Source organism: Vigna angularis, chromosome 2 (assembly GCF_016808095.1).
Source record: "Vigna angularis cultivar LongXiaoDou No.4 chromosome 2, ASM1680809v1, whole genome shotgun sequence".
NCBI classification, from domain to species: domain Eukaryota; kingdom Viridiplantae; phylum Streptophyta; class Magnoliopsida; order Fabales; family Fabaceae; genus Vigna; species Vigna angularis.
The window spans coordinates 27248517-27320605 of NC_068971.1; the positions used below are offsets into that span (position 1 = coordinate 27248517).

At 33.3% G+C, this 72089-nt stretch overlaps 5 protein-coding genes and 1 pseudogene across 8 annotated transcripts; 3 read left to right on the top strand and 3 right to left on the bottom strand.

Annotated features, from left to right (window-relative positions):
* The first annotated feature begins 1990 nt into the window (after nt 1–1990).
* LOC128195325 (uncharacterized) lies at nt 1991–3286 on the top strand. Its single transcript, XM_052872585.1, has one exon. The coding sequence runs from the start codon at nt 1991–1993 to the stop codon at nt 3284–3286; it is 1296 nt and encodes a 431-aa protein (XP_052728545.1).
* An 8634-nt stretch (nt 3287–11920) lies between these two features.
* On the top strand, nt 11921–16657 carry LOC108329702 (phosphatidylinositol:ceramide inositolphosphotransferase 1). 2 transcript variants are annotated; one of them, XM_017564046.2, is made up of 13 exons: nt 12001–12446; nt 12549–12688; nt 12825–12914; nt 13761–13847; nt 13937–14005; nt 14173–14253; nt 14876–14947; nt 15075–15135; nt 15218–15320; nt 15795–15890; nt 15971–16017; nt 16101–16234; nt 16336–16657. In XM_017564046.2, the coding sequence occupies exons 2-13, from the start codon at nt 12656–12658 to the stop codon at nt 16414–16416; spliced, it is 954 nt and encodes a 317-aa protein (XP_017419535.1). In that variant the 5' UTR covers nt 12001–12446; nt 12549–12655; the 3' UTR covers nt 16417–16657. The 2 variants fall into 2 exon arrangements, with proteins under 2 accessions (XP_052729161.1, XP_017419535.1); XM_052873201.1 differs by having other exon boundaries at nt 11921–12688.
* Nucleotides 16658–28949: 12292 nt separating this feature from the next.
* LOC128195326 (probable sucrose-phosphatase 3a) lies at nt 28950–29630 on the bottom strand (annotated as a pseudogene).
* A 12966-nt stretch (nt 29631–42596) lies between these two features.
* LOC108327861 (G-type lectin S-receptor-like serine/threonine-protein kinase At1g11300) lies at nt 42597–46216 on the bottom strand. Of its 3 annotated transcripts, none has more exons than XM_017561584.2 (7): nt 44767–46216; nt 44577–44678; nt 44258–44397; nt 43967–44177; nt 43500–43737; nt 43279–43429; nt 42597–43205 (listed from the first exon to the last, which is right to left on the bottom strand). In XM_017561584.2, the coding sequence occupies exons 1-7, from the start codon at nt 46067–46069 to the stop codon at nt 42897–42899; spliced, it is 2454 nt and encodes an 817-aa protein (XP_017417073.1). In that variant the 5' UTR covers nt 46070–46216; the 3' UTR covers nt 42597–42896. The 3 variants fall into 3 exon arrangements, with proteins under 3 accessions (XP_017417073.1, XP_017417072.1, XP_052729467.1); XM_017561583.2 differs by having other exon boundaries at nt 44258–44460; XM_052873507.1 differs by lacking the exon at nt 44577–44678.
* Nucleotides 46217–55754: 9538 nt separating this feature from the next.
* On the bottom strand, nt 55755–60384 carry LOC108328009 (SNF2 domain-containing protein CLASSY 4). Its single transcript, XM_017561774.2, has 3 exons — nt 58623–60384; nt 58124–58273; nt 55755–57783 (listed from the first exon to the last, which is right to left on the bottom strand). The coding sequence occupies exons 1-3, from the start codon at nt 60162–60164 to the stop codon at nt 55846–55848; spliced, it is 3630 nt and encodes a 1209-aa protein (XP_017417263.1). The 5' UTR covers nt 60165–60384; the 3' UTR covers nt 55755–55845.
* Nucleotides 60385–63627: 3243 nt separating this feature from the next.
* LOC108327455 (uncharacterized) lies at nt 63628–64233 on the top strand. The gene has a single exon (XM_017561153.1). It carries the CDS (start codon nt 63628–63630, stop codon nt 64231–64233), a length of 606 nt encoding a protein of 201 aa, XP_017416642.1.
* The last annotated feature ends 7856 nt before the right edge of the window (nt 64234–72089 follow it).

Here is a 72089-nt window from a genome sequence, read left to right on the forward strand (position 1 = left end):
AGTCACTCATAACTAAAATAAACAAAGTTTGTATTAAAGTGTAATCACAAAGATGATTGAGAGTTTGCTTATTATAGTGTTAGTATCTTATAACATATATAAATACATGTACTTTAGTTTGTTATGTGAACACAATATTGTTCTTCTATAAAACTTTTAAGATTATAAATGATTTTGACATTGTTTTGATATTCAATAATTGAATCTGTCAATTGTCTTTTTTTTCAAATGATACCTTTTTATAGAACTTGGAAGAAAAAGTCATCCCAAATCCTTTCTGACCATTAAGAGCTTTTGAATTCAAATAACTTCATCTTCTTTGTTTTTTGAGTGTGGATGTAGAGGTACATCACATGTGCTCACTACAAGAAAATTATATGTTATCGACAAGCAAAATCCATCGATAATAGCTAAAATTCATTGGTAAATCATCTTTATCGAAGAACTATCGACATATAAATATTTATCAGTAAGTGATCATTGGTAAACTTTATCACTACATGCATAAATCTGTCAATATCGATAACCAAAAATCCATCGATAATTATTTCTTGGTAAATATTTGTTAGTAATTACTGACAAATTATAGTTGTCGGTAATATTAGTCGGCAAAATACACGATTAGATTTTCTTCTTCTTCTTCTTCCTCCTGCTCTTTTTCCTCTAGTTTTTCATCTTCTTCCTGTCCACCTCGTTGCCATTGGTAAGTGGAGCCACCATCACTACCTCTAGGTTATACTCTTCCTCCACCTTTTTCTCTAACTTTGACAATTACCATCATTGATCTCTTCTATCTTTGTGTCACTATCACTTCACCAGCAATCCTTAGAGTCACCAACACTCGTTAGCGACATGCCTCGGGTCAACAGAGAACCACTATCACCTCACCATCGAGCCACCATTTAGTCACCGCTGCATTATCTCCTCCTCCTCCTTCATTTATTTTCTTCTTCCTTTTCTAATTCATCTCCCCTTATTAATACAAAAATACTTCATGAGATTGGACAATAATTTTGCTCCCTAAATTAATGATGAATTTACTAATAAAATGGAACTATCAGTAATTATAATGATAAGGTACCAACAAAAATATTGTTGGTAATAAAAATTATAATTTATCGATAAACGTTACCAATAAATTTTGTCGATTATAATTGTGATGATAAATTATGAACAAAAATATCTTGTCAGTAATACTAATTGTAACTTACCGACCGATCTTTCAAACAAATTTTATATAAAAATTTCAAATTGAAAAAAATATCTTTAAATAGTGAAATCCATAAAAACATATCCATAATATATTTAAGTTTATTAGTAATTAAGAAAATTCTTATGACTTTAGATAACATTAAAAATAACTTTCCTACAACGTTTCAATAGTTAGCTTTGCGCTCAATAAATTTTAATGTTGACTTATCCGTTACGCGAATCATAGACAAAAATATAAAAACATTCCTTATAATATGATAATAAACTTAAAAATTGTTTTTACTAAGTGCAATGTGTATAGTATAAAATATTAACCGAGTGGTTACAAACAACCAACCGGATATTCAGGTAATCTGTTTATATCTTATTCTGTTTTATTGGGCTTATATCAGCTTAAGATCCATGAGGTAAATTATAAATACAAAGCCAAGGCCAAAGGCCAGGTACGTTCCACTTACGCATTATTTACTCTACATTACTCTCCAATACTCAATAGTGAAAATCATTCACAAAACATTCAACTAAGAGCCGAGGCTCCTCAAAATCACACGCCTAACTTGAGCGTCGGAGTACCTTTTGCAGGTACATCCACCCCCGTCCAAAAGGAGACCGATCGGCTTGCGTCAACACCGATCGGCCAACAACTGGAGTTTGGAGGCGAGCGAGCGGCCCAGACACATCAACAGGTTAGTCTCTCGGTCCCCAAAACCTTCCACCGAAACATTTTGGCGCCCACCGTGGGGCCGAGCGGCAAACCCAAATGGTGACCACGAGGAGCATGGAGGAAGAACAACACACCAGAGATTTGATAGCGCAGATGCAGGCGCAAATACAGGCACAGGCCAGAACCATACAAGCACAAACGCACGCACAACAGGAGATGCAGCGAAGACACGCAGAAGAAATTACAATGTTGAGAGCAGAACGAGGTCGTGCCGAGCGGTCAACTCAACACTCGGAGTCCACAGCCGATCGGGGTCACAACCAACACAATGATAACGCTGGAAGTCGTAATCAACAGCCATCTCGGCATACTGACCCGAACGATCGGGGAAGAAGGGAACCGTCCCCCTTACGAACCGATCGGCCCTCCAGTCTGCTCCCTTTCACTGCGATCGTCATGCAAGCTCCAATGCCAGAGAAGAACCCTCCTGTATTGGATAAGTACGATGGCTCGACAGACCCCGACAATCATCTCAGGATTTTCACCAATGCAATGGTGTTCTACACGGACAGTGATCCGGTTATGTGCAGAGCCTTCTCCTTATCACTCAAGGACGAAGCATTAGAGTGGTATAACACTCTTCCCCCGAACACAGTGGATTGCTTCGCCACTGTGGAAAATCTTTTTAAAAGGCAATACGCCTCCAATCGTAATCAGGAAGTAACGCCAGCAGAATTGGTAAATACTAAGCAGGAAAAGGGAGAAACTTTGAAGGCCTTTATGAAAAGGTATATGGAAACTGCACGACGAGTCAAAGAGGTAAGTCAATCTTTTATCATCACCACTTTGCCTTCCTGTCTAAAACCAGGGTACTTTGCCGAGAAGTTGTATGCGCGACCCCCAAAAACAATGGAGGAGCTCCAAGAACGGATAGCCGAATTCATCCGCATGGAGGACTTGCGAATTTCACAAAGAAAGCAACAACAAGAAACTGAGGCAAGTGGAGGTAGAAAGGACGGTAAACGACCGTTCGACAATAATGGTAAAAGCGGGGAGTTTTCCCGAACATTTAAATTTAATCATTATACACCCCTCAACACACCTAGGGCAAAAGTTCTTGAAGAAGCTCTAAACGCTGAACTTCTCACACTCCAAACGAAACCATCTCCAAGATACGCGGATGAAAGGAAGAGCTGTCATTTCCATCAGAATCGTGGACATACTACAGAAGAATGCATTACGCTAAAAAACGAAATAGAACGTCTCGTTCGGGCAGGACACCTCCGTAAGTACATACAGGAAGCAAGAAGAAGTCCCGAACGAGCGTATCGGAAGAACGAACGAAGGCGAGACTATAGTCGCAGTCCTGCTCGACATCGTGAACGATCGGCTCGTGGAGTAATAAACTGAAGATAGGAATCCCTATCTCTATTTAGTGTCATGTTTAAATTCTTGATTTAGACTTTTGTTATTTTACTGAACTTTCGTCATGCAATGAATAAAATCAAGCAATTCACGCTCGACCATCGGTTACCAATTTCAAACCAGAATTTCAAAGCCGAACGGTAAAGCCCGTTCCCTAGGAAGCACTCCTAGGTCGAAGACCGAGCGGTAAATCCCCCTCGGGCGAGAGGTAAAGCCCTCTCGACGTCGAACGGTAAATCCCGTTCACTAGGAAACACTCCTAGCTCAAAGCAGAGGTAAAACCCTCTCAAAGCCGAACGGTAAAGCCCGTTCCCTAGGAAGCACTCCTAGGTCGAAGACCGAGCGGTAAATCCCCCTCGGGCGAGAGGTAAAGCCCTCTCGACGTCGAATGGTAAATCCCGTTCACTAGGAAACACTCCTAGCTCAAAGCAGAGGTAAAACCCTCTTAAAGTCGAACGGTAAAGCCCGTTCCCTAGGAAGCACTCCTAGGTCGAAGACCGAGCGGTAAATCCCCCTCGGGCGAGAGGTAAAGCCCTCTCGACGACGAACGGTAAATCCCGTTCACTAGGAAACACTCCTAGCTCAAAGCAGAGGTAAAACCCTCTCAAAGTCGAACGGTAAAGCCCGTTCCCTAGGAACCACTCCTAGGTCGAAGACCGAGCGGTAAATCCCCCTCGGGCGAGAGGTAAAGCCCTCTCGACGTCGAACGGTAAATCCCGTTCACTAGGAAACACTCCTAGCTCAAAGCAGAGGTAAAACCCTCTCAAAGTCGAACGGTAAAGCCTGTTCCCTAGGAACCACTCCTAGGTCGAAGACCGAGCGGTAAATCCCCCTCGGGCGATAGGTAAAGCCCTCTCGACGTCGAACGGTAAATCCCGTTCACTAGGAAACACTCCTAGCTCAAAGCAGAGGTAAAACCCTCTCAAAGTCGAATGGTAAAGCCCGTTCGGTTAAAAGTTGAAGGTCGAGCGGTAAATCCCGCTCGGTTAAAAGTTGAAGGTCGAGAGGTAAAACCCTCTCGACAAGTGTCGAAGGCCGAGAGGTAAATTCCTCTCGGTTCCTATTGAAGGTCGAGCAGTAAATCCCGCTCGGTTAAAAGTTGAAGGTCGAGAGGTAAAACCCTCTCGACATATGTCGAAGGCCGAGAGGTAAATTCCTCTCGGTTCCTATTGAAGGTCGAGCGGTAAATCCCGCTCGGTTAAAAGTTGAAGGTCGACAGGTAAAAACCTCTCGACAAAAGTCGAAGACCGAGAGGTAAATTCCTCTCGGTGCCTGTTGAAGGACGAGCGGTAAATCCCACTCGGTTAAATGTCGAAGGTCGAGAGGTAAAACCCTCTCGACAAATGTCGAAGACCGAGAGGTAAATTCCTCCCGGTTCCTGTTGAAGGACGAGCGGTAAATCCCGCTCGGTTAAATGTCGAAGGTCGAGAGGTAAAACCCTCTCGACAAATGTCGAGGACCGCGAGGTAAAATCTTCTCGTTTCCTGTTGAAGGACGAGCGGTAAATCCCGCTCGGTTACTGTCGAAGGTCGAGAGGTAAAACCCTCTCGACAAATGTCGAAGACCGAGCGGTAAATTTTGCTCGGTTACTATTGAAGGTCGAGCGGTAAAACGCTTTTAGTTCCGCCAACGCAGCCTCCCTCAAACTCATCAGTCCTATAGTTAACCACGGCTAAAGCCGACCGCTTAACTCGGACTTGGGGGGCATGTATAGTATAAAATATTAACCGAGTGGTTACAAACAACCAACCGGATATTCAGGTAATCTGTTTATATCTTATTCTGTTTTATTGGGCTTATATCAGCTTAAGATCCATGAGGTAAATTATAAATACAAAGCCAAGGCCAAAGGCCAGGTACGTTCCACTTACGCATTATTTACTCTACATTACTCTCCAATACTCAATAGTGAAAATCATTCACAAAACATTCAACTAAGAGCCGAGGCTCCTCAAAATCACACGCCTAACTTGAGCGTCGGAGTACCTTTTGCAGGTACATCCACCCCCGTCCAAAAGGAGACCGATCGGCTTGCGTCAACACCGATCGGCCAACAACTGGAGTTTGGAGGCGAGCGAGCGGCCCAGACACATCAACAGGTTAGTCTCTCGGTCCCCAAAACCTTCCACCGAAACACAATGTAAGTTTCAAATTTGTGTCACTTATCATTAAATGAAAATTACAATATGTTGTACATTTTGAACAACTTATATCTTTCATAATATACTCTTTTTCAACAAAATATAACAAATTCTAGATTAAACTTCTTCGTATATTTACTACTTTATTTTATTGCAATAAAATACATAATCAAAATTATCTTGAACTTTTACTTAATAAATATTAAAACGTTTTTCGAAGCACCTTGTTTCGGGAATAATAAGATAAAAACTACAAGATAAATATTGAAATACAAAATTAAAACAAAAAATAAGAATAAAAAATATAACGAAAAGAAAAGGTGAAAATATGTAACAAAGTAAAAATAAAAATAATACCAAATATAAAGAGACAAATATACCTCTATATAAATGTGATTCTTATTTTGGGTGTTCATATTGATTTTTTAATTTTACTTTTTAAATAAATTTTTTTAAATTAAAATAATTATTTTATCAATTTTATTTTCTAAGTAATTATTTATTTAAATTTAGCTATTTTTTTCGAATTGATATCTTTTTAAAGTTATTATATTTTTATTATAAAACTACTTATAAAGTAAATAAAAATTATTTACAATAAAATTACAAAAAATATTTTAATTATATGATAATAATAATAATAATTTTATGATTTTTAATTATCATGAAAAACTATAAATATATATGCTTAATGAGTGTGTTTTCATTTATTACTGAGCAAGAAGTTCTACCACAAAAATATGAGTTGCAAATAATTTTAATTATAATTTTGTTGAGTTCTGCTTTTCCTATTTTGTATTTCCAGTAACAATTATTTGTAGTAAACAAATATGTGTGTATATTCTGCATTCGAAGAGCCACCGAATAAAATAAATTTTGTACAACCGACACGTTTCTAGAAATAATACAACTTTGTTTATAAAAGACAAATTGTTCTATTTGATGACTATTTTCTTATGAGTATTAGTGAATCTACATACCCAAATTCAACATATTGAAAGATACTAACAATCATCTTCATGCTAAATTAATACATATAGAATAAATAGTACTTTCCTTCTCCCTAAATACAGCTCCATTGGATTTGTTTGAATTAAAGAACAAAAATGAGGTAATAAATAACTAAATAAATAAATAATGCGATAGTAAAAGAGAACAAAAAAAGTAATTTGGAGAAAATGTGTGTATAAGTTAATTGATATAATAGCTTTTAAAAAATAGTTAAACAATACATTTATAAAAGGATCAAATTATCTTTATTATTATAAATTATATAAATTATAAATAATTTATTTTTAATTAAATATTAAAATAATTATAAATTTTAATATTTTATTATTTTCCATTTAATTCAATTTTATTATATTATATAATATAATTACAACCAATATATATTGTAACAAATTACATCTATGCAGATAACATAAATCTAATTGCTTATAATATGGTCTATCATAGTTATGTTCGATCATATTATATAATAAATGGATTATGATTATTTTATATTTGTGAATAATCAATCATATTCATGGATATTATATCAACTATCATGTTATCGTAATTGATTATAACCTTATTATTTAAGGAGATTGTCCAAATATTTTGAGTTATATAATTATTAACATATATATTTTGATCACGCTTAAATTAAGGAAAAATTTATACAACTTGTGAGTTCATCTACTTGACTAATGTAGATTTGGTTGCATAATATGCTTTTGAAGAAAACCAAGCATGTGGAGGTAATAATTTTGAATTTTGGTGGCATTTAAATCGCAGTTATATATTTTTTCGGCTTCGGTTATTAAAGAATTGAAATAAAAAAGTATATAAAAATTTCAATTTTTTTAAAGAAACATATGGTTTCAGTTTTATGATAAACCAATGTCATATATTTTTATAAACCAATGCCGTATGATTTCCATTTTTGTAAACCGAAGACCAAAAAGTTATAGAGAATTTTAAAATTGTTACTATTTTATATATATATATATATATGACTTCGGATCTTACATACCCTAATCCAAAATGTTGAAGAAAATTATAAAATAGTAATTATTTTTATTTTTATTAGAGGGGACATGGCTTCGCTTTTTTTATACCTAAAGTTAAAAACTTGCAAAGAATTTTAAAATTGTCACTATTTTTTTTATTTGAGAGGGGAGATATGGTTCAGTTTAGTAACAAATCAAGGTCATAGTCAATTTTTTCATAATCGGTTTTGAATAGAACCGAAGTCATAAATACGTTATTACTTCAGTTTTCTAATAATTGAAGTCAAATGTCTGTTTAGGATAAATTTAGACATAATTTTCACAAACTCATTATTGTTCTTTGTTTCTATAACACTATTTTTGCAAACTTCATCTACTTCGTTCACCATTGCACTATTTCATTCACCACTATTTGCTAGTGTTGTACTACAATTGTCTACTCCTTCCCTTTTTTTGTTTCACTCTCTCATTTTTCCTTTTTCTTTCACCATTGTTCTCAACGTTTTGCATTCCACCACCACTTCTTCAGGACCCTTAAAATTCTTTATGAGTGGAAGCCAAGTGTTAGTGAAAATCAAAAAGTGGAAGACAGGTGTGAGCAGCAGAGTGGCTGATCGGTTTTTGACGGTGGTATATAAATCAAATTTTCAGATTTTCGTGCCACTTTTCCTGCATGCACCTTCTCCTCTAAAACTTCCGAGTTCTTCATTTTCTCCTTCTTCTCTCTACAAATCTCATTCTTCTCTCTACAAATCTCATTCTTCTCTCTATGAATTCTTATCTTTTTATTCTTCTGATCAACAATCAGACCACGCCTAAGTTCTCCTAGTGTTAAGAGTTTTTTATTGCACCGATCAAGTGTTAGTTTAAACTGGTAAGTTCATTCTCTTTAGAACGGCTGTTTTCTGCCACATCCAAGCCAAGGTTTTGGTTGCATGAGTTTATCATCTTCTTCTATGAAATTCTGATAGTAATTCTGGTCTTTTGTTTGGTCTAGTTAGTAGTCGGTGAACTCTAAGTGTATAAGATTGGTAGTGGTGAGCCATATCCTGCAACCGTGAGCGTTCGGCTAAGTTTAGAGGTAAGGGAAGCTTGTATAATTTAATTATGATTCTCTGTTTTGAATGGTTGTATGTTTGAATGATACTTTGTTTGATTTTTGATGGATATGAAATATTGGTGTTATTGCATGTTCGGCTGTATGTGTTGATGATTTACAAATGGTATGAACTGGGTAGGAATAAGGTTTGATCTTAAGTCTGTAGCATTCTGCGTGATTCTGTAATTGTCGCCTAGAGTCATTCGTGACCGTTCGGTTTTCAATTGGGCATTCGGTCTAGACTAGATTCTCCTTCTGTAGAGAATTTCAGTTAATGACCGATCGATTTTCTATTATTATACTTGTAAATAAGCGTTCGGTCTACATATAGTTCCCTATTTATACTTCGTAATCAGTCTAGTTAAGGTATTCAATAATACTTAAAGTCTTAGATATTATATTTATTCTCTGTTGAAAATAAGTGTTAGGTAATTGTATTTAGAATATATTTATTCATTTTGTATAAGCTCAGTAGTGCTCGGTCTTGAACCAAGCGCTCGGTCTCAGTAGTGCTTGGTCTCAGTAGTGCTTGGTCTTGAACCAAGCGCTCAGTCTCGTCACAATACTCAATTATGTACTTATATTTGAAACTAGGAGTGTTAGGGCCAACTTAGTAGTGTTCGGTTTAAGTTCTTAGGTTTAGGTTAAAAGCTTTCATGATTTTTGGTTAAGTCTAATTATATGTATTCCGTACATTCTTGGAGTTCTGTCTAGTAAAGACTGTTCGGTCATAACTGTTGAGTATCGAGTAAACGTTCTGTATAACCATAAGTGTTCGGCTTCTGCTGAGTCTTACCTAGTATGGACCATTCGGTCCTATTCTGTGGATAAGTGAAAGACCGCTCAGTCTTACACTAAGCGTTCGGTTATGTTAGTCTAAAAAGTATTCTCTTGTTCGGTCTTGCTTCTAAGATGGAGGTTATTTCTTTCAGTTTTGTTCTAAGATGGGATCTTGTTTTCTGGGTTCGGTTTGAATGTATTGATAATGAAGTATGATGGTATTTAAAATATGATATGAATGGAATAGTATGGATATGAAGGAGTATTCCAGGGAGGAATATTTCAGGATTGGTTATTGAATGGTAAAGTATGAATGTGGTTATGCTTAGCTGGCGTTTATCCTGATCTTCTGTGGTTACTCATTCTCAAGTAGAGAGGAGTAAATCATGTGTGAGAATGACAGGAGGTCCTAGTCCATAAGGTGAACTTGGGCGAGGTATAACGGACTAACCTCGGGTGGCAGCTGTTGAGGGCATCCCAGCTACTACATCACCCGGGTGCAAAAACGTCGTAGCTACACAGAATTCACAGTCCGGACAGTCAGAGTAAAGTGGTCGGTCATTGCATGTATTGCTGTATGGTTATGGTTGGAAATGTATGATTGGTTGTTGCATGATTGACCTATTGATTTATGTCAAATTTATGTGAATTATATGTTTTACTGAATTAATTAAATTACATAAGCTTACCCTACTTTTCTATCTTGCATGTTGTCCGTCCGGTTATTCTTCCTATTGCAATGATCATCCTATGAATGTGAGCAGAAGGGGACGAGTGTTTGTTGGAAGAGGCTTTGGAAGAAGTGGAAGTTAAAGCTGAACCTTATGACCGTTCGATCGTTAGAACTAGTTTTATTTTGTATAACCGTTCAGTGTAAACATAGTTTTGGAACCGTTCGGTATAGTCCTTCGTTTTGTAAAGTTTAAATTTTGGAGTATTGTTGTAAGGCCATTCGGCCATAAACATACCCTCTTTCTCTCATAACGGAACTGTACTATTGCTAAGTGTGAGTATTCTATGATATGGTTTTAAGCTATATTTTTGGGATGTTACAACTTCTCACTATTTCCACCACCCTTTTTAATAGGAAATGAGTTGCTTGGTGGAACTTCTTGGTGTGGTTTCAAGTATCATTAGTTTGAATGTAGGGAGCTCAGTCTTGGGGGTTATCTTGACACTATAATGGTCATTCAATCTCAATAGAGAGGATTGACACATGTGATGAAAGTAGCATGAGGTCTTTGTCTTGGGTGCTTCCAGTATGATCCAAGGCGTGAAACAGACAAACCTTGTGAGTGTGGTAGGGTGAAACCCATTGACAATGACTTTGTAAAGCAATAGAAGCCACAAGTGCACAACCCGTCATAGCTTGACATTCATTCTAAGTCTGGACAGTCCAGTCAAAGTATTCTCAAGCATAAAATATTTGCTTGTTTTGGTGTGATATGTTTGTATTGTATATAATGTTTAAATGTTCGTGGTTTATATATATATATATATATATATATATATATATATATATATATATATAAAATTAATTATTTTGTATTCTAGCTTATCCATGTTTTTTGTGTTGTCTGTATATGTATTGTTTTCACTTTGCGATAATCACTTTAACTGCTATGAGCTTAGAAAGACCGTCTTATCAGTTATTTTCGCTAGAGGTGAGAGTGAAACAAATAAATATCCTTTTAAATTTCTGTAATTTTATATTATTAAAAGATGTTAAAACAATAATAATAATTTTATTATTTTTTATTATTATAAAAGAAGTAAATATACATGTACAAAACTTATAAAACTTATATTCTCTAGTATTAATAATATAAATGATTTTTATATGATTATAAAATGACACTTATCATAATTTTTAATTAATCAATAATAATATTTTTCCTACTAACAGTGATAACTCATGTGAAATTTTATGGAAGCCTATATTTGAAAAATACTGCGCAATTTAAAAAAAGAAACACTGCAGAAGGAACATGAATTTTGCAGGCCGAAGCCGGAGGAGCAGAGAGAATGCGCAACCACCCTTTCCTTTTGCCTCTAAATAATTTTTTCTCTTAGCCACCACCAATCTAATCATTATTTCTATTTTTCAAACAAAACAAAACAACAATAATAACAAACCTATTCAAATTTCATTTTTCAAAACCACCTTCCTTCTTGGGTTTGCCACCTTTTCCCCCTTAATTTTTTAAATTGTCTACTTTTCTGTCTAACTAAAATTTTGTATCTATACTAATTATACTAATATATCTTACATATAAAAATATACATTTTTAACTGTTTTTTATAATTTAAATTCCTATTCTGATTTCATTTTAATAATTTTCAATTACTTATCAATCAATTCAAGAAGAAAAGAAAATAAAATTTTGGAAAGTAATAATTTTTTATTTTTGGTACAAAAAATTGAGCTAGAAGAAATTTCCGATGGTGGAAGATTCTACCAAGGTTTGATTTGTCTGTCTCTCTTTCCTAGTAACAGTACCAACAGGAGATAGAAAGAGAAACATGTGTGTTGGTGGCGTCAAACCATGTATCCAATCTATCCATATTCCAACATTGTGTATTATCTGTCTATTTCTCGCTCTTCATCATCTTCCCTTCTTTTTCGTTTTCCTATTCAAAATCAAAATTTTAATAGAAAAATCAACCCCTTTTTTAAATAGCGAACAATTTTCAAAAAATTGTGAATATAGAAAAAAGCAACTTGCTTTATTTATATATATAAATATTGGTTGTTCTCCCTCTCTTCTCAACCGTCTCCTCCGCGTTCAACTCGCGTGCATTGCAGTCAGACCAAGCGAGAAAAGGAAGAGAATCGGAGAGAGAAAGTTGAGAGAGAAGAGGAGAGAGAGAGAGTCTACAGGGAGAAAGCAAAGCCCAAATACCCCTTTTCGCCATTGTAATTCCTGTTCCCTTTCAGAGAACCCATTTGATTTTTTTGAATTTTCTGGGAACTGGGCGTTTTGTGATCATCATCTGGGTTCTCTCGATCTCCATCTTTTTTCTGGGTTTCGGTCTTTTCTCCTCAGATCCTCTCCTTGTTTTTGTTTTCTCCCTTCTTGAATCGGATTTTTGAAGACCCGTTGTGTTTGTCTCGCAATTCGGCCTCGTGGGTGTGTATTTACGAAAGGAAGATTAAGCTTTTATAGTGATAGAGTGGGAAAATAATTGATTCATATCTGGGTTTTGATGCGATTGTTGGTTCATTTTTTGAGGGCAATGATGTTGACCTTAAATGTGTCGTTATGAAGTAATATGGAAGTGATCCTTCTACGGTTACAACACCATAAACAACAACAGCAACAAAAACAAGAAGAAGAACATGTCGTTTTACATTGGTCGCGAGGCTTCCAAGGTTGGTGATTTTTGTTTTTGTGGACCGTTTTATATTTAAGTACAACCTTTTTGTCATTCGCGTATGGTTCCTTTTATTCTTTATCTTCCCTCTTTATTGTTGGTTTTAATTTATGTTCAAATGTTTCAACGTGCAGCTATGGAAGAGGATTTGTGCCGAGACAACCACCGAGATCAACCTCCTTGCGGAGAATTGGAAGTACCTTCTCGCCGGTATTGTTTTTCAGGTTAGTTTCCCCCTATTCTGATCAATATTATGAATGGTTTAGCTGTAGGTTGTTCTTTTTACCCTTCGTGAAAGGAATGCAAAGGGGCTTTCGTCTTTCTTTTTTGTGGGTTGGAGATTCAAATATTTTTTCACATGGGGTTGTGGTGGGAACTTGAACGCTACTAAAAGGTCTCCTTCATGTTGGTGCGGTTTGGTTACTTCGGGGCAATTGCTTGTTTTATGTATTAGAAACCTGGTTTATTGGACTATTCTTTTCGCCGTTTCCATTAAACGTTATTCTGTCAATGATTATCCTCTAGTGTCAAGAGGGATGGGTATTTCAATGGGGAAAATCTCAAGAAACTGGTAACTCTGCACCATTTTTTGTCATGTTCTGCAACTTTGAGGATTTGGCATTCAATGCATGCACAAAATTGGATGAATTATTGCGTCCGAAATAAAATGCTGGTTGCTGACATAAGTAATGGGCTCTACTTATTTATTACATTTTAATTGCAAATTTGCTCAAGATCATTTGGAGCTCTCTGTTTCCCAGAGGGTCTAATGTTTCGTTTCTCTCATTGAAAAAAAAAAACCTTTAATAGCTTGCATGCACTTCTTGAAGGAAAATGTGTAGTAGAAATGCTCTATCAAGCATTATCTTTTTCTCTTTTTAGTTTGAGAAAAGGGAAAAGAAAAGAATAACAAACTTTTGTGCATATGTTTAGCGTTATGCATGAGGTATTTTTTTTTTCTACAGTAGATTATTACTACATTTAATATTTTGCTATGTAATGTGACATACTTTAATTTCCTTATTTATGATTGTTTCATACTAAAAAAAAAATAAACTGTTTCCCAACAGTACATTCACGGTTTGGCTGCACGAGGAGTTCATTATTTACACAGGCCTGGCCCTACTCTACAGGATCTTGGATTCATCCTTCTTCCGGTTCGTGATCGTCATTCCCCTTTCTCTGTCTCTAAAAATCTGTCTAACCTACGACTGCTTCGTAACTTTTAATCTTGGTGCTGTTGCAGGAGCTTGGGCAAGAAAAAGCTTACATCAGTGAAACACTGTTTACCTTTATTTTTTTATCCTTTGTCCTTGTAAGAATTCTCCTCCCCTCTTTTAATTTACCTTCCCCCTTTATCTGCTTTCCTTCAATTTCCACTATGGTTATATTTTTTCCCCGTGAAATTCTAGTCTGCCATAAGTGTTATAGTTTTTTGTGAACTTGTAATAATGATATGCTCTACAACTTGTGATTTTGCAGTGGACATTTCATCCCTTTGTATTCAAGAGCAAAAAGATCTACACGGTTCTAATATGGTGCAGGGTTCTATGTTTCTTAGTTGTAAGTGTTTATCATTGCCTAATAATTTATAACTGTTTAAACATTTTACTTGAGTGCTTCGGTTAGAAAATTAATTAGCATTTTGCCAACACAATACAATCTTTGATGTCAACAAAGACAATACCGTTCATTAAAGTAATTGTATGATTCGGCAGTCTTATGTCTGGTTATGCTTCCATGCGTATTAATGCAAAGTGTGAGCATTTTGACGTTGGTTTCCCTCTCTATACTTTTAATAGTAGATCTTTTCCGAAGTCTTTATGTTCAAAACAATAGAAAAGCAGAAGACTTGTTGTGCTTTTGCATATTTTTTTTTTATAACCTTACTGATAGATGGATATGTTCCATTATTTTGGAAGTAAATTAGGCTTAAAGCTTAAGGATTTCATCATTTTACGGCATGAAAAGTTCATAAATAATATATAAATGATTTGTAAATGTTCATTCCGATGATCAATGATCCGTTGTTAGCCTTACACATTCCCTCACCCTCTGTATTGACTAGCCAGCATAGTCAATTCATTGGCCTTTTGATGTTTTAAGCTGATTAAATAACCTATTACAAAATGTTGTTATATAATAGTTTTTATAAGCGTGGCTCCTTTATTTTTGTTAACTGCAGGTTTCCCAAGCTCTTCGCATAGTGACATTTTATGCTACTCAGCTTCCTGGTCCAAACTACCACTGTCGGGAGGTATACTTATTTGTGAATGTGTACTTGTTTATCAAACATCATATCACTTGTTCCTCTTTTCTTTCTATGTGACTGTTTGCTCTTTTTTTTCTTTAAATCTTTTAACTTGATTCCTTGTATTTTGCAGGGTTCTAAACTTGCTACGCTGCCTCGCCCAGATAGTATCTTTGAAGTCCTCTTGATTAATTGTTAGTATACTATTGTACTGGAGTTATTTAGCTTCGATTCCTCTTTGGTTATTTTGGTGCTCATTTGGTTTTTGTTGTGCAGTTCCACGTGGTGTGATATATGGATGTGGTGATTTGATATTCTCATCACACATGATCTTTACTCTTGTATTTGTTCTTACATATCAGAGATATGGCACACGAAGGTAAATTGGTTCATGTTTCTTTTATATGGGTCTGACTTATTTTTCTGAAGATTTTAGTTTCTATTTCACTACGGTAATGTTTTTTTCTTTGGTTGATTCATTTTTTATTGGGATAATTATCTCCCTTAATGTTTGTGCTTAACCCACCGACACCCTTTCTTGGAGTAAAATTGCACCTAGTTCCCTTACTATTTGTATAATTGCTACAGCCTTACACATGTTATTTTTGAAAAATAATAAATCTCCCATATTTATATGTCAAACTGTATAGACAGTGTTCTTAAAAATAACAAAGCTCGGGAGGCAAGTGAAAATTTTCATTCAAGAAGGGTGAATGTGTAATTTTCCTTAACCACAAGGAAGTCCGTGTAGTTGCCATTATTTATTTTAGAACTTGCCATAACTTATTACTGTCATGTTGTACTAGTATTTATTCAGTTATAACTTATTGTGCTTGTTGATGAACAACTACAGATGTATAAAACAGCTAGGGTGGACTCTTTCTGTGTGTCAGTCTCTTTTGATAATAGCATCACGCAAACATTACACAGTTGATGTAGTTGTTGCCTGGTGAGGAGCATTTTCTGAATAGCAAGGTTCAAATTCTGTGGTCCATGTCCATTTTGGTTTAACGTTTTGATCCTTGGCAGGTATACTGTTAATTTGGTGGTGTTTTTTGTGGAGAAGAAATTACCAGGTTTGTGCATTTGGACATAATTACATTTGCTACTGTGAATTCAACAGCTCTTTGCTTGTTACGCTAACTTGGTCATTCCACAGAATTACCAGACCGGACAAATGCTGCAGCAACCTTGCTGCTACCATTAAGCACCAAGGACAATAAAGATGGCAGGACCAAAGAAGAGAACCACAAGTTGTTGAATGGGAATTCTGTTGTTGACCCTGCAGATTGGGTGTGTTGAATGTCTTCTATTTGTCCTTTTTTTTAATCTCTTTTCATGTGATGTCATTGTCTGTGATCTGGACATAACATGGTTCTTGTGACTTTACTCAGAGGCAGAGAACTCAAGCAAATGGTAAGATTCTGGAAGATGGCCATACAAACCATGCTGACACTGCAATGAATGGTGCATAGATATGTGAGCTTATGCTGCACAAAGTCGAGATCTGCTGCAAAACATGGCCTTTACAAAGTTACAACCTACATATGACTAGATTTTGTTTCGTGGGAAATATTGTTAGCTAATTTATGTTATTGTAACTGGGTTGTGTGTTTTTTTAACACCTTGCAGCCCTGATCCTTTGTCATTGTAAAATGATCTAGCATCAGCAGTGCTATAGAAAATTTTCCAATTCACACTGCCCCATTTCTTAGTACCATGTGCATAGACAGTATATTGTTTCGGTGCACCAAGGCCATGTTCTTTGCATGGTGAGGAAAAATCAGCAAAAATGTACCAAGATTCGAAATTTCTGAATGTAAAAGAGATTTAATCCCAAGTAAAACCGGACACTTGTACATTTTGTCGCTTGCTGACAAAAGGGTTGGTGTAGGAAATCTTGTGTCTTCATGGTACAATGTCACTCCACTGAAAATGCAAAACATGGCACATGGCGTGCATTCATTATTGAATCTAGAAAATGTCAAATTTAAATTAAATTCGCGCTGTTGAGACAATTATTACTCTTACCTAAATTTGAGGATGATGGATTGAAGTTAGGAACTTTTGTTTCTATTTTTGTCGCTCCAATTAAAATGGGACATTGTTTATTCTTTTTTTCTTCTAAGTAACATTGTTTCTTCTGTCGGACATCATGGTAAGTTTTTGTTTCAAGGTCGTGTTTTTGATAGGGAATGTAAAATGTTAAAATTAACATTCTTGATAAAGTTGATGGAGTGTATGATAATATGCTGTGTATTTGTAAATCACTATGCATGCTAAGTCTATTGATTTCTAAAACAATTATTTTATTATTAGTTGACAATGTAAATTTACACTAAAAGTTTTTAAAATGATCTTTACGAAAAGCATTTTTCTAAATAAAATTGAAAAAAATATAGTGATTTGCAAGAATAAAGCAGAAACTTTTTAAGACAGCTTATGAAAAGGACTATTTTACAAAATAATTGTTTACCACATGCCGTCCACTGATTATTAAACGGTACATTACCTTAAATGACGAATTAGATGGATATGGAAATGTGATGGCGCTTGAATAATTCCCAAAAATGAAATGGTGATAATAAGTAACATTAACGAGCACATGGTGCCTTTTAGCATGTGCTTGTGTCCAATTTTAGGTGTGTCTACTACTTCAAAGTTAAAGAAAAATACAAATTTAGTGTATTTTTTAGAAATAGGATTCACCAGTGATTGTAAATCTATATTTTCATTCTAAAATGCACAAATTCCAAATTTATGATGGTTTAATTTTTTGTCTCAGTAAAGAGATGTATTCATTGAAAATGTTTGTTTTAGTAAAATCACTTAAAAAGATAACATATTTAGCATTATTCTTGATACATGTGAAAAGTTGAAAGTATGATGAAGTGTTAGAAGATAGAATATTAGTAGTAATATAGTTGCTTTTCATTCATTGTAAGTTATTGTGACAGATAATGATGCTGCATGAAGTGTCCTGAACCCATTTTTGAAGTACAAATTCCCTCCAAGTGTTTGTTTCTGAGACTGATCAATCACATGCATTGCTCCTTTTCGCATGGGCCACAGGCCTTTCCTGCCCTACACGTTGCTCAAACACCTCCTCATGGGGTATCATGTTTCTCACCAATGTCATTCTTATGAGTTATCTTCGATTGTATATATATAAATTATATGTATATATTGACGTAAGAAAATGTATTAAAAATTTTATTTTTTATATTATTATATAAGTAAGTATAAAACATCCTTTTTAAACTATTTTATAAAATGAACTTAAGCTTAAAAAGGACGCATAAATTAAGTCTATCTTCCCTAAGATGGCTGTATTTGCTTCTTAATTAAAGCCATCTTTAATGAGCCTCCAATTGAGTCTGCATCATTTATTCATTCATACACCAGACATAGACATCCAAACATTCAAGTCCATTAAATTTGACTCTCTCAATATAATTTTTTACAGATAGAAACCAAACCTCTGCTAACCCATTTACTAGACTTTGTTGACACATCAAAATAATGTTTTGTTGAAGAAAGACAATACAATAAACATAAAAGACCCTAATTTTTGTGTGTATACAAGGACAGAACTACGGTTTGAATCTAAGAACGCGTATAAACTACCCACATCAGTATAATAGACCCTATAAAGATGGCTGAGTTACCTGTTTGCTTTTTCATCTTTCTTATAATGTACACATCATCTGCTAATGACATAAAAAGATCAATGTCTCCCTATATGGTTTCAACGCGTACAAAAGCTTGGGCACACAAATATTTTACTTTATCTATTTTTGGAAATGCAGCAGCAGCAGTAATAAAATCACTGGATGTTTCAAGAAAATGTGAAACGAATCTTCAAGGGTGACCAGGAGAGATATGTCCAAACTTTGTACAGATACTCTAGCTTGGGAAAATGAAGAAAAAGGTATATAGCCAGGACTATGTGAACCAGATAATGCCTGGGAAAATTTATTAGCTGTAATGGAACTTTTCATTATTGTTACTATTTTGCATGTTCACATAACATGGGTTGATATAGTGTGCTCTATTTAAGTTTTCCGACAATGATACGTTAACAACTATATTTAACAACTATATTTAACAACTATATTTAACAACTATATTTAACAACTATTTTTAACAATTATTTTTAACAAATTATTTTTAACAAATTATGTGTCATCTATATTTAAAACGGATCAATCACACACTAATATATAAACTGTTATAAAAGAAATTGTCAAAAAAATTATTAAAAAAACATTTTCCTTAAATTTTAGGGTAAAACACTAAGATTATCCAAAGGGTAAAATACTTTCACAGTAACATATGAAATTATTACATTTTAAAAAGTTTCTTGAGGCTACGTAAATCTTACAACTAATCCTTATTTTAGTTCTTAAACATGTGCTATTATAATTTTATCAATTAAGTTTTATGAGATATAATTTCTGACACACTGAGACAAATAATATTTCTAAATATAAAATAGACAGGCATCGCTTAACATGACAAAATTCTGAACTAATAATTAACGTTTATTTAATTCACACCAAATATAATTTTATAATTCAAATATCTAAATAGTTAAACCAACTAGATAGATTATACGGAAAGAAGTCCTTATGAGATGTTGCGAGCCTTTCGATATTCAAAAATACAAATTGTTTTGTTTTGTTTTTCTTTTTTTTTTATCAACATCTAGAAAGTGATTAGTCAAAGATATATTCTAGTTTATTCTCTTTATTCAAATTCAAGTTAGTGATAGACAAGTGTCTTATGTGTTAAAAAGATATATTTGACTAATAATTGTGAGGCATGCTTTAGTACATGCTTCTTAACTTCTATTACATGTTTTTTTTTTAATTTCAAATTAAAGTGATTGACAAAATTTTAAATTATCAATCATTGAGTTTAAATTTCTTTACTTTAAAAAATAATGTAATAGTATTATACATTGAGTGCCTTAACATATGTTCAAAATACCGATATACATTCATTTTGATATTTTAAAATATATTAAAAACACATTTTAATATATCAAAATTAATATTGTTTTAAGACATAAAGAAACAGTATTGTTTCCGATAAAGAATCTGGACTTATTAATCCTATACTTTTCAACACAAATAGTTGCTTTTACATGTTGTTATGTGATTTTATACGTAGGTTCTGAAAGAGAAACCAAACACGCTTACACTACTCATAATCAACTTAGATTTACATAAAATAGTAGTTGCATTGATAAGTGCTCTTTAGCATATGTGATCCAAACCAAATTGAACCAGTTTCTATAAATTCTTTTGTATGAAGTTAAGCTAAAAGCAGGAGAAATCTACTAAGATGTTCCTTGCCTATGTTGTTTGTTGAATGAGTTTGCACAAAATTCACACATAAATAAGTCCATATATTATAGCTTTTGCACATAAGAATCAAAGTTACATATAAACTATCTGCAATATGTAACGTACTTGAAGATGTATGTATTAGAAATTCTACATTTAAAATCAATTTATAATATATAATTGAAGGTAAATATTATTTTATAAACCGATTTTATAAAATTGGGTTAGATAAATCTAATTTTTAACAGGATATTATATATAAATTAGTGTAATATTTTATAAATAGATTTTATGGAATTGAATTAGCTTTAAAACTTATTTTTTAAATATTTGTTAACATGACCTTTGTGTGTAGTTTGAAGAGTGCACAAAAGTGCCTAGAATCACATATAGTGCGCCAGATGCCCCACAACAGCGATGCCTGCCATTAAACAAAAGCTATGTTTGCGAAATTCAAGCTGTGAAAGAAAGAACCTACCCTTATTGTGACACAAACAAGGACAGAAAAACACACTTACACAGACACAGTGCAATGATAGGACATATATATAAATTCTGTCTAAATGCCTGCTGAATTTTTGAATGTATTTAAAGAGAATTTGGTGATGCCGAGAGTTTAGTTTTTGCTTTCTAGTGTTGAATGAATGGCATTTTTTCCAGAAATAGGGCAGACAGTAATTGAAAGGTTTTACGTAGAAGAAGATTGGACATGATTATGAATTAGAAATGGTGAACACAGGTAGCCTGTCCAGATAATAAAGCAAGTGAGGTACCTCATATATCACTCAACGGGAATTTTGTTTGATTCTTTTCCAAGAAATATGGTGCACTTGGCCCCCATAATGGCCCCTCTTGTGCGTACACCTGAAAAGCATTGTGATTGAAAGGAGGGGTCATGTTGCTTAAGATTCACTTGCTTCACCCCAAAGATCTTTTCATCTCATTAAGGTTTATTTCGGCTCAGAAAAAATATGCTAATGCTGCCAATCGTTACAGATAAAAAGTACGTCGTTTATGTAAATCTCTTCTTCCTATATAGGATTATTTACTATGTCACATGTCAAACAACTTCACCTACACTCACCATCAAATACCAGTATTTTTCTATGTTGGACAATTTTCACTGGACATAGTAAAAATCTAGAATTTTTCACTGGTTTAAATTCTTAGTTTATTTATTACCTATTTTTAAGTCTGAAACTTAATTACATTCAAAGTTATCCTTCCTCTTCAAGTATTCATTTAGAAGTTGAACTCATCAGATCATCATTTTTTTTATATTTGTAATAGAAAAAATAAAAAAAGTTTGAGGAATCTGTCATAGATTTTGATAGGGTGAAATTTTTATACTACGCATGTTAAAAGTAACAATATAACTTCAAAATAGAAATAATGAAAGCGATTGTGGAAAAGGCAACTTAGTCATGGAAGATTTACTTTTAATCTTCTATAACGATTACATGCATAACAAGTTGGTTTATTTATAACATTATGTTTTTCTTTTCTATCAGTTCATTGATTTGGGCATACACGGACGATTTGTTATGGGCACCCCTTTATTGTTAAGTATACATTTTCAATTTATTATTTTTTGTAAAATTACATTTCTCTAGAACACATTTCGTAGGTCAAGATACAAATGAAAACGTATTATTATTTTGTAAGGACGTGCGAATTCCTAACTTTTCTTGTTGGGTTTTATCGAGGAGCATGTGGGTTACACAAACACCAATAACATCTGAGCCAACTATATAAAGGATTGATACCACTCTTTACCCAAAACCTTAAGGTAATGGGTTAATGGGTCTTTCGCCTTTATATACTGCTCTACTTTCTCATTTCTATCCAATGTGCGACTTGGACTCAAACTTGGATTCCTAACATTTCTAAGATTTGACGTTACAAGATGATAGAGATCTAATAGATCTATTCTTCTGTTGTAACCATTTTATGTTTCTCTACCTTGTATATATATCTCTGTTTTGCTTCCGTGTAATATACAATTCTCTTGGCTTCATTCTTAAGGAAACATTTTTTCTTGAGTTTTTTTATCAAACAGATACATGGTATCAGATTGAAGATTTATTTTTCTCTCATGGCCACTCCGATTTCTTTCTCCGATCATCTTTCTAACCCTTTCTACCCTGTGTTTCTTCATCTAGTGAAAACCTTGTCCTCATTCTTGTTAACCCTCCTCTCTCAAACACCAATTTTCAACAATAGCAGCATGATATGCTTGTGGCTCTTGAAACCAATAACAATGACAAATTTGTTTTCGGTACCATTTATTGCCCTTCCCCTAATGACGTTCTTCATAAGGCCTGGAAGAGATGTAACAAGATGGTGATTTCATGGCTGACGCGTTTTATGACTCTTCCGATCAAACAATCTGTCATGTGGATGGATTCTGCGTACGAGATTTAGACCGATCTTCTGCATCGTTTTTCTCATGGAGATAAGTTTCAAATCGTAGATCTCCAAGAAGAAATTCAATCTTGTAAACAAGATGATTCTACTGTCTCTCAGTATTATACCTGTCTTCAAATCATTTGGAAAAAACCTTTTTTGTATAGAACCATTCTTCTTTGTACATGCAATTCTCCTAGTAATTGTGGCTTACTGACCAAGATTCAACAAGAGCGCAATGATGATTCTTTCATAAAGTTTCTTCGTGGATTAAACGATGAATTCTCTCAATTCCGTTCTCAGATTATGCTAATGGAACCTATGCTTGTTCTTCCTAAAACCTTTTCTTTGGTCCTTCAATTAGAGCACGAATTTCATAATTCCTCTTCTCAAACACCACAAGATTCCATGGGCCAATCTTAATTTTCATGACCCTTAGAACAAGATTTCTAATACTTCTCGTGGAGGGTCATCTGTTGCTCGTGGACGTGGACGAACAAATAAGTTTGGCGGTCGTGCCAAATACTGTGATCACCGTCAAAGAATGAATCACTCCTCTAACAACTGTTAAATTAAATATGGCCTTCCCCAACGTTATAAACCCACCGTCAAACATAACTCTATTCCACCCAACCCTTTTGCCAACCTGATTGATGTTGTTTTACATACCTCCAATGACTCCTCTACTGCACAGTCTGATAAACCCCAAGTTCAATGCAGTTTTTCTCAGGAACAATATGAGCCTATTCTTGGTTTGTTGAAACAATCTCAACCTTCTACTCCTATCATGGCTAGTGTTAATTAATGCACTCCACAATCATTAGGTTCTTCTTCTACAACCTATTTTTCTTCTTGGATTATAAATAGTGGGGCTACTGATCATATATGTTCTTGAAGGTTTCTTTTTAATTCTTTACAACCTATCACTCCTATTTTTATACTTAGCATAAACCTGCAGAGAAGCAGTTTTGATGATGTCTCAAAGTCTAGTCCAAGTGCTCTTGTTGCAAGAAGATCTTCATGAAGACTTTTCCTATGTTAAAGCTTTTGTAATTTAGTAGATTTATGTATAAGATGTGGTTTATCTTTGATTCTATGTATTATTTGCCTTAGGTTGCGTTAAAATTCGTTTTGAATAAGAAAACCTCATTTTATACTCAAGATAATTGATTATCAACTTATAATAATCGATTATCAGTAATCAATTATGGCTTGCCGTAATTGATTATCATGAGCAATTATGAGAATTTTTACCGTTGTGCATTCATTAAATGCATAATCAATTACCATAAGTGAATAAGTGATTATCACACGTTAATTAGTTGACAACGGATTTTTGAAGGTATCCTTGAGTGAGATCTCTATAAATTAGATTGAGACTCTCATTCTGAAATACAAAATACAACAAACGAAATAAGTGTATTTCGAAAATTCTTATCTACAGTGTGCGATGATAAGTGTTCTAGGGTTTATGTAACCCTTGTGTTGTGGCTTTGAGAACTTGGTGTATTGGCATAGAGCGAGAACTTTCACTAATGGTGTGATTGAGTGTTGTTGGTGTTGCTGAGTTGAAAGCTTGTCATCCTATGTGAAGATTCAAAGGAGGTGTTCATCCTTTGTGAAGATTTAAAGGAGGTGGTAATCCTTCGTGAAACATTCAGAAGAGGTGTTCATCCCTTGTGGGTTCTAGAGGAAGTGAGTTTCATCTCTTGGGGTATCAAAAGAGGTGTTCTAACCTTCAACTTGTTTATTTTCTTTGTGATTGTAACAATTTGTTGGTGTATGCTAGTGAAGCGTTAATTCTCGGTTGAGATTAACAACTAAATGTAGGATCTCTATGATTTGAACCAGGATAAAAATTACATGTGCAATTTTCTCTCTTCCTTACTATTTTAATTTGTTTAAATTGTTTTAAGGAATTTATATTTTCGTGAAAAAATTATTAAAAGAATGATTTGCGATAAGAAACCAATTCACCCCCCTCTTGGTTTGTTGAACGCGTTAACCATTCTGCTGCATCACTCTGACAATTGGTATCAAAGCTTGCTTTGATAGTAATTCAAAATGACGTGGCAACATCAAACCTTTGTTGAGGGTGCCTCTATCAATAGACCTCCATTGTTTACTAGAGAAAACTATGCTTTTTGGAAAGTTAGAGTGCAAATTTTCATGGAATCTATTGATAGTGAGATTTGGGAAACTGTCACAAATGGTCCTTTAGTTCCTATTGTGTTTATTAACAATTTGCAGGAATCCAAACCACGAGAACAATGGAATGCTGATGATAAAAGAAGATCCCAACAGGACGTAAGGGCTTGTAACATAATATCATCTGCTTTAACTATTGATGAATTTTACAGGATCTCAACCTGTAAGACTGCTTAAGAGATGTGGGAGATGTTGAGAGTCACCCATGAAGGAACTGATAATGTTAGGAGAGCCAAAAGAAATACTCTAATACAAGAGTATGAGATGTTCCACATGAAGCAGGGAGAAACTACAGTAGATGTTCAAAAGTGCTTCACGCATATAGTGAATAATCTCATTAGGTTAGGTAAGTCCTTTGGTAATGATAAATTAAATACAAAAATTTCTTAAATCTTTGGACAGGAATTGACAACCAAAGGTGATTGCCATCAATGAGTCACAAAATCTCAATATCATGTCAATGGCTACATTATTTGGTAAGTTGAGAGAACATGCTGGATCTCGGGAGATTGAACGAGGATGAAGAGAAAGGAAAGAAAAAGACTATGGCGTTCAAATCTGAGATTGATAAAAGCAAAAATCTTAATGAAGAAGAAGACTCCGAAGAAGATGAAGAAAATATGAGTCTTTTCATTACAAAATTTAACAAGTTCATGAAGTCCAAGGCAAAAGAAGATTTAAAAATGGGAAGAAGGAAAACATGGAATCATCATCAAACTATCGTTGTTATGGATGCGGAGGAAAATGACACATGAAGGCAGATTGTCTAAATCCAAATAAGGGTGAAGAAAGAGGTCAAAAGAAGTTCTTCAAGTGACTCTGATGAGCAAGCCAACATATGTTTGATGGCTGATGACATCTTTGAAAATCAAGTAAGTTCCTTTAGCGATTATGAAGATTCAAATTATAGTGAGAGTGAATTACTTGACACATATAAAGAATTATTAACTGAGTCAGAGAAATTAGATAATGCTCATAAGAAATTGAAGAAAGAATTTAAAGAATTAAAATCAAATCATGAAAAAATTCTTTAAGAAAATAAAGATTTAAAAAATAAAATTTTATATTATGAGAAAGGTAAATATACTAAAAATGAAGAATATATTTCATCTTTAAATAAAAAAAAGAGTCTTGATGAAACAACCAACGCTGAAAGTAGTAATAATTCAAAAATTAAAAAGGTTGTTAAACATGTTCCAAAAAATAATTATAATTATGGTAATTAAATTAAAAATGTTCCTAAATATAATTATAATTATCATAATTATAATTATAAAAATAAAATCAAATATATTCCTAATTATAATCAAAATTATTATTATGATTATAATTATAAAATTAAAAATAAAAATAAATATAAAAGAGCTGATCAATTTTGGGTAGAGTAAGAAACTAATTATAGAAAACCATTACTTGTTTCTATTGCATGAAAAATTGTTATACATCAAATAAATGTAGAATAAAATATTATGATGTTCAAAATAGAATATATGCATGGATTCCAAATATAAAATAACATGTCTCTGAATTTAAAGGACCCAAATAAGTATTTTTGGGTACCAAAATATTATTTTTCTATTTTGCAAGTTATTTCAAAATTAAGCAAGAAATTTTTGGGTGTGGCAAAACTTGGTAATGTATGTTTTGTCAAATTAAAGGGGAGTTTTCAAAATGAAAAGAAAAATTTGATAACTATTTCTCTTTCTTCCTTAAGGTTTCAGATTCAAGGGTAGTTTAATTTTGTTGAAGTTACTCAACAAGGAGACTTATTTCTTTACACTCCTTTTATTTATTTGTTATGATTTCTAAATTTATTGTATTTACTATGTTTTGAATTATGCCTCGTGTTTCCCTTTAATTAATATTATGATATTACTTATTTGTTTTGCCTTTTTTTTTCTTATATTAAGAGGGAGTTTTATATTAAGGGGGAGAAAATTTTTTAATCATAAATCACTCTTTTTAATAATGATAAAAAAAGGGATAAATATGTTTAAAGGCTTAATTTTACTTATCTCTTGTCTATTAATTTCTTTTCTTTAAGTTATGTATGAACTACAAATTAGTACATGTTAAAAAATACTTTAAACCAAAGGAGTTTTTGATCATCAAAAAAAAGTTAGAGATTGGTAGCATAAAGCTGAAGAGAAGAAGTTTCGATGATGTCTCAAAGTCAAGTCTCAAGTGCTCTTGTTGCAAGAAGATCTTCAAGAAAACTTGTCTTCTGGTAAAGCTTTTATAATTTAAAGATTTAAGTATAGGATGTGGTTTATCTTTGATTCTATGTATTGTTTGCCTTAGGTTGCGTTAAATTTTGTTTTGAATATGAAAAACTCATTTTATACTCAAGATAATCGATTATCAACTTATAATAATCGATTATCAATAATCAATAATGACTTGCCATAGTTGATTATCACGAGCAATTATGAGAATTTTTAAGCAAGTTTTTTACTGTTGTGCATTCATTAAATGCATAATCAATTACCATAAGTGGATAATTGATTATCACACGTTAATTATTTGACAACGAATTTTTGAAGGTATCTTGAGTGAGATCTCTATAAATTAGATTGGGACTCTCATTTTCAAATACGAAATACAACAAACAAAATAAGTGTATTTCAGAAATTCTTATCTGTAGTGTGCGGTGGTAAGTAGGGGTGGGCAAAGTGCACTATACTGCACTACACTATAAATTTTTATAGTTAATTATAAAACAATTTAAGAAAACTGAACTGAACTAAAAATAAGTTCAGAACAACTGAACTGAACTATTTTTTAGTTCAGTTATAATACAGTGCAGTTTAGTAAACTATTTTTCAGTTTACAATAGTTTAGTTCAGTTACTTATAGTTCAGTTTAATGCAAAGCAAATCCAGTTACAAATGCATCTTGCTTTTCAAAATCCTTAGTTCAAAGGTGGTGCAGCAGCAACTAAAATCTGTCCAAAAAAAGTACAACAATGATATAAACAGTGATTAAATAAAATATTTATACAAGCTTCTTTCAAACTAGTAAGTTATGCTATTATCTCATAGATACCCAGATGTAGAATAAACACATTTTCCATAGCCTGAAGAGAAAAGAAAAACAGAAGTTCAGGATGATTTCTCTTTCAACACCAGTATGAACAACATTATCAACATACACTAATATTAAAATTCCGCTCATTTGAAAATTATTAATGTTTCAACATTCAAATATTCTACACTTAATTTCCCGAAAGCATTCTGTAAAGCATTATGTAAATACTGCGTAACATGTACTCATTATGATAACATTAGGAATATAATCCAAAGTATGAAGCTACTTTACTATATATATATATATATATATATATATATATATATATATATATATATATATATATATATATATATATATATATATATATATATATATATATATATATATACCAACTCAGCATAATTGGTTATTCAAAAGTAAGTGTTCTGGTATCTTCTAAAAAAATATCACATCTCATAGTTACAAAAACCTCTAGCAGTTTTTCAAAGAAAACAAACTAATTTGATCTTAAAGTTTAAAGGAACTAGAATAATGCAAATGCATAAAAACAAAGCACCCATACAAAAAGTAAATGGTTTGATTGGATGGAATTGCAGTTGCTTAAGTTAAGCACCTGTCTTTTCAACACCTCACAACATTCTCAGGCAAAAAGTACCATAAATGTTTGACATTATTCATCAGCATATGTAAATGTATTCATATTTATATATTTATATTCATCAATCACACAAGTACTGTTATTCATTATTACATTCTAAATCATTATGGTATCAAAAGCGAAAGGATGCTACATAGATAATTAACTTGGAACATAATTAACCTAGAACACTCTAAATCACTCTTAGAACACTTAACATAATTAACCTAACGAGATAAACATTTTGACTTACTAGGGTCACGTTTGGTCAAAGTAGCAATGCCTCAAAAATTGTATGCAATATCGGAATTCCCATTTGTCTGGTTCAAAACATGGTCCACCTTGCTTAGATATGAATTTGCAGCTGAGTAAAATCTTACAATTGGATCAAACTTACAAAGACTGCTTTCAAATTGTGCATATACTGCTTAGGATTCTCAACTTCACCACACCTCCATCTCTCATAAAACATGTAGAACATCACTACTTCATGGCTAGGACCAAAAACTTTCCCGCTGGACATGCAATCTCCAATATCTCTTGAAGACACATTCTTTCAGTTGGCTTGAGAGAAGTCATTGATGGCTTGCAGAATGTTAGCTGCACATCTTTTAGTTGCATGAATTATTTGGGGATTGCTCCTTGCATTTTCTGTATACAAATGAAGCAATTCTTCCTGTGCATTGCTGACCTTCAAATTCAGGAAATGAAAGATCATTTTTCACAATACAATCACATTTGCAGATAATACAAATAGTAGAATCACCGCAAACAAGAGTGTTGTGTGGTCCAAGTCCATCAACATTTAGTTTTTCAAGTAGAAAAGCAAGTGCCCTTCCTTTTCCAGTAGCTTGGGCTAATACATCCAAAGCAATACCATTGCTATAAATTATTTTCACATCTAACTGGAAAAGAGAAAAAATTAATATAAATATATAATGAAATTGTAGCATGTCAATAAAATATCAGATCAAGACAAATCCAATCAACTAGGTATCTATGTATACTTATCAGTTGTTTGTTTTTACAGATGAGAAAGGATGGCAGAGGGTCTTACCCGCCTATAAAAAAAATTCCCAAGCAAAGCTTTCAAATGAAGTAGACAAATTTCTGCTATTAAGTTTATTATGAACTATAATCTCATCATTTCATTTTTAATTTGCATGAACGCCGTGAATCCTAGACTGTCTGAGATGCTAATCAACAAATCTAAACACTAGAAGCTACTCATAACTTATGTGTGGTTGTTTTGTCAACATCTGATCAGAGAAGTTTTGGGTTGTCTCCTCTACCCAATGATTTCTCAAAGTCTTAAATAGGCTGTTGTGGACTCAGAAGAACATTTTATATTTTATAAATCACTTTCATATCAAAGTTCTTACTTATCTGTCATCAACCTCTCACTTTAACAATCAATCTATAGGTTAGAGAATCTACCCTTAGGGCAAATAAAATAAAATTTATCCCTTTTGAAAGGGAAAGGAAAAAAAATGCATACCTTTAGTTGCAGAGTGATATGCCTTTGCTTCTAGCTAAAGGAAGAGTGTTCTCAGAACCTTCGACCATGGTGGTAGAGCCTTCGACAATTCGGCGACGGCAGAGTGCGGCATAACCTTCGACAACGAGCCTTCGACAACAACAAGCCTTCAACGGCGGCGAGCCTTCGCGAACCTTCCACAGCGGCGAGCCTTAAGAGCGGCGAGCCTTCAACCGGAGCAGAACCTTTAACAATACTGAGAAAGGGATGTAACGAGACACGGAAAAAATTTAGATCGCAAATATACCTAAACCACAGTACAATTAAAAATAAAATAAGTTCAGTATATTTAAACTGAACTATTAAACAGTTAACTAGGTTTCAGTAAAAATAGTTTAAGTTTTGTTAAGTACAAAAGAGTATAGATAAACTATGGTTTACAGTTTTTAAATAAACTGTGCCCAGACCTAGTGGTAAGTGTAACATCCCAAAAATACAGTGTAAAACCATATAGAGAAATCATTACATATTAATAATACTATAGATCAGTTCAACGTTCGTCTAACATACAAATAAGGACGACCGTCTTTGCATAACAGCAGGGAATTTAAAAACTAACACTAGCTACTACGAGGCCGAACGGTGTACCAAATGAATTATACCGAACAGTCTTACAAAAGGTAATGCTAACACCATACCGAACGCTCTCAAGGTTCGGCCTTCACTTCCGTGACGTCTTCCAACACTTCTTCCAGTAGCTCTTCTCCTTCTGCTCACACCCATACGGATGATCATTGCAACAGGACAATGACAGAATGTACGATACAGACAAAGATGATAAACAGGGTAAGCTTATGTAATTTAATTTATCCAATCACATCATACACTATTCATAACAAAACCAATAATGACTACATCATAATTCATACAACCATGCATGCAAATAACAATCACTTGACTTTGACTGTTCGGACTGTATGAATCCCGTGTAGCTACGACGTTCGTGCACCCGGGTGATGTAGTAACTGGGATACCCTCAACAGCTGCCACCCAAGGTTAGTCCGTTCCATCCAAATTAACCATAAGGACTAGGACCTCCTGCCATTCCCACACGTGACTTACTCCTCTCTACATGAGAACGAGTAATCATGGAATATCAAGATGAACGCCAGCTAAGCTTTGCCCACATTCATACTTTACCACATCAATAACCACTTTTAGAGATATTCCTCCCTGGAATACTCGTTCATAATCACACTATTTCATTCACATCACATTTTAATTTATCCTATACTTCGTCATCAATACATTCAACTGAACTACGATCGCTCTCTCATCATCTCATAAGTTCACTGGAACAACACTTCAATAATCAAACCACTAAGAGCTCAAAACGGATGCCACAAAGCCTAGGTCGAGTACTAAGATTCTAAGCCAAACACCTCGTAAAGACCAACCCTGGTTACACTAAATACTAATACTGATAAGAAACGATAGGATAACGGACATTATTCAGATTGAATGAAGACTCTGACTCTAACACAGTAATGATATATTTCAGAAAATGAGACCCAATGCTTGGTTTAAGACCGAGCCCTGCAGAAACCAAACACTATTGAACGAGCGTTGGTCCAAGACCAAGTGATTATCAGGAACTAGCGCTACTGAGACTGAACTCTTGGTCCACAATCGATCGCTAATAAACTTACCTAAACGAATGAATATAAATCTATACAATTGATCCACCACTTATCCTAAATGAAAAAAATGACAACGCCCAAGACCTTAAGTAGTATGTAACACATTTAACTAAACTGTTTAAGAATTCTAAGGAAGAACTACAATTTAACTGAACACTCATATATATATATATATATATACCTATCTATTATTCTAACACGATCATTAATAATGAAATTCCCTATAGGAGAGAACCTAATATTGACGAACGCTCAAAGGGGAACGAAATGGTTAATACTAACTCTCGGTCTAAGTTTAACAAATTCTATATAGTATTACAGGGAAACTCTTAGCTTTCATCCACCAAGACATGAGACTCAGGTAAGACCAGGTACTCCCAAGAAGAACCGAACGTTCGCTAATAACGTTCGTCCATACTATCCCCTTTACTCAAACTACCACAGTTTGAATATCAATTTCTATCTCAGCTCAATTCACAACATGCATCATTCATCCATCCACACGTCCAAACAAGCAGTACACACATATCTCATATTCATCAATTAATCAAACAAACTATCATGCAAACATGCCAACGTTCAAACAAGAATTTAATCAAATTATATACGCTTTCCTTACCTTTAACGTGACCGAACGTTCACAGCTTGAACAGAATAGCTCACCACCAAATTCTTAGAAGACTACGATCGTGATATATGAAACTAATCAAATGAAAGATCAGAAAGGCGTTCAGAAAGGGTTTAAGAAACTCATGTAACTGAAACTGAGTTTGCATGTACAGACAAACCACTCGGCTGAGAGAGAGGAACTTACCAGCCCAGAATCCGAAACTGATCGGTTCAAACGGACGCCCTCTACGCCAGAAGAGTAGAAATGGTGCCTGAGTGGTGATCGGAGAAGAGAAAATGAGTGTTTCTTAGAGAGAAGATGAATAAGTCTAGAGAGAAGGAGGAGAAAATGGAAACTCAGAAGGTTGAAGAAGATGGTTGCATGAAGAGAGTGGCGTAAATTTTTGAAACTCAGTTTTACTTCTACCATCCAAAACCGAATGTCCAATCTCCTGCAGCCATCTGTTTTCCACTTTCTGAAATTCTAAACTCTCTTTTCGACACTTGGCTTCCACTAAAAGGGTTTTGGGTGCATTTTTAATGAGGTATGACAGTAAGTGTTCTAGGGTTTGTCTAACCCTTGTGTTGTGGCTTTGAGAACTTGGCGTGTTGGCATAGAGAGTGTGATTGAGTGTTATTGTTGTTGTTGAGTTGAAATGAGTTTCATCTCTTGGGGTATTAAGAGAGGTGTTCTAACCTTCAACTTGTTTATTTTCTTTGTGATTGTAACAATTTGTTGGTTTGTGCTAGTAAAACATTAATTCTTGGTTGAGATTAACAACTGGATGTAGGATCTCTATGATTCGAACTAGGATAAAAATTACATGTGCAATTTTCTCTCTTCCTTACTATTTTAATTTGTTTAAATTGTTTTACGGAATTTATATTTACGTGAAAACTATTAAAAGAACGATTGACAATAAGAAACCAATTTACCCCCTTCTTGGTTTGTTGAGCGCGTTAACTAGTCTGCTACATTGCTTTGACATATATGTTTACCAAATCAATGTTTTGTTACTGTTAGATTCTTAGGTACTGTCACTTTAGGAAATTTGGTTTTGCACGATGCTCTTTTTGTTCCTAATTTTTCTGTTCACCTAATTTCTATTTTTAAACTATTGTATTCTAATAATTGTTTTATCATTTTTCATCAAAATAGTTGTCACATTGTGTAGATGGATACTTACTAGATGATTTGAGTAGCTAAAAAATACCAAGGGCTCTTTTATCTATTTAGTAATAATACCATCAATATTTTAGAATTAAATTCCTTTCATTCTGTTTTCAATAACTCTACTAATTTTTATAATTTGTGGCACATGAAACTTGGTCATCCCTCAAATAAAATTTTTTAGACATTAGTATGTCAATATTCTAATATCTCTTTTCAATCTATTGATGCTTGTGCTTTTGCTAAACAAAAACGTCTTCAATTTTCTTCTAGCAAAACTAAATCATCATGTTTCTTTCATCTCATTCATGTTGATATTTGAGGCCTCATTTCTACTACTTCCATTGATGGATATAAATATTTTTTGACCATTTTTGATGACTATAATCGTTTTACATGGATTCTTCTTTTGAAACACAAATCTAATGTCAAACCTTTCCTTCAAAACTTCATCCTTTTAACTTAAAACCAGTTTTCTTGTAAACTTAGAATAATAAGATCTGACAATGGAAAATAATTTCTTCTTCATGAATTTTACACTAGTACCAGAGGCATTTTTCATGAAACTACTTGTGTTGCTACTCCCCAAAAGAATGGCATTGTTGAAAGGAAGCATCAACACATACTTAACGTTTGTCAATCTCTCCTCTTTCAATCCAAAATTTAAGTATTTTTTTGTCTTATGCCATAAAGCTTTCCATTCATATTATCAATAGACTGCCAACACCTTTTCTTTAAAATAAATCTTCTTATGAAATGGTCTATTCCAACAAACCAAAATTTTCAAACCTGAAAGTCTTTGGATATTTATCATACTCTAGTTCTGCCGTTGCAGGTCATACAAAGCTTGATTCTAGAAGTAACAAATGCTTTTTTCTTGGATACAAGTCTAGAACCAAAGATTTTGTTCTGTATTGTTGATAGGGGGAGCTTTAACCCCCTTATATCTTTGTTTTTTATGATAAACAATATAATGGTTTAATGGTTTCTTGCACAACAAATGACATAACAAATGCTTTATATTGATCATGTTTGTGCTTGATATGTGAATCCAATATTAATGAATGAATCATACTTAAAATAAATTGATAATCTCATTTCTGGTTGAAATAATCGATTAAACAAGGTATATAATCTGTTAGATTTAACTAGATCACTTAGAAAACTTAACAGGGGAAAACTGCTTTGTGGTAATCGATTACAGAGGTTGAATAACCGATTAAAATAGAGAAAATGCATAATTTGTTATATAAGTGAGATTTATCACTTTTTGGAAAGAAAGAAAGTTTGTTGCTCCTAAGTATGTAACTTTAAACTAGTTTGCCAACAGTGGCTTCCAGTTTCCCACATTGTTTGAGAATCAAGGGTTGAAACATCTTGTGGAACTCAAGGGTGTCTTCTACCCGAATTTGGTACGAGTTTTCTTCTTCAATTACAGAATTTGTGATGACATTGCAAGGACTAAAGTAAAAGGCATCAACATTATTCTTGATGATGATATATGGGCCAATGTAGCAAGGTTCCCTCTTCGGGAGGATGTCGTCAAAGTACATCTCGATGTTGAAGGATTCAACCGACTACTCACCTTTCAATCATTTCTACGCAATCCACAACATCAAACCGGGTGCAAGAAACTTCTTGTAGGAGGATTCAAAGTAGATGAGCCCATGATTCACTATTTGGTAGTTTGGGTCTTATGTTAGCGTGCCACAAATCACGCCCAATGCTCTGAGAAAGATATTCTTATCATCTATGGGCTTCTAAACAACATTCATATTGATTGGCCTTCACTAATCATTGATACTATGATGAAAGCCCAAATGTATCTTGTTTAGAAGTGGCCCTATGCTCTTCTTGTCTCTAGGATTTGTGAATATAAAGGGGTAAATGTTATTGGTGAAAAGATAACTCATGTGTTGCCCACACATGAGATTGGAGGGATCACCTTAAGACAAATAGGTTTTGTTTCCCGTGGAAACATTTTTTTCCATAAAGAAGATGCCCAAAATGATGATGATGATGAAGATGCGTAAATGGCGGAGTCGATAAATGTAGTTGGGCCATCTAATGCTAGCCCTTCTAATGCTCCTTCATCGTCTTCCTTCTCAATTGAAGAACACCTTATCAACTTAACTCGCCAAATGAAGCAAATGAGCACTCTTCCACAGACTCGACATCAAGAGCTAGTTGACCTTCAAACAACTCAACATGATCATTTGTGTGGTCTCTTATCTAATTTAGACATTAGACTTAATAATCTTGAGAGTCACTATAACCTTAATTCTGATGATTCCCTTAGTACTGATTTTTAGGTGTTGTCATGGTTTTAGAAAATCGTGTACTACTATCTTAATTATGAATAAAACTTGTCTTCTTATTTTCTCTAAAGTGTCTCTTATTTCATGGATTGTCATGTTTAGGGGGAGCTCTTCTTTAGGGGAGTCTCCACTCCTAGAGCCTTTTTGCTTATGATAAAAAAAGGGAGAAATTAATGCTAACAAAATACATGTGTTGTTCTTGTTTGAAACTAATGATCTTTGTGTTTTTGTCTTAGTAAAAATCATGTAGGATAAATCAAAAAGTTCCTTTAATAAAGATGTTTTTGATCATCATAAAAAAGGGGAGATTGTTACTAATGAGAAACATTGATGCTTTGAAGAGATTTTGATGATGATGCACTTGAAGCCTTGAAGAATTAGTTAGATACATTGTTACAACATTTTTGTAGAAAATTTTGTATTAGACTTTTACTCTTACTTGTAAACCATTAAGAGCCTTGTAACTTACTTTTTAGTATAGCTTACTTGTGGCAATAATCGATTATCATGTGTAGAATGAGAAAATACTTCAATTCGGCAATAATCAATTATCTGTCAGGATAATCAATTATCACCGAAAGTTATTGTTAGAAAAGAAGACCTTATATCTCAAACCAGAAAGGGGAGGGGGGATTGGGGAAGCGGTGAATTGGATTTCAAAAACCTTTTAAATCTTTAAAGAATCTTTAATCTTGAAATCACTAATCAAAGGTTTTTGAATCAATCAAGTAAAGAAATACAAGGAAATACTAAAACACACACAAATTTATATTGGTTCTGCTCTTCACAAGCCTATATCCACTATTTCCTCAACAACCTTAGTTGGGGGGTAATCCACTATTCAAGATTTGAGTCCAAGAATACATTGATACACTCAATTGCTATCCTCACCATACTCAAATCTTAACATAATCAATACAAGAGAGGATACACTCACTCTCAATCAACACAAGAGATGATACACTCAATCACTAATCTAGCCTACCCAACACATGTATCAAATCATAAACAAATTATAAGAACCTTATGAGATTACACTTACACTAGTAAAAAAAAAGCAATTTTAACTCACACATTTGACATCGATTTAGTTGTAACCGAAGCCAAAAATGGCGTGGTGACATTTTTGTAATTATCGCAAACGTATATTCCTCGGTTCAAAAAGAACCGATGCCTAAAACTAGCGCGTTGACATTTTTGTAATTATCGCAAACGTATATTCCTCTATTTTCTCACATTTTCTTTTGTTGGCGAGAGGGAGGCTTCCTTCCTCTGCTCTGTTCCGATGGAGGTGCGGCGGAGGGATCATTAATGGCGCGACAACGCGGTGGGGGCGCAAGGGCGCGATGGCTAATAACTTTCAATTTTTGCAGTTTTTTCTAGTTTTAGAAGTCTTTCTTAGTTCATTTTAGTTTCTTATTGTTTAGAATTAGGTTGGTTTTAGGATTTTCTTTTAAATCTTTAGAATTTTAAAATTGTAGTTAAAATTAGGGTTTTAGAGGTATTTTTTTAGTGTTTGTCATAAATAGGAAATTAGTATTTTCTTTTTTTTAGAATTATTTCCTTTATTTTTGTTTAGATAGGCTTTTATTTTCTTTAATTTCTGAAATGCTCTTTTCTTTAATTGTTGATTGATTTTCTATAGATTGGGCCTTGGGCCTTGGTCAATTAGGCTAATATTCTTGGTCAACAGAAGCAACTTTGGGCTAATTGGAAGCTTTGGGCAGACTGGAAATTGGGCCGCTGTTACTGGAATAAGTTGGGCTGATGCTCCCACGCTATAGTGATTTGGAGGGTGTTGCTCCCGCCACCACCCCAGGTGCTCCTGCACCTCCTCACTATTTTCTTTTATTCCAAAAATACTCTACACCTCCCCACTATTTTCTTTTATTCCAAAAATATCCTACACCTCCCCATTATATTCAACAATCTTTCTCTTTCTCTCTCCACATTAATGGAACATTCACATGGCTCAGATTTAAACTTGTGATATATTGCAAAATTTTATTTACACTTTCCCTTAAATAAGTTTGATTCAATCTTATTTTCACTGCTCAATATATTTTTTTTTCTTCAAATTACTTAATAAATGGTAAAATTTTGTTCTAAATTTCTAGGAAAATGTTTATATATGTGTGTTTTTTTTTACATTTAATATCTATAATTTTTAACATTATATTATGTTTTAACTTACCGACATGTTTGACTCAAATAACTTGAATAAAGTATTTAATTTATTAGATAAATAATTATTAAATACTTAAAATATAAAAGAAAAGTTATTTCTTAAAGATTTGGAATTTATTTAGTTCTTTCGTCATTATAAAGTCAGTATATAATAATAATAATAATAATAATAATAATAATAATAATATATTATTTACTATTAATATTATTATGTTTATTATTTTGTATTTGCATCTAACTTTTAAGTTTATAAAATGGAAGTGGTAGAAGCACTAATATTGAAGTTTTCTCTTAATTTTATATTTTGCAATATATCACAAGTTTAAATCTAAGCCATATGAATGCTCCATTAATGCAAAGAGAGAAAGAGAAAGATTGTTGAGGATAGTGGGGAGGTGTAGGATATTTTTGGAATAAAAGAAATTAGTGGAGAGGTGTAGAATATGTTTGAAATAAAAAAAATAGTGAGAGGTGCAGAAGCACTTGGGGTGGTGGAGGGAGCAACACCCTGATTTGGAATGCTGCTGCCATGTGCTTGAACCTATTGCTGGATTAGTGGGCCTTTGCTGGGTTGCGGTGTTGCACTTCCACACTTGAAATTGGGCTTTAATGTTGGGCAAATTGTTTCGCATCTGGGCCGCTGCAATAGAGTAGAAGTTGCCACTGCATCTGGCTGATAATGATTAGGCTGCTGCACACAATTTCGGCAACTTGGGATTGGCTGCTGATTGCCACTTAATTGGATAGTTGGGTCGTTTTGCGCAAGGACTGGTCTGATGGAGATGCAAACATTTGGCTGCTGGCTGAAAAGGATGAAAATGAATTGGGTTGCATGGGTTGACTTCAACTTTAGTGAAACAATGAGTTTTGAGCACCTGCAACTTTTGGGATTCATAGCTCGGGACATTCATTTGAGGCAGAAGCATTCTCTCGAGAAAGAGGAGAGCGACTGGAAAGAAACCCATGTGCTAGGTCTCGTTAGTGAGACGAAGAGAGCGAAGTAAGCTGGCGACATTGACCGGACTCTGACCGGACCCTGATCGGAGTTGACCAGTAAAGATAAAGAGGGTGATCGGAGAGCTGAGACGAGTGGAGCGCGAGCAACGAACGATGACCGTGCGATGGAGAAAGCACGAAGCTTCTCGAGCAAGTTTCTTTTTCCTTTTCCCTCTTTCATTTTCTCTTTCATTTTCTTCTTCCTTCTTCGACCCTGTATAAAGGGATTTCTCTTCTGCAATGTACAAACACACACACACTTTTTCACTCTACAATTTACAGTCTTTAGTTTAGGGTTTATTCGCTTTGGTAGAGTAGAGATTTTGTCACTAGATTTTGTGGAGGAATTCCCGAGAGTGACAGAAGTGAGCTTCCTCTGTGCTTTTTAGTATGCTTGTAATGTAGATTCTGATTCTAATAAATCGTTGAAGTTGTTTTCGATTCCTCATTTCAAATTCTACTTTTGTGCTTTTGTTCTTATTCAGTTCATGATTTTTGTAAGTGTTTTTGCTTTGAAAATTGATTTGGACTCTAGAACTCTGCATTATGTGATTCTTTTTGGAATTAAATGACTCTACTGCAAGCATATATTTTCGAGATGTCTTCTCGAGTCAGAGATGAGTTCAATGTATAAAGATTTATTTAGAGTCGTGTTTTATTCTCTTCTTTCTAGTATTTCTAGTATGTGTCTTGTGTAATTGTGTGTTTGAAAATTTTGAAGGAAAACATCCAAATTTCTACATATGTTTTGGATGTAATAGGACCCCGAGATGGACCTATATTTTCAAGAAGTCTTCTTGAGAGATGTTAAACTTCATAATTGCCTGACTAAGTTCAATTTCAGTGTTATATTTCCAATTCTTGTGTAAGTGTGCATTGGTTGAAAAATTGAGTAAGAATTCTCATTTCAAGTTTTGAAATATGAACTAAAAAGACTTATATTTGCTTTTACCTAATATCTTTAGTTTGCTTCTTTATGTTTAGTATTTATGTGAAATTGACGTTAGAATAGTCTTAGGTTCATATTGTGATTTTACATTTCATTCAACTGGTTCTGTTATGTGATGATTTACTTGCATTCAACTGGTTCTGTTATGTGATGATTTACTTGCATTGACATTTACAATTTTTAGAATGTGGATTTAATTAGGAAATTAAGTTGTTCATTGGTTTCGTAGGTTGGTATCCAGGTTCATTTTAGTTTCTTACTCATTCAGATTCATTAGTTTAAGATCATTTTAGTTGCACTTATTTTTCATATTAGATTAGGTCATGTTGCTGTAGGTAATTTAGATTTCTATTCTCATTTCTTTTCTTTTATTTCAAATTACATTTTATTTTTTTCTTTTCTTTTTAAACCTATTTTAGTTTACTTTTTTTTTTAATTTTTTTGTTTAATTTCTTTTCCATTAATTAATAGTTAGTAAATAAATACAAGAATTAATCAAACATTTTTAAAATTTAATTGTACGGAATTTAGAGATTGATACCTAGATTGTCCCTCTACTTTATTAGTAGGAAAACTTAGTCTGTTCTAATTTTGTGCGAATAAAATTCAATTTAACAAATAGTATTTTAAATAACTATTTTAAGTTACTCCTAAAAATAATATTTTAATATTTCAAACATGTTTTTTAAGTTCTTTTTTTATCGCAGTACTGCTTACCTCTTTATATATTAGCGAAACATACACATTAATTATATTAATTTTAGTTATATACTTTTAAAATTAAAAGGTCCGTGTTTTAAAATTTAAAATTTTAAATAACATTTATCATATAATTAATTGATAATTGATTTCATTCAATATGATTACACTTTCACCTACATAACTATATATATATATATATATATATATATATATATATATTATATCTGCGTCATTTATATAAATATACGTAACATCATGTTTTCAAAATAATTAATATAAAATGAGAACTTTCCTGTAAATTTGAAGTTTAATTTTCACTTATTAATGTAAAATTTTAATAAATAGATGTTTATATCTATGAAGAGAAAAAGGATGTTTTATTAGTTTGACAAGTTATTTCAAATTATTAAATTATTTACAATAAATACTTAAGTCTAATACTTAAAAGAAACTTTGTTGTGCCTTACTATATTATATAATTAAGTCAAAGATATGATCCATAAGAAAGTTATTTATGTATCACTTGCTTGTGGATCATGGAACATGAGTTTTAATTGTGACTTATATAATTTTGTAGGTAAGACACTGACTTTGGCTTTTTAAGCCTAACAATGGGGTTGTCCTTTACTTTTCATTCTATAATGCACATAGTAGTGTCTTATCAATAACCTCCAATAAAAAACAGTTTTTATTTTTAATATTATTATTATTATTTGTAATTATTTATATAATAAATATTCCTTATTATATCGTTATATTGTTTTATTGAGGGTTTCAAAACGATTAATTACAGTAAAAATATTGGTCAATCTATTAATAGATTAAATTAACAAAGTTAATTTCATAACTTATAAATTATTTATATTTGTTTATATATTTTATTCCTAGTAATACAAGTTTAAATTTAGCTTTTTGTGTTATTTTTTTTTTCATAATCAACTTCAATAGATTTGGGAGAGAATGATTGACGAGATTTGAAAGTAAATCTTTTTATTGTTTATTTGAGTGGATTTAGAGGTAAGTGAGAATGGATTTGGAAATAAATTTTTTTAATCTGTCACATCAATCAAATCCTACACTAATTCTCACAAACTTTAATTTCAAATCCATTCTCACTTACCTCCAAATCCACTCAAATAAACAATAAAAAATATTTACCTTCAAATCCCTTCAATTAGTCTCCTTCAACTCCATTCAAGTGAACAAAGGGATAGGAAATAATACATTCTTTCATACTTATTATTTACGGTTATACATCCTAAATTCTTTTGTTGACTTAGTGTTGGAGAGATTCTCCTTAACAACCAATAATTTGATTCTAATCTGATTCTAATCATTAAGAGCGTTCAAGTCATCACTAAAATTGTCATCTTCTAAAGATCTATGTTTTATGTTTCAAATCCTTTTGTCACCTGTTCAAAGATCTATGTTTCAAATCCTTTTTTGTCACCTATTTAAAGATCTATATTTCAGATTCAAATGCACTCCCTGTGAGGTTGGGTGAAACTTTTCACCAATCACTTTAAGATTTTTATACTCTTCTATTATTTTATAATTTTATAATTTTTTCAGTTAGTTAAACTAACGTTTCTTTTAAATAATCTTGAAACGTGTTTAATGTTTCTTTTAGATAATCTTGCAACGTATCTAATGTTTCTTTTAGATAATCTTGCAGTTTTCAGCATTACTACACAAGGAAGTTCCACCATCTTTATTTTGATTTCTCAATATATAATTTGAGTTGCCAATGTTTCTTCCACCTCACATCAAGAGACTTGACATCACATAAATTCTCCTATGACTGAAATAAGTGTTCCATTGGAACGAGATTGCAAATACTAATTGATATGATAATATTAGAACACAAAATTCTATGAATTAAAGACCTAAAAATATCTACAATTGCAAGTTCAATAATGGAAGAAATCTCAATACTTTCTTAATTTAACTATTTATAGAGTAACTTAACTAATAGGAACTGCTATTGGTTATAACTGCTTAACTAACAGTACGTTTTAACGCAAAAGTTCCCTTTCCAACCATTAAACCATTTATTACAAATTATCTAAAGATAATTATAACGTAACCCAACATCATACTATCCTTGTTAATCTCTGCATAATATACGTATTGTCTGTCTGTACACATAATGTAGCCACGGTCTTCTCTGCCACCTAATCAATTTCATTACTCATCTTTCATAGTCTTCTTTTGCTACCTACCATAGATTTCTGTAATACTAATGGTATTCTCGGAACAAACTCTTTGACTTTCTTCAGACGACTCTGAATTAACCACATTTTGCACCCGGATGAATGCAGGTTGACTTGGAGGAGGAAGAAAGACAACATCACTATTAAGCATAGAAACTACTGTAGCCATTGTGGGTCTGTCCGAAGCAAGTTCTTGTACACATAAAAGTCCTATGTGAATGAGCCTTAACATATCTTCATGATCATTAGGATCATATATTTCTGAATCAACTAAAGATAATATATTGCCTTCTTTCCACTGTGCCCAGGTCTGAAATGAAAACAAAAACAATTAGCTTTCAGCAAAGATTCCTATTATTGAGTTAGAAATTGTTGTGACTTACAAATCCTATAAGGGTAAGAGAATGCTCATCATCATAAAAGCTTGTGTTTCTTCTTCCACTAACAATCTCTAGCAGCAAAACACCAAAGCTAAAGACATCCGATTTCTCTGAAAACTGTCCTTGCATTGCATATTCAGGAGACATGTAACCGCTGCATTCAAATGTCAACCGTGATTCTCCAATAATTTTCTTAAGATAATGGATAAAAAAAATATACTTACTATGTTCCAACAATCCTATTAGTATTAGCATGATCTTCAGTTCTTCCAAAGATTCTAGCCATACCAAAGTCTGATATTTTTGGATTCAGTTCATCATCTAACAAGATATTACTTGTCTTCAAATCTCTGTGTATAATTTTTAGTCTAGAGTCTCTATGAAGATAAAGCAACCCTCGAGCTATTCCTTCTATTATAGAGCAGCGCTTCCTCCAATCTAGGAGTTTATGTTTTGTTGGATCTAAAAAGTAATGGCAGCATTATACTCTTGTGAACATAACATTAAAAGATGAAACAACGAAGAAGGGTCATCTAAACCACTGATTTGGATGCTTTCGAGAAAACTAACTGGTTATGAAATGATTGTTTACATCTTGATATTTGTGTGCTAAATAAAGAGAATCAAAGAAGTACAGAATTAGATATTGGATATATGAGACAAATACTAGAGAAGGAATCATAGAACTAACCAAAAATAAGCACATCTAGACTTTTGTTTGGCATATATTCATATAGTAGCATCTTTTCGTCACCTTCAATACAGCAGCCAAGAAGTCTTACAAGATTACGGTGCTGAAGCTTGGAAATTACGATTACTTCGTTCATGAATTCTTCTAGACCTTGTCCAGAGGCTCTAGAAAGTCTTTTAACTGCTATTTCTTGTCCATCTTGCAGTTTCCCCTGAAAAAAAAAAAAAATAATTCTGAGGACAACTATAAACAATTAATTGATTCAAATATGATAACTGTGTTTCAAGGTACCATGTAGACAGGACCAAAACCACCCTGCCCAAGTTTGTTGGACTGGTGGAAGTTGTTTGTGGCTGTTGCAAGCTTTTCGAAATCAAACAGGAGCAGCTCCTGTAGTTTAACTCGTGATAGTTCTTCAAATTCTTTGTTGCCTGTGTGTTCTAATGGTTCATCATTCTTGAAACATATGAAACCTTTCTTGCCCGTTTTCAATGCTGATTTGATTTAGTAACATATTTTAGCCAGAGTGATAAAGAAAATGTAATCTTAGCTCCTTTACCAGTAGAAACAAAACTAAATTATAGGCCAAATTCTGAAGATGATGTCTTACCTGGGCGACAGGAAGTCCTTCTCCATATTATACATGCACAAGTGACAATGATCAGAATTCCTATTATCACTGTTACTATAATGATAATTGTTGTTTTCTTCCCTTCATATGTCAAGGAAAAATATTAAATAAAAAATACAGGGAATTCCGTAAAAAATATGTTTAAAATGCTTGAGCAGACGTAGGATACCGTGTTCAAGTTCAGAAGGGTCTACACGAACATAGAGATGAAGTCCTCGATTTGAGAGTTGTTGGATGTCTAGTAGATTGTCATTCCAAGACATACAACCAATCCCATCATCGTGAGAATACGCAACACAAGAGCAATTCTTCAAGCATTGGCTTCTGCATGTCTCTGGCTCAGCACTAGACCATTCAGAAAAATCTGGAACTTTCACCTTTTGCAGTTCAAAAAATTGATCTTCATTTGTATCCATAGTTGTGTTTTGACCTTTGGCTCTTTCACACTGCAAAGGTGTGTTCCTAAAACATCCACTAGTCCAGTTTTGTGCATCCCATTCTTCTTTGTTGTTTGGCTCAAACCCTTTCAAACAGCTGCATATTGGTGAGCCATTTGTTCCTTGGCTCTGTGCATCACAGATTGCGAACGACCCGCATACACCATAAACATCACAATCCGATTCTTTACTCGTCCACGAAACTTCTAGTTCTTTCTTCTCATCATCCCAATATTTTTCTTCAACTTGGCCTTGAGAATTCAGAACGTAGATTCCGAATTCAGATATATTTTCTTGGTTAGCGTTATAATAGCCTTCACCATCTACAACCGTAAAACTGTTTAGATATGCACTAGCCATGTGGTCTACCCCCGTAAAGACCCCACCACTCCAGGGACCACTGCGCCAGTATGGTCGAGTTTCATTCCAGATAAACACTTCAACGATTTTTCCGCGTTCAACAGCACCCAAAGAGAAGCTCCCAACAGAGGGATCAGAAGGGTTCTTCCATGATGTAAGTCCTACTCCCCTACCTGATCTATTGCTTGAAACTTTCATTTGGGGCAGTAATGTATTTGAAGGATGCTGAAAACTATCCCATAAGCTGTTCCCCGTTGTGGTTTCTGTGAGTTCTAGCTTCCCATCGTCTGAAAGCTGGGCAGTCGTATTGGTAGATGTGTTTGACACAGATGTTGACCAAATAACTTGATTCTGTCCATTCAGCACCACAAGATTGCCATCTTCAGAAAAGGTAACAACTCCTGAAGAATCATTCAGTGATCGATTTCTGTTAGCAACCCATACGACTGTGGATTGAAACTTCCACCAAATTCCAACGTATCGGTCTGAGGAGTTTGGAGGGGTGAAGAACCCGAACGTGAAGTTACCATCTTTGGAGCTTAGAGTTTCTAAGTCCTTGATGGTTTGTGATGAAGTGATGCTTTCAGTGGCAATACCAACGTCCAACACATAAAAACACATGAACAAAACAAAGGACAGTTTTCCATGGCTGCCGATACCCATTATTCCGATCATAGAATAAGATCTATTCCTAATATGACGTCAATGGCTACTCCTCCTTTTTTGAGTCTTCCATCTTCAACTGAACTGTCTCCACCTTCGGACATGTCAAGGTGGGCCAAAGTGATTTATTGGTTGACTTAAAAACAATTTAGTTCAAGGTAAAAATTTTGTAACCGACTTTAGATAAATGTGTTTATCATCAAAAAGGTTTTGTTTTCTCAATCTATATTATATAATATTATAGTATAATAAAAAAATATTGCACACGACTATTTATTTTATAGTATATATAATAAAATAATGTTGATGTGTTTCACTAAATATTAATTTAAATACAATAGTTAAAAATTAAAATGTTAATTTATAAACAATAAATAATTATAGTAAAAAAATTATATAAAATAGTGAAAATATAAGAAAAGATTGGTGTTCACCTTCAGTTCAATTTGAACTCGTCTAACTGTTAATTAGGTGAAACACTTTAATTTAACCCACGTTTAAAAAACTAGATTAAATCTAAATTGGCCCAATCTGTAGGATATACCTCAATTTCAAATTTTAACAATCACAAAGCAAATGCAATTTCTAGCTTATTTCTAGGAAAGTTAATGGACACTTTCAAACTAATATCAATCTTTCAATAAACAATTTTTCAACTCAATTAGTGTTTAGAACTAAAGGCTGCTCACAAGTTTCTCCTCGTTTATTAATATTTATTACGTAGAAAGACGAAAATACAGAAAAAAAAAAGAAAAAGAAAAGAAAGATCACTTAAAAATAATTAAGTGTATAAATATTTGGTAGTGTGTAGACATTAAGAAAAAATGTTTTGAAAATTATAAATTTTGACAGAAAGAAATAAAATGATAAATAAAACTAAGTACGAAATAATGGAGGAGATGCTAATAATTTCTTCTTCTTCTCTTTCTTAATCTAAACTTCCAAAACTAATTCCCTTTTTCCAAATACTCTACAAAAGTAGGAGTTAATGGGAGAAAAAGAGAAATATTAGTGTAGGATTATAAGAAATAATGAAAATAGAAGATACAAATACCATTATAGTAAAAAATTGATTAATTTATTGAAAAATTAAGTAATCAAATTTTAAGACTATTTTCGGTAAACGTCTTGGGACCAAACAATCCTGTTGTAGACATGTTATTACTAAATGATGCTTTATGAAAGGACCACTAGACTAAACCATATCTTAGTAAATGCATCAATGTGACACATGACATTTTTGCTAAACGTGCTCCTAATGTATTTTACTAAAGAATACAATAATGTACTACATGATGATTTTGGTAAACGCGCTAAAGTTATAAACAACGCTCCAAAAATAATATGTTGAATAATACTTTTCTAAATGCGCTCTTATACTAAACGATAATTTGTTAGTAAACACCTTTCAAAGGCTAAACGATAGCTTTATACTAAACGATGTTTTCATCCAACGATGAAACCTTTATGAATCAATACTTATCTTTTCAAAAGTGCTTAAAGGATTTACATGTATAGAAAAATTGACAAAATTGTTTTGAACACGCAATTCAAAACATTAAATGCACAACGTTTGAAACAACAAAAATAATAAGAAAAAAGACATATATGCAAGCATACATTTATACTTTACTTTGTGTAGATGACTATTAGAAGTATCCACATGTTCCATCATGAGCAAGTTAGAAGTGGACGTTAGAAACAAAGAAGACATTAATGGAATGTTCTCTCCATAAAAAATCGTGTTAAAATTTCGTACAACCTACATTAGTAATTACTACAAAAAAAACATGTTTGCTCTAACACATTGACTTCAACATGTGGCTATTACCTACGAAAAGGCTACAAAGATCTAAAGTTCGGAGACAAGCATTGTCTAACATATCTTTTCCCAAGAAGTCTATAAATAGAAGATCCATTGGAAAGAAGATCAAGAAGGATAGGCACACGAATAACGAAAAGATCATCTAGAAAGCGATATTCATACTCGTGCAAGAACAAAAACTTTGAGAATACACTTTCAAGCTTCATAGAATCATAAGCTTACATTTTGTTTCTCCCATAGGCTCTTTCCTTGCATAATTTCCTATTCTAGGGTCGAAGTCATCTCCTATAATTGTGCTCACTACTCTCGCTCGTTCAACATTATTAGTACTAAGTAGGGGAGCTGAGACTCACAGGCTTGAAATATAACACTCCCAAGCCATCTCCTAGTCATAGTGGACTATGACAATGTCTCTAGACAAGGACAAAAACTTCATGGCAAGATGTGCGATGGACACCACGACACCCAACAGGTTCAACAGTTGTCAACTTAACAAAATGTTGTAGAATGTGCTGGCATATATGACCAAATATCGGATTGGTATGGTCTTAGTTAGGTTTTCCTCATTGAGAGTCATATGGAGGTCGATGTAACCTTTACAAAACACCCTTTCACTAGAGAAATTGTATACAGGTTCATTATAAGGCATCATTGCTTCTTCCAGTAACTCCAACTTTTGATAGGTCTTCTAGGAGAGTATGTCTACTAAACTACCCTAGTCAACCAGAACCTTTTTTATAGAAGATTTCTCTACCTCTATGATTATAACCATGAGTTTGTCCTAATCCAGGTCTACTCCTTGGAAATTCGTATCAATGAACGTGATAGGCAACATCCTCTTGCGTCGATAGTTTGGAGATACTACGTTCATTGACCATAATGCCTTTAGATGTTTCTTCTTGGTTGAGGATGAAGATCCTCCTCTCACTAATTCTCTGAATATGGTATTAATTGTGTCCCTCAAGGGAGGCCTAGCATCAAGACGTCTATCCTCACGTTTGGTTGGTTCAACTATTTTTTCTTCCATTCTCTCTCCTACCATCCCTTCCGTCATCGGACTTTTGGTGTCCAGTGCGTGAACTCCCTATGTCATCATGCCTCACAAACCATTCAAGTGTCCAACCTAGAATAATTTTTTCACTTTATCTTTAAGAGTGGAGCATTCAACTATTGTGTGACCATTATTGCAATGGTAGTGACAATACTTATTCATGTAAGCATTCAATGGGTTTTGAGATTTTCTTGGTGGCGGGATGAGATATGCTTCTTAAGGCAAAATCGTCTATACATATAAATGCGCTCATGTTTTGAAGTTTAACTAAATAACATTAAACAAAATAATAATATGAAAATACCATACGAAGAAACATAAGACTTAAGTTCAAAATCCCCAACATAGAAAAACCATAGGATTTTTAGGAATTTGGAAAACAACTAAGTCAAAACACCCAAACGCTATGCTAAACGACTATTAAGTCAAAGCGTCTAAGAGAGTTGAAGCTAAGTGCATAAAGCTTACTATACCTACTAAGGGGTACTCAGTTTAACTCTCGGGAAAATGAAACAATGTCAAGACAATGTCGTTGACAAAAGTTTAAGGAAACCTTTCTTTGGTTTTTATGAGCATTCTTTTCATTAGCATTTGAAAAAGTTTTGAAATATTTTTACCTAGAAGCTTAAGTAAGGCTAATCCAAGGAAACTTTGTCTAGGAAAGACTTGATTTCTGGGCTTGTCCATTGTGACTCACCTCTCTTTCTTGGGAGCTACTTGGGACATCCTTTCTCTATTGTTTCTCTTTAGAAATCTTCCATCAAAAGCAAAATTTTACTTATGAAAATATTTTATCATTCATAGTTGAAAAGTGTTTTAAAGACCTTTGTGAAACACTTTTAAACTTTACAACATGAGTGACCAATCTCATCATTTAAGTGTTCATGGTAGTGTTAAGGGTAGCCAAGAAGGCTTACATCTTAGGAGTGAACTTCAACAACAAAGAAAAGAAATAAGTGAGTTGAAGAATACGATTGCAGAAACATGATGAGCAAAAAAGAGGAAAAACAAAAAGAGAAAAACTTACATAGGAGAAGAGGGTACACTAGAGAAACACCCCATTTCCTAGTAGAAATGAGCTTCACAATAGTCACCACAATGAAAACTTCTACCATTCTAGTTTGCATGATTGTTTTTTGGATCATGATCGTTTGTATTATAGGTATAGTGAGGATGAGTTGCGGTTAAGAGCTAAGAATGACATTCCACATTTTGGTATAGAAATTGATCCAATGTCATACTTAGCTTGGGAAGACAAAGTTGAAAAACTTCATCAATTCATTATTAAGTGTTGTGTTCTTCTAGATTTATGAGACATGTATATGATTGGTGGTATCAAAGGAAAAATGGTATTAAAAGTGGTATCAAATCACCAATGAGAGATTGGAATGATCTAAGAGCCTGCATGAGAAGAAAATTTGTTCCATCTTCTTTTAAGAAAAATCAAGAGCTCAAACAAGAAAAGAGAGAACTCATGGTGAGAAATAGAGAAAATAGTAAAAGTGAAAATGAGTTATTTCATAAGGAGAAATTTGAGAAGCTCTTGAGGGATAATGAGAGAATAAAAATTAAAAGAAAGAAAGAGAAGCAAAGACAACTAGCTAGGAAGGAAAAAGAGAAAGAAGCTCTAAATATAGAGAATAGGAACTCCTAAGAGTGAGGGAGGAGGAAACTAGAAAAGAAAAAGAGGAGAGAGAAAGGAAAGAGAAAGAACAAAATCAAAGAAGAGAAAGGGAGGAGAAAGAAAGAGAAAAGAATAAGAGAAGAGAAAATGAGAAGGAAGAAATCTTACTCAAAGAAGAAGGTTTACTCAAGACACCTCATACTCTTTAAATCATAATTGAATCAAGAGTTTTAAATGGAGTTTTCCAATCTTTGAACTCTTATCATTTTATTAATGTTTTTTTTATTCCAACCTTTACTTTCGAAAGGTGTTTACCTTCACTTTTGCTCCGCATTATTTTTAACTCCTCCACAACCTTTGAAAAATTATCCTTTGAGTTTTTGTTGCTTAACAAGTTATAAATAACTCAAGGTGAACAAAAAGATTTTTGTAAATTAGGTCTTATTACTTTTGAAGAAAACTAAAGAAACTAGAACAGGAGATGTTCAATGCTTTTAGTGTTTTGAGAGATGGAACATTTCTTTTGAATATCTTTAGAAAGGAACATTGTTTTAAAAGATCAACACATTAGAAGCTTTGAAAACTCTATTCACCTTCTCAAGAAAAAGTTTTAGATTTTGTAGAAAAAAAATTCCTCAAGAAAATCTTTCCAAAAATAAAAGGTCTTATTTCTTTCTTCTTTTGTATATGTTTTTAAATAAAGGCCAACAATCTTTTTCATGAAACATTTTCCAAAAACAAAAGGCCTTCTTTCTTTGTTCTTTTGTTTACATTTATTCTTTTAATAATACTCCTATTTGCTATTTGTTGTAGGTATATTTTTTATCCAGGAGAAGATCATTAAACAAAAGTTATGCTTCTTCAAATATCTTTCGAATCTAAGGACAAATCGTTTTCAAGAGAGAGGGTATGATGGAATCCATTTTGGGAACTAAATGGAGATCCATGAAGAGAGCATCAACTTATGCTAAGGATAGGATATTGGAAGAAGAAGAAGGACTTTCAAGCTTGTTCTTACTTTCTCTTAAGCCTTAGAGGACTTTAGATCACTCACAAAGAGCTATGGTCAAGAAGATGGAAGAAGAAGATGAAACTTCAAGGTTTTACTCCTGTGGAGGATCACATTTTTAGTCTTCTTCTTTTATCCTAAACACTTTTGTAAATATGTGATATAGCTTCATAAGGCCTTGTATTTGACCAAGAAACTTTGTTTAGTGTTGTTTAGAGAGATTAATGCCCTTAAAGTAGAGGGGAATGCACCAATAGCACCTTAGAAGAGAGATGGTGCCTAAATGAGTTATAAATGGGTTTTGGAAGGAGTTAGTCACAAGAGCCTTTTACATTAAATGCTAGACTAGTTAGTTAAAGGCTCCCCTCATTAATATTTGGGCTCCATTAAATGCCACAAGCTTCTCTTTTGTACTTTAGTTGAATGTGAAGTTAATTTGTTAAAATTGCAAGACTTATATTCCTTAAGTCTCACCTTATGAAATGTCTTCCCCCAGACTTCTTCATACCTTTTCCTTCATGGTTGGCCACACCTCCTATAAGGATATCTACCAAGACCACTCAACACCAACATCTTCATCTCTTCATCTCTTCATCTCTATTTGCTTCCGCTACTCTTATTGATCACATGGAGTTCATCCCTTTGAAGAACCTTCATCAACTCATCATAGAGATCATCTTATGTTGAAGGAGCATCCTCAAAGCAATCTCCATCAAAACAATATTGTAGTTTGACAATTAAAACCCTAATGCGACCCCTTAGAGTAGCAGTCACTTACGAGCCATCTTTCATCCTAAACAAAATGAAAGTGTACAACACAAATACATATTAATAGCATATGGTCTACGGATTTAGCGTCAATGGCTACTATTGGTTGCACCTATAATGACAACCCAAAACCAAAAAGGTTGACAAAAAATGTCATCAACACTTCACAACAAGGTTTACAACACCACCAATAGGAACATGATACATATAATGCATAAAACATCAGCAACATAACCAATGTTGTCGCAACAACCAATATTAAAAATATATGGACAGAAAGTAGTGAGATAACACACACATTGCATTAACATGACATGAATATAACTTCACATCACCCCAAATGCAAAAATCACAAACATAACAAGTACATGTATGATAGACGGGTTGACTCCCCCTACCTAGTTCGAAACCTTCATGCGATTGAAACCCTCATCAATGTGCTCCTTTATTCTCTTGATTATGCTTAACCTCTGTGTCCTCTCTTTCTCTTTTGTCTTCCTCCCTTCGTCACTAATTAGACTTTCTTTTTTCTAAACTCTTAGAAGACTCGATCAACCCTACCTATAACTTTCTTTCATTCATATTTTTGTTTCTCTCTCACATTAATTATTTTCACTCTCCCTCACCACACCAAACTCCCTTTTTTCCTTGGATTTGTGGTTTGGAAGAAGAAGAAATAAAATTAAAGAGAAGTAAGGAGAAGAGAAGAAAGGAACCTCGTGACTCTTTCACTGTTTTTCCTTTTTTCATGTTTTACTTAATAAAAAAAATCATGCAAATAAGAAAAAACACAACTTTTTGGTTTAGCGAGGTTCGAATTCAAAACCTACCGCACACAACATACACATAACCCATTACCACGAAGTTAATTCACATGCCCAAATATAAAGCATTCATAAAACAAACCAAATATTACTCATACCACTTAAGATTAGAGCATGTTACCTTTAATCCACAACAATAAACTCTTACCAATTAAACCACTTAATATTTGTGAGAGTATATATCTTTTTATTAATATTAACATTCTCTAAAAGTAAAATATATATATATATATATATATATATATATATATATATATATATATATATCGACTTACCACGAATTTAGCTCAAACGAATCAGATTCGTAATGGTTCAGATCTATTTTTGGTTTTTATTGAAATTTGTAATTTTTTTTAATTCAATCCGACTTAAATTCGTAGGTCCAATTAATTCACAAGTTTCAATTCATTTTAACAACTCTAAATAAATTTTCTAAAAAAAAATTTTACATTTGGCATTGTTTACAAATGAATTAAAATAAATTAATAATTAATGTACTGTTACTATTTTTTAAACAAAAAAAATTATATTAATATTATTTTAAATCAATATACTACTATAATGATCGTTTCCTAGTTCAACAAATCAATTAATTTTTTAATTTATTACCATTTTTATGTTTCTCAAAACCATAATTGTTTCGGAAAATAAAAAATGAACTTATTCTCCGTAATAATATATATGATAAAAATTAGAGCTGTCAAAATGGGTCACAACCCACGAGCCAACCCGGCCCACCACGGGTTTGAGCCGAGTTGGGTTAGAAAAAATTGTATTTTTTTTATACGGGTCAGATTTTAACCCGGCTCGTTTAAACCCGGCTCATGCGGATTGAACCCGTGGTAGGCCGGGTTGGCCCACCAACCCACTTACCTAATTTTATTTTATTAAAATTTAATTTTAATTTTATAAAAATATATTTATTATTTTGTTTTTTTTTAAGTTCCTTATTTTCAAAATTAATTAAACACCATGTTCGGAGTCAAATTTGGGAGTGAAATTTGTTTAGATTTGTATTATAGAAATTTTGTAATTTCTTTTCATTTTAAAAAAATTGTAGTTAAGTAAGCCAACCCATTTACCCCACCAACCCGTTTATCCACCAACCTGTAGTGGGTCGAGCCAGGTTCGAATTTTTCTAGCTCGCTAATAAATGAGCTGGATTGGATTGGTTCACTAAGTGACCAACCCGTGGTGGGCTGGGTCGGGTCTGACCGGATGACCCGTTTTGACAGCTCTAATAAAAATATAACAACCTCCAATATATATTATCACAAAACTTGATAAGCACTCCTCCTAATTTTTTAATTAAAAATATATTTTTATACATAAACTAAAATGGTTTTAACATTAATAAAATATATTATAAATAAAATATTTTAAAAATTAATGATAATAATAATAATTAATAATAATAATAGTAGTAAATAATATGTTATTACTATCAATTTTAAAATCAATATCCTACTATAGTAATTATTTTTTATTGTAAGAAACTAATTAACTTTAAATCTTTTAAAATTTTCCTTTTTTCTTTTAAATTGTATTAGGTTTTTAAGGTCATAGTTATCTTTAATAGAGAGTTGAATTATATAAGTGGATAATAATATTGTTTAAAAATAGCAACTTCCAATGTATTACGCCACAAAACTTAACCTATATTCAAAATTTAATTTCAAAACATAATTTTCTACATAAATTGAAACATTTCTAAAATTAATTTTCTACTATAACCATATTATAAATATAACATTTTAATAATGAATTACAACATAATTATATATTATTATTATTATTCAAAAACACATAGTTTGTTGTTCGTATTTTTTTTTAAAATAACGCCGTAGTGATTATTTTTTTAATATAACAAATTAATTCATAATCTAATCTGTTCCAGTTTTCTATCTTTAAAAACTGTAACTGTTTTTCAAAATGAAAACTATTCTTAATAGATAATTAAATTATTCACATTGGCAATACACAATTTACAACAGTACAACCTGAAATATATTATGTCGTATAACTCAAATATATTAACAATCATTCGTCTTAACTATTTGATTACGAATATTATAAAATTCTTTAATTAAGTTCTTGATAACTTAAAATGGTAAAAATTAGCTATTCTTAATTAATTTCAAGAAAATACACTACAATAATAATGGAATTTAGTATTCAAGAATAAATTACATTTTCAACTAGAGGTGTGGTACAGCCCTAAATCCATACTATAATAAATAATTAATAAAATTTAATATAATAACTTAAAATGGATAATTTATTTTGAATTTGCTTTTGTAATTTTTATTAATTTTTTAATCAAGCAGTTGAGTGATGAAAAAATAACCAAGAAAGTGGAATTTCATGGTGAGAAATAGTGTGGAAATTAAAAAATATTTAATCTCTTCATTATTGCTTATACCAATCACTTCATTGACAATCTTGAGATACCTCATTTGAAACCTCAAAATATTGAATCTCTTGATTGTTGTGGAATCAATGAAAATCTAAAGATGATTTCGAAAGAGGAAGAGAAGAAGGAGAAAGCTAGAGTGAACAAGTTAAAAATTCAAATATCACACTAAAAGATTCTGGATAATGGAGCCAATAATGAAGATTGGTATTTAACCAAACCAAAAACATGAGTCAATCGTATCTAACTTAACGAAATTCCAATAATCAAAGGATTAAGGGCCCAAGATCTCCAAATCTCTCTTCCTAGGTTGAATTAGACATTCACCAATCATATCCTTGAGTTTTTCATGCTGAACCATGACGTCAAGAACTCTATCCTCAAGCATTACTCCACTCCTCTTGAGCTTATCGCTTTCAGAATTTTTATTTGAGAAAACCAGTTCAGATAACCGATTCTTTTCTGCTTGTTTGCGATATTTGGTGCATTCAGGGGTGCCCTGGGCAAGAAGATGATAAGTAAAAACAACTTTCTTTTGTCCAAGTCTATATGCTCGGCAAATAGCTTGCCTTTCCACTGATGGATTCCAAACAACATCAAGAAGCACGACCCTTGAAGCTCCGATTAAGTTAATGCCTTCAGAAGATGCTTTTATAGAAGCAAGTAACACCTTTGCTCGGCTCTTTGCATCATTGAAACTATAAATGAGGGTCTGTTTCTGCTTTTGCTCAAGCCTTCCATACATATATAACACTTCCATCCCCACAGTCCAATTCAAGGCTGACGCCAGCTGGTCCTTGATTAAGTTTAAAGTATCAATGAATTGGCTGAAAACAAGGACTTTCTCATTTAATGCATCACATAGTCTTATAAACTCGATCAGGAACTTGGTTTTCACCCCTGCATAAGGGTTCAGTCGAATTTTTTCCAACCTATCCTTGTCAATAATAGATTCTTCTTTTTTTGACAAGGAGCAGCTGAGGAAAAGGGATGGATGGACTGAGACCAAGGCCAATTTGTGTTCAAAGTTTAGTACGTTTTGAGAGCATTCAATGCTCTCTAGAGTTTCTTGCTGCAAAATGTCTGGCTTCAGAACCAGCACACATTCTCTCAACCCAGGAAGGTTCTTCTCAAGAATGCTACCTTTGTGAACATGAACAAAGGGGTTCATCAACACTTTCAGCTGGTTTATTTTTACGTCAGCTGGATCTCCAGAACAAACAGGTTCCCAACTCATTTCTTTCGAAGCTTTCCTTCCTTGCATTAGTCTACTTTGGCAAAACTTCTTGAGTTCTTGTGGGATGTTCTCAGGAAAGGATGGTTTCATTAAGCACAAAATATTGTAAAGTTCCAAAAAGTTGTTCTGAAAAGGAGTCCCTGAGAGAAGAACTCGCTTCTGAGTTCTACTTTCAGAAAGAACCTTCCAAATATAACTATTATGGTTCCGAGGAGTGTGCCCTTCGTCAAGTACTAGCAAACCGGGATAGTCACGCAGAACCTTTCCCATTCCACTTTCAATGTACTCCCTTGTCTTTGCATGTTTCTTTTTCCCCAACTTTTTATTATTCTTATCTTTTCCCCCACCACCACCTACAGATGTGGCCCCTGCTAGCTTCTCATACAAATTGTAGCTGATTAGTAGAATGCTCTTCTCTTTGTACCATGAACACAATTTCACCATCCGAATGGCATCCTTATTCTGCCTCTGGTTGCCAGACCAATCAACTTCATTGATGAGTTCTTCTTTCCCTGATAATTCAGCACTGTTCAAGTTATGGAATGGAATTCCTAGTTTCCACTTTCTTAGCTCGTCTTCCCAGGTAAGCAATATGCTGGAAGGAGCAATGATAATAGGTAGACACTTTGGAAACAATTGCAAATATGACTGAAGAAACACCATGGTCAACTTAGTCTTTCCTGTTCCAGGAGCATGAGAAATAATGCAGCCTCCTTCATTGCAAGGATGAACCTTCTTCAATTTGGCAAGGTCAATACTTCCTTCCAAGTTTTTCCAAATAAACTCAAACCCTTCTTGTTGATGAGGATACAAACTTTGTTTAATGTCAGGAATAAGGTCCCAAACAGTGCCTTCATTCTGAGACCAAATTGCCTCCGAGTCATCACCAGACTCATCAAACAGACCCCCTTCCAATACTGAGGTTTTCCCTTCACTGGATGACACCATTCTACCACCATATCTTTCAGAATCCACCTGTATTAAACACAACCCAAAAAATGACACGTACATCACTAATTTTTATCAACCTACACATTTCATACAGCATCACATCACATCAGAACAAAAACAAAGTACCAAAAACTTATTTAAGCCCTATGGTTTCCTCAGCAGCACTCAATCCCTGTTTTCTCTTTTTCAAATAAGAAAAAGCTCATAAATACTTAAGATAGTGCTGCATCATAGTTCAACGGATAATGACACATGTCAGCCTTTTTGCCTATGTTCATATGCGGCAATAACAAAGTCTACTTAACATCCAAAATGTAATGAAATTAATTTTCTATAATAATCATCACATCCAAACCGTACTTACAAATGGTGGCGTGATATATTTGATTTCAGTTTCGATCCAACCACACCATCTACAATATATCCCAATCTGCTCATCAAAAATAGTGTCATGCTTGCATTTCGAGGCTGGACCTTCTTCGTTTTCTGTTGCTTCCTTTGACATATTATTAACCTGAAATTAAAACATACAAAGTTTGTAACTAACTTTGGGTGTGTTTGCTTCGCATTATTGATCGTGAAAGCTATGTGAGAGTGAAATTTTGTTCAACTTGCATTGAAGTGTGAGAAATAAACAATCCAAACACACTTCTCCTCTCATAAATAACAGTTTGTTCCAACATATATGAATTCATGAAGAATTCAAGACCGAACTCAAATATTCAAAATCACATGCTATCACCTCACCACTAGCATTTTTCTAAAGCACCACAAATGTATATAAAAATACTAACTTAAAATTTAGGTTCTTAACATCATTTATATACTTTTCTTTAATCTTTCAGCTAGGAAAAGAGATTTACCTGGGTTCCAATTTCTTCAGCTCGAAGCAACATATCCATTTCAGCCCACAACGTATCTAACTCCTCTTGCTCTGAATTTTCAACAGGTTTTTCTGCGTTCACAACGCAACAATCCGAAGGGATTGGCTCCCGAGAAAGTAAAACATTATCCTTTTCATCCAACTTATCTGAATCATCCTTAACAGAATCATTCTTGCCCATAAAACATTCAGTAAAAATTTTATAACATTTGTTTTTCAATGTGGATGGCATCCTTGGTACATCATACAACTCATTGTCACCTGTTTCATCATCCACTGCCCCGACCTTCTTATGGTTATTACTATTAAACCAATATTTAAGTTCCCCTTCCTTGTCCTTTTCTATTGCAATTTTAGCCGAATCTCCTATCTTCTCTCGGTTTTTGGGACGAAAAGAAACACTTCTCAGACCTGTTCCTTTGTTTTGTTGATTCTCTTTTCTTTTAATATCATCAATATCCACCGAGTCAACATTGATATTTTTATTTCTCGCACTATTCTCGACAACAGTTGAATCTCCTGTCTGTTTCTGCAATGTCACACTTTGATAATCTTTATCACTTTTCTTCATATGCTCCTGTGCTTCAGAAGACATCAAACAATCTGAATTTTCCCCGTGAACCCCAAATAATTCAGAATCAGCAATGACACTTTGCACTCTCTTTGCTTCATGTTTATGTGCAGCATGTTGTCCTTCCTTCTTATAAATCTCAGATTTACTAGAGATCTCACTAGTACAATCAGCCATAATCCATAGCTCCTCCTCGTCTACCTGTTCATTACCTTCCCTTTTACGAATCCCACTGTTTTCGGCATCACTCTCCATCTTTCTCACCATACCCTTCACTATCTTCCTATGACCTCCCCTCACATCATCGTCATCACTCTCGTCCCAGATCGAGCCTTCAGACTTAAACCCATCATGATCCGCAACCTGAAAATCTTCATCGCTAGTCTCATGATCCTCATTATCAGTTGAAGACCAAAGCAAATCATATTCAGTCTCATGATCCTCATTATCAGTTGAAGACCAAAGCAAATCATATTCATGATCATCTTCGTCATCATCATCATCAACCGACAATACAACCGGGTTGTCAGATACACAACCACAGTTATCATCGTCAAAGTTCTCAACTTTATCATCCCACATAAAACACCCTTCATCTTCGTCACTCTTCTCTTCTATTTCATCACAAAATATATTGCTCTCAGAATCCCTCATCCTCTCTTCAAACTCACTGCCGTCGTCATCATCACTGATTTCAATTGGGTCATCCTCATGTCCTCCCAAACCCTGAGAATCACTTTCAGATACTCTTTCACTATTCATTGAAACAGCTGCAGAAGATGATGACGAAGGGACTGATACAGGTTCAATTTTCACACGTGTATCTTCACCCTTCGAGAAAACAGCTTCAGGTTCCCGTGTCTTCTTCTTCCGACTCATTATTAACGCATTCTCAAATAACTTTCTCCTCTTGTAACGCGTCCTGCAAGCAATGGGAGCTCCTGGATTCATTTCACTAAGAAAAGACAATGCAAAAAGGAAAAATTTTCCTTTCTGCAAACCAAAATCGTTACTTTTTTACTCTGAGTGGTGAAGGGATAACCTGCATGAAGAAACCATCAAAAGAAGATATTTATGGTAATGATGAGTTCATGTGTGGAAAAAGAAAAACTATGAGAGAGAATGGCTTTAGGAAATAGTAAATTTGGCGCCCTATACCAAGGAGAATTGACTGAAGGAAAGATTTATTTGACAGGTAACTCAAGACAGTGTGACTTATGAAGTTTATATTTTCAAAACTAATTTTTGGAAATTTTTTATACAAAAATCCATTTGTCAAAATATTTACAAAAAGATAATATTCTTTAAAATTTAATAACAGAAATAAACCTGTTTCTAAATCAAAGAAAAACTGAATTTTAAGTAATTATAGTATTATTAACTGCATGAAAGTTATTTTAACATTTTCATAAAAATTTATTCCTTAAAATATTCATGATAGATTTAAATTATTTTATTTTATTTTATAAAAATAATTTTGGTATATATTTGTTTAACTAATATATATATATATATATATTATTTATGCACATGTTTTATTTCATGTATAACTTTACTAAAAAAAACACCTAATTTTAATTATACAATAAGTTTTAATAAAAAAATATCGTATTTATGGATTAAATTAAATATAATTTTAATTATATTTACTATATATAGAGGAAGAGGGTTAATATTTGTGCATTATAATATACAAAAATTATAAAAGAAATTGAATTAAAGTTATTGTTCTTTTTTTATTACTTTCAATATAATAATTTAAGTTAAATATGTATTTCCATAGTAAAAATATAGAACTAAAATAATTAAAAAATAATTAAAATAAATGAATAATTACAATAAAATAAAATTAATTGATAGTGATTACCAAAATCTGACACAAAATATTTAAATTCAAATATTAAGTATAAATAATGCAGAAAAATAAATCATTTTACATAATTTTTAAAAAGAAAAATAATAAAATTAAATGATTAAAAAAAGTAGGTGCTTTAGTTATAGTATAGATTTAATATTGAGAACTAAATTTGTTTTTTAATCTTCATATTAGAAGTTAATAATTTTAAATTATTCAATACACTATTAAAGACATACAAAGCTTAACATATGTCTACTAATACAAGTATTTCATATTACTCATGACCATATCATTTTTCAAACATGCTACCAAATATTCAAATGAAGACAAATTTCATTTTGGAATTTGTAAATTGGGCCCTTCTAAATTATTCTAACTCATTAAAGAAAATACCACGTTTTAAACAAAATATTACCACTTTACATTACATTGGGGCAATTAATAATTTAAAAAGTCTAAAATATTTAAAAAAGAAAGCGTTATATTTAAAATTTACTTTTTGAATGCTTTTATAAATTATGATAATTAATTTCATATTATAACTAATAGTTCTTCGATACCATCTAAATAAATTTCATTCCCGTCAAAATATATATGTAAAATATAACTCCACTTGAATATTATGCCATTGAATACATTAGAGTTTTCAATTTCACATTCACACAAGAAAGTAACTGGCACGGGCTAAAAGAATAATAAGTAACTATCCGATAAATATACTAATAAACACAATTCAATAAGTTCTATTTAGTATTATTGGCCAAATTAGATAAATATTATTAACAAAAGAGATTTTGTTGATTTAGTTATCATATATTAAAGTATACTCAAATATTAGCAGTTTGACCTTTTGTACATAAATAGCCAATTTTGAAGTAAAAATCAGTATTTAGGTAAAAAAATTCAAATTTATCGAAGTAGGCAAGTTATGGGGTCTAGACGATTTCAAATGAAAATGTTGTGCCCTCTGCACGACTTCACCCTTACACAGTGGTCAGGGGTGAAGTCGTGCATCCCAAAAACGATTTTAGGGTGTTGTAATCGATTATAACATGTAATCGATTACAACGTGTCAAAGTCGTGTAAGAGGACACACCTTCACCTTGTATAAGAAAAAATGTATCTGATAATCGATTACACCATGGTTGTAATAGATTACCAGCAGGTTTTATGGACAAAAACTCTCTGGTAATCAATTGCAATCATGTTGTAATTGATTATCAGAGACATTTTTGGTGTTAAACCAAATAGTTTTATTGGTTCTTGACCATCAATGTAGGTTATGTTTATTGATTACATTGACATACTTTTTTAACATATGTGTATGCTATTGTTGTGTAGTTATTTTAATTATTGTAAACACATGGTTGTTATCACATTGACATGTATCATTATGTTTAGGATGAGTCATTTTTTGAATGTAAATACAAATGAAAAGCATAAAAGAAAGTCATAAAGGAAATGTTAACTATTTTATTAAATTGTAAATGCATTACAAATCAAAAGGCTAAAAATAAAATTACTCGAAAATACAATGAAATTGAAATTTATCTATGAAGAAGATCTGTCATGTGGACCAAAATGACGTCGCAGATACTGCATGTCGTGCTCTAGATGTTCAATTCGAGCTCAATTGTATCAAAGCAATCACCCATGTTTAGCTCTAGTTGTTCAAATCTAGCATTCATACTATCATTCATAGTGTTGAAGTTGTCCCCAACAAATGTTCGCAGATCATTGATCCCCCTCATCATGTCATCAAATGAAGAAGTTTGTTGTTGAAGAAGGGGAGGTGGTTGTTGTTGAGGACCTCCTGAAGGATGAGCATTTTTGTGAACCCATTGTTGGTCTATGTTTTTTTTTTTAAATCCAAAGGACTCTATAACTTGTCCCGCTATTCTCATCTTCCTGTTTTGTGGGGCATGTATTTCATCATCCAATGGAATTTGAAAATGTTGGAGGATCCGGGTGACCAAAAATGCATAGGGTAAAGGAGCCCCTAGCCTCAAAGCCTTCTTCAACCTATATCAGATGAGATGGCCCTAGTTTATCTGTTTTGTCGTCATTATAATCCATATTAAAAGTAGATCTTTCGATAGCCTATGCAACATTAAAAACACGAGGAAACAAAAAACGACATAGAACATAATGTAATATCCTTACTTCACATCTTTGCAATTTTTTCTTTGCAATCCCATCTTCACATTTCTCACCTAACAACTTTTAATTCATAATGGCATCGTGGAACTTCAGAGCATCTTCATCATCACAAATCATGGACGAACAACCTTTGATATTAGATAATGTTGATGAATTCAACACATATGATTAATTGGATAACATAGTTGCCGATGAATAGAATGATGACGACCGCATGACATAATCATCTCAACATATCATTCCAGAGCTGCATGAGTGTATGCAATTCCAATCAAAAGAGAACATTGTTTCTGCAATCAAATAATATCACATCAACAACGAATATAAATTCAGCGTTGTTGAATCTTATCCTAACATATATGTTATACGATATTTCGAATACCACAATGGCTGTCAATGACGTTTAAGGGCAGTTATAGCAAAGTCCCTCAACATTGGGAAATGAAGAACATCGACGAACCACATACGTGTTTCTCAACCATACTATATCGAGATCATACAAATCTTGATAGTAATCACATTGCCGCAATCGTATCAAATTTTGTTAGGACAAATCCTTCCATTCCCATCAAGAGTTTGATTACAGATATTAAAAATAGTTTCGGGTATTTTGTGTCATACTTAAAGCTTGGTTGGCGGAAACAAAAGGCTCTTGCTATGGAGTTCGGTGATTGGGAAGATTCTTATCACCATCTGCCCATGTGGTTACATGCGGTCAAAGATGCAAATCCTGGTACAATATTACAATGCACTAGTTCTTCAGCGGAGATTGATGGACAACCTAATAATGATTGTTGCATTATAAAAAGAGTTTTTTGGTCTTTTGGTCCTCGTATACAAGGATTCAAATATTGTAAACCCATTCTCAAAGTAGATGGAACCTTTCTAACAAGCAAATATCATGGAGCTTTGCTCACCGCCATTGCTCAGGATGACAATAGAAATCTTTTTTCATTTGCATTTGCCATTGTAGAAGGTGAGACAAAAGAGACATTGATATAGTTCTTTCAACTACTTCGAGAACATGATACCCCTCAACAAAATATTTGCATCATCACTGACAGAGGGAAGGGTATCCTATCAGCCTTAAGATTAGAAGAAGTTGGTTGGGAAGAGGATGGTTTGAACTCTGTTTATTGCATACGTCATCTAGCCTCTTAGCCTCCAACTTCAACAACAAATTCAAAAATAAGGAACTCAAAAAATAATTCATCAATTTAGTTACTATTTCACAAAAATTTTACTGCCAATTTACAATTTAAATGTTCTACACAAAAATTCTTTGATTTTTTATTTTTTTAAGTGCTTACAACTTACAAGGTCAAGCAACCCACTATGACGACAAAGTGATGGAAACCCATTTAGGGCATTCCATTCAAAGGAGTACGAACTTAATCTAAGACTAAGAAAGGGACGTTGGAGAAGGACTTTTAGAAACTCTTTCTTGATTTTTCTTCTCCAAGTATTAGTAGGATTTTCTTTAATATGTTTATATGGTTTTGTAGGGTCTAATAAAGCTAGGAGATCATGAAACAACCAGCCAAGGAGTTGTTTAGCCAAGAGAAGCAAAGGAGTAAAAGGCATAATTTTGCACTATATGAAGCCTGACGTGCATCCAACACCAGCTGTGATCTTCCACGTGCATCCAGCACCTTTCATGTGCAACTAGCAGCTTCATAAACGTTTCAGCAGATTCAAGAGATCTCCACGTGGCTCTTCACGTTTATTCATCTTCACGTTTATTCACCCTTGCACAACTAGCACTTGCTTCCTTGTGATACGACTGTCGCGGTCATACAAATTTGATACAACAAAATAATGCAGTATAGACTAGGAAGTGACTCCTAGTAAATTTCAGACAGTAAAAACGAACAGTAAAAAAAATTATAAAAGTAAATTTCAGACAGTAAAAACTATAAATGTAAATTTCAGACAGTAAAAACGAACAGTAAAAACTAAGCAGTGAAAATAAAATGCACGAACGATAAATGTACGAGACAGTCAAAACGTGCAAAAGAGTAAAAACGCAGACAATAAATTCAAAAAAGAAAACTTAAACCAAAAAAACTTAAACTCAACAAAAATGAAAACAGATTTCAGAAAACGTGAAAACAGATGAGAATTAGATTTGAAAACAATAAGAACAGGAGCAGCAAATTTACAGTGAAAAAGTAAAAACGAAATTTGAAGGTTCATGATTAAAAACGAAAATTAAACTTCAGTAGCTAACAGAAAGCTACACATCCAAAACCGTGAACTTCCAACATAATATCAAATTCATTTTGCAAAGCAATTCAGTGATAACACTCCTAAGTACTCCTCCCCCTTATGAACACCTTTTGTCATCTTTTGAGATGAAAACTAAATTAATTTGTATTTTCCACATACACACCATTCCAGCCACGTTATTCTTCTCTCAAAACACCAAGAAGAGACAAAATCAAATGCAAGAAAAGGTTCCAATTAAACTAAATTCTCATGAAAATTTTAGAAGAACAATTACTGGATTTCTTACAAAACAAAAGGTTTTACACGTACACATGCATCTTTTCAACAATTAATTATATCTCTCAAACAAGAAAAATCAAAAACTTAATACTGGAACTGAAATGCAATCAATAACCGAAACTACAACTCCAAAACAAATCAATTTCTTTACCAATTTTTATCTTCTTTTGTTGCTTCCTTTTACTCTTAAGATTATTAAAAGAACTCATTAACAATTCTTCCTTGAATCCTTAAAAGAAAACCATGAACACTCAAACAAAAATCATACAAAGATTCAATCAAAGTTTCATCCAAGAAAATTAAATGAAGGAAAGAAAAGTAAACTTAACAACAACTGTGAACTTTTGCAGCATAAATCAAAAGAAAGAAAATGCTTCCAAAATGAAACTAACTTGCACAAACAAAGTCCAGATTACAATTTATAGAATCCATACAAGAGTGTAACAGCAGATGAACAAAAACTTAACGAAAAGATGAATAAAACCAGATGAGAAGACAGCAAGGGTTCAAGCTAGTAAATCCTCCATTCCTTCCAGCAGTGGCCGTTTCTTCCTTTCTTCAAGTTGCTCACGGCCTCCTCCCAAGCTTGGTACCTCTCTGCGTTTTTCCACTCCAAACTCTCCTCTCTGCCTCACATCCAAACTCAGTAAAAGAAAAATGACAAAAACTCTCTCTAGCTCACGGTTCTCCACTCCAAAACTCAGAACCGAATAGTCTTCCTCCTCTCCTCAAGTGCACTTGTTCAACTCTTCTCCTCCCACCTGCTGGACCACCTCCACTAACTCCTTCCAACCGTAACCATGTGCACTCCCCTTGCCCATGCTGTAACATGGTGTGCTCTTTCTTTCTTCTGCTGACTTGTGCACATACATTCTTCTGATTTTTCCACTCAGACACCACCCTTTGCTGCTGTCTACGTGCTTCACATGTGAGGAGTGGTGGTGAATGAAAGAAATTATTGGATGCAGCCATGCAGTCGTAATGGCCTTTCACGTGTAGCTTCAGAATTCTTTTGGTGTTTTTAGTAGCAGCCCAACATTCAACTATACTTCTTTCTTCATGTTGAATTTTGTTAAGAGGAAATGGGTGTAAGCCGTGGCATGTGCACTTCACCAATTCAATACATACCCTTAAAATTCTGAAAAAGCTTGCTTAATTGAAAGTACCAAGGCCACTTCTTCTTTTGCTTTTACTTGAAGCACATGATGGACCGTGGCACCTCTTTTCAACAAAATATTCACTTCCAAAAATGCTGATAGCCACGTGAAATGCCTTGTGTGTTTCAGAAAATGTGGCAAGTTGTCCCCTACTTTTCTCCAACATGTCCTTTTACTAACACAACAATAATATAATATGCATTTGGTAGCTTTCACGTGAAGAGTGCAGCACCACTTATTCAAGTTTCATTAAAAGAAAATAAAATGAAAACCATTCTACTTTCCATTTACCATATCAGCCGAGACTCATCCAAGGGCCCATGCATATTTTTTCTGAATTTCATGCTCACACATTTTGCTAAGTGTTACCATTCCAGCCATGACATTATCACCTTACATGATGTTACTTTTTACTTGCTTCTCCATTTGTAAATGCCGTGAGATGTCCAGGCCATGTGTCTACGTTTCCAATTCAATTTCAACTTAAATGTGCCCTTGCAACCAAAAGAGTCTTACAATTAAATCACTTATAGCCATGAGATGCATTGTCTAATGATCAATTCCAGCCACCACAAGTACCAAACAACAAGCAAACAATGCAAACAAAGTAGAAGTCACTCAAACAGTAAACACTGCACTGACATAGGGGAGTAAAACAATTACTGGGAACAACTTAGAACGAATTTGAACAAAAGAAAAACCATACGTGAAACTAGACATCCAGACGAAACTATGAAAAAAAATTTCATGGAAAACGAATAAGAATTGAACTCGAACGAAGACAAACAAGTTGACACAAAATTCAAACAACAACCAGCGAAAATTGAAATAGTTAAGATGAAATTGGCCCAATTGTTATTTTTCATTTAGCCTCCAAATGTCCCAAATTGTATTTCCAAATTTTTCTTGTAAAATAATTAGCTCAGATAATTCAAATTAGTTAAAATAAGAATTTCCGATCAATTTTAGCACAATTAGGAAAAACAGGATAATACTATACATTCAAGCACAATTCCTTGATTAAATCTGGTACAATAAGCTAAGTGAAGTGTATAAAATATCGACTCATCACCTTGCATCATAGCTAACATTGTAGGCGTGAACCAAGATCTTTGTTTCTCCTTTAAATACATTGCTCCATTGGTTGTAACCCACCTTTGATTTGAATGAAGAATAGTTTTCTGTTGATGCTGTCCAGAACTTTCTTCTTATTGAAGGTCACCGAGAGAGAGCTTGAGTGTTTCCTCTAGCCTCTCTCCCTAGCTAGGCTCCATTACTAGCACATCTCCACCCATCCGCATCACATTTCAGCACCCAAATCTCTGCCTCCATTTCACTTCCCAATTCACAGAAGACCACCGTTTGAAATTGTGCTTCAGTTTCTCCTTCACCGAACCACTGTTTCATTCCACTTACTTTTCTGTTTTCTCCAGTCATCTTCAACCCATTCCGCTGCATTTCCAAAGCACCTCTTCCATTGCTGGGTGCTTCTATAGTCCAAGTCAGAGGTGAGCTTGGTTGATTTGTTCCTCCACCCGAATGAGCCAATCTGTTCTTCCATCACAAAGCTTACTACAATGCGAGACCAATACCCCCAATAGGTTTCTTGGATAGATAAAATTTCATTAAAAAAATGGTCTCAGGTTTTTGATGGAGGCATAAGATATTGACATATCACCACTAATCTTGTTGAGTGCATGAACTCCGTTTTAAAGGGAGCAACTTCATTACCAGTTTTTGCTCTCATCAAAACAACATTTGAGAGAACACAATCATGGTTTGTTGAACGAGGCTTAAAAACACAATACATGCTACAAGTAGGCCACCAATATCCTGAAGAAATCAGCGACATTATTCAAAAAAATCAACAACAATCCGCATTTTGTCATGTTCATCGGTATAATCGTGAAAATTCTGAATTTAATGTTTAGGAAATTTCAACACCTTACCAATATCGCCCATATCCAATTTCTTATAATGTCAGGCTAAATGAATGGTGATGTGATTGTGGTTACTTCTAAGCTACTTGTCTCTCATGTCATCATGTCATTGTCGTTTGTGCATATTCTCATATACCACTAACCACATATATTGATGCAGTGTACAATCTTAACAACATTTGCAAGACATACCAACTACAATTTCACATTATCCAAAATGAAGATTATTAGTCTGCGTATACTGGTCAAAACTTCATACTAGATCCTGAAATGCGACGCAAGGTATCCGGATGACCAATTATAACTAGAATCCAAAATGGGATGGATCAATCCACATCAGATCAGCCGAAAAAAATGCTTTTACTGCCGCAACGAAGGTCATAATAGGGGGACATGTCGATTTCGTCAATAGTTTTTTCTTAATCTTACCTTTTTGTAATCCCTTCACTAATTAATAAAATACTACTACTGTTTCTTATAATTTTTGTTTTTATATTTTTATTTTCTTTTTACATTAACATAATGATGATTTATATTTCTTTTTTGTCTAACACAATCAACAAAACAAAATTGTCAAAAAATAACAGTAAATTAATAATTAAAGAACAATAACAAAATACATGGTAAATAACTTTGTCAAAAACCATAACTTTTGACCATTCTCGCTGCTAGTAATCGATTACATCATGGTTGTAATCGATTATCAGAGAGTTTTTGCCCATATAACCTGCTCGTAATCGATTACAATCATGGTGTAATCGATTACTAGATACATTTTTGCTTATACAAGGTGAAGTCATGCCACCCATGGACGACTTCAGCACGTTGTAATCGATTACAATGCCCTAAAATCGTTTTTGGGGTGCACGACTTCACCCCTGATCACTGTGTTAGGGTGAAGTCGTGCAGGGGGCACAACTTTTGTATTTGAAGTTGTCTGGGCCCCCAACGACTTGCCTTCTTTAGTAATTTCAAAAAGTTTTGCCTACATCCGGAATTTTCACTTCAAAATTGCCTACTTACGTACAAAAGCCAACCCATTGATATAATAAATATTTTTTATATAATATATCAATAAGATATGATTAATTTGGTTGAATGGTATATTATTATTATTTTATCATACATATGGTAAGATTTCATTATTTGTTGATATTGTCTAATTTTCTCAATTTTATAGGCTTAGAAACTTATAAATATACAAGATATTTTTTGTAGAGTAAAATATAATTCATATTTACTATTGTACTCTTATAAATACTAAAACTATTTTACTAACTTAAGTATAGGATAAATTTTTGGAGGTGAATCTTTCTCTTCTAAAATAAGGAGAGATCCGTTCAACACTCAAGTCACTACTTGGATCTTGCCACATGTCTTAAAGTCCATGTTTTATATCCTAATAAGAACGTTCACGGTAGGGCTCACATATTCTTTATTATACCTCTATATTTTATATTATCATTACCTTATGTAAAGATAATTCATTTATATTATCCTTTATTCATTAATATTTTTATTATGACAGAAGTTTATTAAATATATATAAAGAATACATGTCAAACATGTTTTTCCTTTTGCTAACACCTATCTCAATCTGAGCTACAAGTTATAATAATATTCACAATAAGAAGAAAGAAGTCAAAGCATACTCTGTTCCAAAGTCTGAATATCCTCGTGGATTATTTAATGAAAGAATCACAATCACTACAAAAAAAAAGGGCATTACCGAAGGCCGAAATCCCTCAGAAACAGTCAAAAGCCGTCGGAAAAGGACATTTACCGACGGCTTATCGACGGCCAACGAACCGTCGGTAAATACCTTATCGCTAACAATTACCGACGGCTTTTGGCCCTCGGTAATTACCGAGGGCCAAAAGCCTTCGGTAATTATCGAAGGACAAAAGCCTTCGGTAAAATCAAATGTTCTTAATTTATGCATGACGTAGTTAATATTATTTTAAAAGTATTGTATTACGTAATTTGATATAAGTAAATTTACACATTATAACAGTAAAAGCGTTTTATATAAATGTATGAAGAATATATTTTTTTTTGGAGTAAATATTATACTACAGCTTTAACTAAAATATTACCTAAACAAATCAATTTATGATCCTAAAAACATCCTAATAATTCCTTCAACACTTTGATCATCTCTTCAATCAACTCCGCTCTCCTGTTCCATCTTTCTTTCATGTCCTGATAATTCATTTTGTGTGTAAGCCACACTGACATGTTCACTTTGTTCAACTCTTCCACATGCTTCAGTATCACCATTGGTGCCGCATGCCAGAGTTCATTCTTCCTTTCAATATACCTACAATTTACAACACATGTAACAGTAAATGTTCCAACACTTATGAGTCTGCTTTTTCTTTCTGCTAGCAGTGAAATAAATGCAATTCACGTACTCTATAATTCTTCTTTTCATAGTTGCAACTTTATCTAATGGGGTGGACACATGAATGCAGAAATCCACTACATCTCCCATGTCTGGACTACGTTGATAATTACTAATCGGTTTGGTAGCCAGAACACTGTTTGGGTATGTAACCTTCTGGTTATCGCACTTCAGAAACACTGTTGTCAGTATATTCATCTCTTCCACTACCATCTAAGAACCAAACAAGAGAATCAGAAAACTCAATACATTTGTTGTTTGGAAACTAAATTAAACTTGGAATTTCCTTAACCTGGATTCCATCTACTTCACATCGATCGCCAACATCAAATGGGTGCATCACAAATAAGAAGATGATTGCTTCAAAAACAGTTCTGCAAGAATTCCCGAACACAAACACTGCCAACAGAAGCTGGGATCCCATGAAGACTGTAAGATCCTTGAAAATATTTGTTAGTTACTAGAAAAAAAAAAAATTAGTGAATAGTAAATTGTGAATAGTAAAAAGTGAATAGTAAAAAAAAATTATTTTTGGAAAGGATAAGTGTTACACGTAGCTTTGAGATCAGAATTCACCAATTTGCAAATAAAAAATTATTTTTGCAATAGTAAAATGAAAAAAAAAATGAATAGTAAAAATGAATAGTAAAAATGAATAGTAAAAATGAATAGTAAATTTTTTTACTATAAATAGCCAAGGGGGGAGGCTGGAAATTTACACCAAAATTCTAGAGAAATTGTGAGAGAAGAGAGTTGGAGTAAATTCTAGTTGAAGAGGGGAAATTCTGGAAGTTTCTGGAGAACGGTTTGAGAAGAGGAAACTAAGTCTGGAATAGAGGTAAGGGGAGC

Coding starts and splice junctions, on each gene's coding strand:
- LOC128195325 (XM_052872585.1), top strand. CDS start 1,991: ATGGAGGAAGAACAACACACCAGAGATTTGATAGCGCAGATGCAGGCG.
- LOC108329702 (XM_052873201.1), top strand. CDS start 12,656: ATGTCGTTTTACATTGGTCGCGAGGCTTCCAAG. Junction 15,321..15,794: donor CAGAGATATGGCACACGAAG/GTAAATTGGTTC, acceptor GAACAACTACAG/ATGTATAAAACAGCTAGGGT. Junction 16,235..16,335: donor TTGTTGACCCTGCAGATTGG/GTGTGTTGAATG, acceptor GACTTTACTCAG/AGGCAGAGAACTCAAGCAAA.
- LOC108327861 (XM_017561583.2), bottom strand. CDS start 46,069: ATGATCGGAATAATGGGTATCGGCAGCCATGGAAAACTGTCCTTTGTT. Junction 44,461..44,576: donor AAGGACTTCCTGTCGCCCAG/GTAAGACATCAT, acceptor AAATCAAATCAG/CATTGAAAACGGGCAAGAAA. Junction 43,738..43,966: donor TCTAGATGTGCTTATTTTTG/GTTAGTTCTATG, acceptor ATTACTTTTTAG/ATCCAACAAAACATAAACTC.
- LOC108328009 (XM_017561774.2), bottom strand. CDS start 60,164: ATGAATCCAGGAGCTCCCATTGCTTGCAGGACGCGTTACAAGAGGAGA. Junction 58,274..58,622: donor CTGAAGAAATTGGAACCCAG/GTAAATCTCTTT, acceptor TTTTAATTTCAG/GTTAATAATATGTCAAAGGA. Junction 57,784..58,123: donor AATATATCACGCCACCATTT/GTAAGTACGGTT, acceptor TGTTTAATACAG/GTGGATTCTGAAAGATATGG.
- LOC108327455 (XM_017561153.1), top strand. CDS start 63,628: ATGACGTTTAAGGGCAGTTATAGCAAAGTCCCTCAACATTGGGAAATG.